This window comes from Strongylocentrotus purpuratus, unplaced genomic scaffold, assembly GCF_000002235.5.
Source record: "Strongylocentrotus purpuratus isolate Spur 01 unplaced genomic scaffold, Spur_5.0 spur5_scaffold_1, whole genome shotgun sequence".
Lineage (NCBI taxonomy): Eukaryota > Metazoa > Echinodermata > Echinoidea > Camarodonta > Strongylocentrotidae > Strongylocentrotus > Strongylocentrotus purpuratus.
In genome coordinates this window covers 15,327,728-15,399,816 of record NW_022145594.1, presented here as the reverse complement: position 1 = coordinate 15,399,816, position 72,089 = coordinate 15,327,728, and the positions used below count along the sequence as shown (strand labels likewise).

The 72,089-nt window shown below is 36.4% G+C and overlaps 2 protein-coding genes across 3 annotated transcripts; both read right to left on the bottom strand.

The window, feature by feature from the left end:
• Positions 1–29,727: 29,727 nt before the first annotated feature.
• LOC115920936 lies at positions 29,728–53,422 on the bottom strand. Of its 2 annotated transcripts, XM_030977727.1 has the most exons (8): positions 52,982–53,422; positions 37,587–37,958; positions 36,060–36,407; positions 35,441–35,614; positions 33,173–33,214; positions 32,020–32,109; positions 31,322–31,411; positions 29,728–30,366 (listed from the first exon to the last, which is right to left on the bottom strand). In XM_030977727.1, exons 1-8 carry the CDS (start codon positions 53,049–53,051, stop codon positions 30,125–30,127), a joined length of 1,428 nt encoding a protein of 475 aa, XP_030833587.1. In that variant the 5' UTR covers positions 53,052–53,422; the 3' UTR covers positions 29,728–30,124. The 2 variants fall into 2 exon arrangements, with proteins under 2 accessions (XP_030833587.1, XP_030833588.1); XM_030977728.1 differs by lacking the exon at positions 33,173–33,214 and having other exon boundaries at positions 52,982–53,419.
• Positions 53,423–59,911: 6,489 nt separating this feature from the next.
• Positions 59,912–65,971, bottom strand: LOC115918443. Its single transcript, XM_030978541.1, has 3 exons — positions 65,464–65,971; positions 61,349–62,063; positions 59,912–59,929 (listed from the first exon to the last, which is right to left on the bottom strand). The coding sequence occupies exons 1-3, from the start codon at positions 65,937–65,939 to the stop codon at positions 59,912–59,914; spliced, it is 1,209 nt and encodes a 402-aa protein (XP_030834401.1). The 5' UTR covers positions 65,940–65,971.
• Between the last annotated feature and the right edge of the window lie 6,118 nt (positions 65,972–72,089).

Sequence of the window (72,089 nt, the reverse complement as noted above, 5' to 3'; positions counted from 1 at the left end):
TGCTGTCCTACTCTTTGTACAATATTTTTCAGTCTGGCTGATGTAGGAATAATTTATTAAGACCTGAATGTCATGGTTGAATTCCCCGTATAAAGCCTCGGTCATAAATGCCATTACGAACTGCTACGAACGCCGTACGAACGATTATCAGAGAATGGAAATTCGGGAAGACAATGGAAAAACAGGGAGATTCGTACAAAATTATCGTTCGTACGAACCTTTGTGACCGTAGCAATACATGGAATTACCAGATTGTACATAGAAAATGTAAATATATCCAGTACCTTAACCCTTAAAGCATAAATAAAAAAAAAATTACACACTCAACAACAGATTAATAATTTATTTATATGTAGGTCTCGAAGAACTACCAAGATGAGGACAAGTTGAAATGTCTCTGAACGGAGTGGTTGGGTTACAAACTAGTTATAACAAGTTGCGAACTAGTTAGAATGGATTTGGACGTAATGGGAACTAGAAAGAACTAGTTAATAACGAGTTTAAACTTCCACTGACTATGGACTGGATTGGACTGCCTGGAATTAGCAAAATAATAGTATAATAGTATACATTATCAGATTTTAATGAATAATAATTTGACAATGTGTGTTTTGCATGACTGCTAAAGCATGTGTATGCTACTATGCATATCAACTAGGGGACATACACCCTTAAGTCATAAATGACAGCGATGAGGATTAATACCCCACAAAAGGGCACTAATATAGCACATCGACACGGTTTTGATCCTGGGGCCTCTCCTCACAGTTACGAGGCCATTACTTTGTCACTGAACCATGACTGTACGTAGCGGGGGCTAGGGTAGGGGGCAGTTTCCATAAAAAAAAAATTTTTTTAAATGCAATACATTTTCAATAATTTATTGCATTTTACCCCGGTCCCCAACATAACAAAATCCTCTGGACGGCCATGCATTATGGCTGGGCACACAGAGGATTTGATTCGATGTGCTATATTAGTGCCCTTTGTGGGGCATTAATCTCATTAATGTCTTTTATGACTTAAGCGCGTAGGTCCCCTAGTTGATAAACATAGTTGCATACACTTGCTTAAGCAGTCACGCAAAACACACATTGTCAAATTATTATTCAATAAAATCTGAGAATGTATACTATTATCCAGATCTATTATTCTTAAATTACTTTTAAAATAATTCCATAAATTTGGGTAAAAAAAAAAACAACAACTATATGAGCGACATTGTATCATGCTTTAGGATTCGAATGTGAGAGTTCACATGCCTACGGGCAACAAAGAGGACTTTCACTTTGGGGAACACTGACCCACATGCCATTCCTCAATTTTTTCTACATCTTTCAAGTATTACGTTGTATGTATATATTGCATCATAATGGTCAAATACATAATATTAATCATACAAGTACTGCGATATGATTATTTGTTATGTGGCAAGCTTCATGAAGTTACCCCTCTACACCAGTGGTAATGTGCATGTATAATGATTTCCCATATCAGAAAAAGAAATCTAATGATGAAAACATATTTTGTGGACCTCTACGAAGAACAGAGCCTTCATATTAATTATATGGTTTAAGCACTTGACTTAAAATCCAAAGGTCTTGATTCGATCCCCGGGACTAATGTCCTTTGGCAAGGCATTAATCTACATTTGCCACACTCGATTTGCCAGGTAAGGTAAACGGGTACCTGGCAGGATATAATTCCTTAAAATGCTAGAGCGCTGTAATGGCATCTAGGCTAAAGCCGGGGTAATAATTAATAGTGCGCCTCGGAATATAATTTACAGATAGATGGCGCTATATAAATGCCTATTATTATTATTATTATTATTATTATTATTATTATTATTATTATTATTATATGATTCTTAAAATCTTTTTGTTTAGGTATACAACGGAAAACTAAATTCGATCATAATATTTGTTTTCCTTCTAATTATCGGCTAAAGCCTTACTACATTTGTATCATGTAATGAAATGTATCATGGAATGAAAAATATAACTGTTGCACAATAAATTGTAGGACAAAATGTGATCAACGTAGAGCTTAAAAATTCTGGTCCCAGGATGCTGGTCCAAAGCTGTCGTGAGAAAAGTGCGAAAACAAACAAAGTCCGTAGGAATGGGATTATCGCATGCAGGTTTCAAATCTCAAGCATTTTGAAATAGCCCAGATAAAATTGTGTTCGCCTCATTCTTTCTATTATTCTCCTCTCTCTCTCTCTCTCTCTCTCTCTCTCGCTTTTTATATATCTTTCACTCACTCACTCACTCACTCTTAAACACGAGTTATTTCCCCCCCCCCCCCCCTCTCTCTCTCTCTCTCTCTCTCTCTCCCCTATTCCATATTCGTATTACGGTCTTTTTATATTTTCCCCTCTCCTTATTTCGTTTATTGTACCCTTCGCATCAATTCAAACGGCAATAATAAGCAAGTAACTACCGTTGGTGAAGGTGATGGGACAAACTATCACTTCCAAGGTGACCTGGATGTAGCTATCTTTCCGAAGCGAAGTTGAGGAAAGATAGCGTATACATTCAGATCGCCGAGGAAGTAATAGTTTGCCATCGCCTAAAACCAAAAGGTGATTATTTGCTTTATATTCTGCATCGAAAACATTTAACTTCTTCCGTCATTGTATAGCAACAAGTCAAGCAGCTAGCAAACGGTGAACGATACGTACAGTGCATGCAATGTGGTGGTGTGACCAAATAGTTTGCGCGTGACCAAAGTTCGCGTACTTACACTAAAAGCGCTTAAAGAGGAGAGCAAAACGCAGCGTATGTGCGTTGCACTGTGTAGATAGGAGTTCTATCTTCAGTGAAAGTGCGTTGCACTGTGTAGATAGGAGCCTATCTACACAGTGTAACGAAATTTTTGCTTCTCCCAGCAAGGATGGGCGAACTATCTTTCATCACGTGATTTACCTTTGACCAATCGTAGAGCAAGATTCTTAGTATGTGGAATATTACAATTTATATCATAATTAATGTCATAATTAATGTTGATTTTACTAACTAACTAATTGCAATAGAAATAACATGTAGGCCATAAAATAACTTTGAAGGATGCTCAGTATGACAAATAATTGGGAGAAACGAAATTATGTTATAAAAAGAATATAATATGATTCTACGAACCACTTGTTAGAATTATTTAATTTTATTCAGTGATTTACTGTGATTCTAATATTTCCATGTACACATTATTATTTCATCTACATTTAGCGGTTGTAGCATTATCTCAACTAACACGAATTTTTCTTACATACGGAAAGGGTTGTCTCAGTCAGAATGTTTAAAGTATGAAAAGGGTGCGTTTACTTGAAAAATAATTCAGGCGCTTTAAACAAAACATATTATTAAATAATTAATAACATTAACAACAAAATTGTTCGTAGCATTTCTAGCAATGAGATCGTAACAACCTAGCGTGCGCCCCGTCTGGGTCATGGTGAACTAAAATGCATACACCTCAAATAGTTTGTACATTCCATACATTGAAGAAGGTGGATCATCCACTGGGCAGTTTTAAACATTATCATTGTACGTATAGGCGTACATAACTAAAATAGGAAAAAGATAGCAATAGTATTGTGGTTGAGTTCTAATTTTTTGGACCAATGCAAACAGATGAAAGAGGACAATCCTTGAATGACATTTGTTTTTGTTGATGATTTACATATGTTACATCAAAGAGCATCAAGAAGAAAAAGAGAGGGTAAGAAATATGAATATACGGTATTTAAAATCTCTAATGTAAAATGAGTTGAAGTGAAAAATCTCACATTATCAGATGTAATAGTATGTAGGTATCGTACAATGCAATATAAAATACAAAAGTGCCTTAAATCTTACAATCCGGTTCAAGATTATGAATGATTATTTTGATAAAATATGAATTAAAGTTATTAATTAGTAAAATGTAAATCATGATAATAGTTTATCCATATATTTGCATAAAAATGTTGGCATTAAATTGATCAATAACAAAGAGTAATTACTATAATAAAAAACATTTATAATGTACTATCAGGAATAAAGTCCGCTTTTTTAAATTCAACTAAATATCACAAATTATGTTTGGAATTATATTTTAAAAAGCGTTCCATAGAAATCGTAATGGAACATGATATCATTAAATATTTGCTATCTACAGTGTATTATTTGCAATCGTTTGATATTTAATTTCATTATAAACCAGCAAGTGTACGGAAACATTATGTAAATATTCAAGTCGTACATTTCAGACAGTTGCATACATTGACAAATGAATAGATGACAGTTTCAATGAATTTGCGTAAAACTCTAACAATAAACAGAAAGAAAATGAAGCAATTGTGCACAAATTGCAATACTGGTAGTTCACTCTCTTACTTTTCACATTATGTCTACATACATTTATATTTCTAGCGTTATGTGTTTAAAATCAATTCTATAATTACCTACAATGTGATGATAAAACCAAATCAGAAGAGGGTTAATACCCGCTCGGTTGAAAAACAGTTTTGTTCATTATCAATTTTTTGTTTACATCCTTAAGAGTGATTGTGTATTTAACGTTTAAAATATAAATCTAACAAAAGAGCGACATTCTTATAATATTCATACCATATTTTAATTAAGAATGAAGTATTTTATTCGCATTCACCCATTTAATCAGTAAACAAAGAGGTGCGATATGAATTGATTAAATCGCGGTTTAGTAGAAAATGACCCGACTCATATGAATTAAAGGCCTACACTTCTTTTTCGTTTAGTGTTGGGCATTATCTATTCTTTAATGACATTTTATTTCGTTCTTTACGTTCTAGATTTTGTTCACAAGCGAACTAATCTAAATGTGTGTGTTTTCAAAGCAAACTCTACTTTGTTTCGTGAAACGTTAGCACCTGCGAATGAAAGCCTTATGTCTAATTGCAAAGCATTTAAGTCAATACACATCGACCAAAAAAATGCTAAGTGTACACACGTTCACCAGTCATGATCCACAAGATATTGTGACAATGTAAGTTTCCTTTTTGCGAAAGGAATTGATATTGATAATTAAGCGGAATCTTCGTATTTGTTTCTGATGTTTAATGTATCATGTATTAGCATACACACTTCTAATTGAGCCTGTGCGGCACGATGGGCGTGATGGGTGGGGAATCGATTTAGCCGTATTTGTATTTTCATACACAGCCTCAATCTGTCGTGAGGAGCTAGGACTGACATACTGGTCGTTCCTGGATCGGTTGATACCACCGATGGATGAATGGCTGGATGTTATAGGTTTCATGTCCATGTACTCTTTTAAAGTTGATTCTAAGGGGTGTGGCTGGTGTTCCTGTGAAACTTCAGCATAGTATTCTTGGTCCAACTGTAATAGGAAGCGATAAAAATGCTATTTTAACTTAGATATATGTTTCAATCAGGTATATATATGTATATATATACACACTCATACACAAACACACTTTACACACATAAATGTATATAAGATACATATGTATATATATCAGAGGTTACTTGTGATAGCACTTACCTGATGAATGGGTGACGATGACCTTGGCACTGACGTGATGTTTCCAGGGTTGGGTACACCCATACGCCGTGCTACGGTAGAATGTTAGAAAGAGGAGCATGAATACGATACGCCTATACAAGCTATATATGAGAACTATGTCAAACACTTTTGCAAACGTTAACACCTATAAAGGCTCATTTTGTAGAAATGTTAGTTTTAAAAAGATTTGACAGACTCTCGGGTTAAGATAGTAAATAGTGAAAGTGAGGATGTTAGCTACTGTATTTATAAAATTAAGGGGAAACCTAGTTGTCTTTAAAAATATACTTTTAAGATGGATGAAGGAAAAATAATAGACAAAAGTCGTGATTATTAAGCTAAACACCAGTTGGGTCAACCTAAAGCACCAACACACAGAGTGGACAAAATGGTAGATAATAATAACATGTGCACAGACTATTAACCAACCTTTCGTCTTTTTCACAATGCAGAGGACACATACTGTGGTTAACACTGTTATGATTGCCAACCCAAACACGCCAGCTGTGACGAGGAAATATATATTGCCACGAGAAGGCGTTGTTCCAATGACTGAACGAAGAAAAGAAAACAAACGATATATGTTGGATTAAAGTAACATTTTCTTCGATGTGAACAATCAAATCGAGATAGTGTTCAGGTTCTCTATCTTAGAAAGGCATCGAAAGAAAAGTGAGTTTTTTTTTAACTTGAAATTTAATGTGGACCAACCACACATATTGTTTCACATATTGTCGTTGACTAATGAAGTGATATACAATAAATCATGTTTTACGCGTAAATATTAATGTCATCCTGCTAAAACGGATCAGACACAATCTAAAGCGTTTATCTATCACATACACATTTCCTGAAAAAGAGTACATGCGTGTTTCTGTATCTTACAACTTCTGTGGGTATCTACAAGAAAAGAGTAATCGTCATATGTTACTACCCAAAGTATCTTAATAGCACGGGCATGGAATAATAATAGAGTGTTTCAAAAGTCTCTCTGAAAATGTTCTATTTATCTGTCATGATGGCTGTCAATGTGTTAGAGGATAATGTTCCTTGTTGTGAATGTATGGGTTTGTCTTGAAATATATTAATATTAATAGCATGACATCCAACCTTGATAGTATCCTATTCCGGAGGAAAGGAGACACTTAATCAGAACAGTAGACTTGTGAAAATTTGAATTAAATTACCCCCCCCCCCCCCCCCCCGAAGAAGAAACATATAAATATATATATCGTAATAATAATATTAATAATAAAACAAAATAAAATAAATAATAATAATAATAATGATAGTATATATATATATTATTTTGTTTACGCTGTAATCAGTGAAGGTATGGGCTCCTCAAGTTGGCAAAGTAAATGTCTCTGTGATGTGATTGCGGGCAGATCTCCCATACGTTCATAAACACAATATTACTGAAATGTCATTTTTCACAAATGTATGACTTAGTAGGAAAATCATAAGACCTATTATGATATTCATGATATATTTTGCATCGCTTGTTTAAGGTAACCTTCTCATTTAGTGATACAAAATAGATATAGTTTTTCAGGGACGTTACCTTTTTTATGAAAGTCTGTTATCAATTTCTTTGATATTTATTATCATACACTGTTGCTCATAACGGTGGAATATTTTTTTTTATCCCAATTTATGGAATTATTTTAAAAATAATTTAAAAATACTAGATCTAGATAATAGTATACAGTCTCAGATTTTATTGAATAATAATTTGCCAATATGTGTTTTGCGTGACTGCTAAAGCATGTATATTATGCTACTATGTTTATTAACTAGGGGACCTATGCCCTTAAGTCATAAATGACAGTAATGAGGATTAATGCCTCACAAAAGGGCTCTGATATAGCACATCGACACGGTGTTGATCCTGGGGCCTCACAGTTACGAGGCCATTGCTTTGTCACTGAACCATGACTGTACGCAGCGGGGGCTAGGGTAGGGGGCAGTTTCCATAAATTAAAAAAAACCCAGAAAATGCAATAAATATTCAATAATTTATTGCATTCTACCCCGGTCCCCAACATAAAAAAAATCCTCTGGACGGCCATGCATTATGGCTCAAGGCATGGGCACACAGAAGATTTTTTTTATGTTGGGGACCGGGGTAGAATGCAATAAATTATTGAAAATTTATTGCATTTTCTGTTTTTTTTTAATTTATGGAAACTGCCCCCTACCATAGCCCCCGCTGCGTACAGTCATGGTTCAGTGACAAAGCAATGGCCTCGTAACTGTGAGGCCCCAGGATCAACACCGTGTCGATGTGCTATATTAGTGCCCTTTTGTGAGGCATTAATCCTCATTACTGTCATTTATGACTTAAGGGCATAGGTCCCCTAGTTAATAAACATAGTAGCATAATATACATGCTTCAGCAGTCACGCAAAACACATATTGGCAAATTATTATTCAATAAAATCTGAGACTGTATACTATTATCTAGATCTAGTATTTTAAAATTATTTTTTTAATAATTCCATAAATTGGGATAAAAAAAAATATTCCACCGTTATGAGCAACAGTGTAAATGTTCTTTCTTGCATTTGGGTTTAGTAACTTTTAAGATTTCGATCGCTCTTCGAATTAAAAACCTTTTGTTCCTCACGCGTTTGAAATAGCGCAGTGGACAATTGAGCAGAGAGTACTTAGATTTCATGAAACAAGCCAGATAGAAGGCTGTTTAAAATAATTACAGGTTATCCTGTCGATTGAAACAAGGTTCTATGAAAGCCTAGTTTATTTGCATCATATGAAACTAAGAACCACTAAAGCACGATGAACAATTTACCCTTTTAAAGGATTTAAGACCAGAGAAGCGCATGCATATGGCCTGACCTGCATTGGTCTCTAAAGCCCAAACGTGGAACAAGGTGATTTTGGCAACGCTTTGTAAAGACTGTGGTGCTCATTCACACGCGACAGAAATTACTATGAATAAAGTATCATTGAACAGAACATAACTCTTCATCATCAAAGTAACTCCAAAGTCATTTTGGTTATGACATTTTTATTCGGAGCTACAAAAGTTATGTAAACTTTTTATTGATACACCATGTACATCACAATGCACTGACGTAATTGCCAATTTGAAATTCACATAGACTTTGTGATCTCATATTTCAACATTCATGACTTTCCTATCACTAGTCCGACTTATTTCCAACTTTCTCTATTTTCAGTGTGTTTCTATTTTTTCTGCTTTCATACAAATTTACATATTACAAAGGTTGGATTGCACTTAAATAATTATTTTATCTTCCTATGGATAGTCTAAATATTAGGGCCTTTATACAGAGAGCAATTTGTACAGCTTCGAATTGGTAGTGCCTTGACTGTCATGATTGTTCGGCAATTATGATTCTCTACTGATATATAGGCTTTGTCTCAATATTTCATCACCTTTCGGACTATCTGGAATACTGCAGAAGCCTCTTCCAACAGTAAGGACCTGGTATTCACGGTCAGGGTCAACGTTGACCTCTGTACCTGGTTCAATGCACTCTCCGTTATCTATAGAGACACAATCTGATCCAGAAGTGGTATTGTAGATGATGAAGCAAACTTCTTCCAGAGATAGGTTGTTGTTGGTCTCTGAAAACGTAAGAATGCCTGTCAACCTGTTCAGAGTGGTATTTATTCCTGGTGGTGAAACATAAAATAAGGAGTATGGCATCGTGTCTCGTTTTAGAATGACAACAGTATTTAATTTTACGTGTGATTTTTTTATTCAGCTTACTGTTAATAATGACCCTGATGGGGTATTTGTCTTACCATAATCCATTGTATTATTTACCTGTAAGTTGTTATGCATACAATCATAACGTGTGAGCTCGTGTGTGCATTTATAGGCGTGTATGTGTGTGTGTGTGTGTGTGTGTGTGCGTGTGTGTGTGTGTGTGTATTTGAAGTTTTATAGATGCGTATTTAGAGTAGTGAAAATTCACTTGCTTCCTGCTTTTTACTGTAAAACTATTTTTCGCCTACTTCTCTGTCCACTCATCCAGAAATTTAGGGCAAAACTGTATTACGGTAGCGACATTTCATTTCATTTCATGTATAAAAACACAATCAAAAAGAATTTCGATCATAAACGATAATCCAAAAAATTGGAATCAGTTTTGAACCTAGGTCCTATAAGAGTCAGTTATAGGCAAGTACCACAGACATATTTTACCGCTATACCAACTGACATTCAAGAGGATATTTCTCTTAAAGTGATATTTTGTACTACATAACATATGACAGTGTGGAAAGCGACACTTCAATTCAATTACCGATTTTTGACAAGAAATAGAGGATGACTTTAATGTAATTAATTATATTTTATATGAGACCCTAAAGCCCTGCAATTCATGATACAAACAAATTATCCTGAATTGAGAACACACCAGGAAATAGCAATGCAACTGTTGTAAATCGAAACAGAAACAATTATTATTAAGCATAAACTCATTCGAAACATCGACAAAGCCATCAGTAGTGTATGAGATGAAAGCAATTACCATGCCTACATCTGGGGCAGGTAAAACAAATGTATAAACTGAGATAGAAATAACACCATAATAAAAATGTAATAGAAATACCCGAAACCATATCTCCAGTTTTGCAATGTCATTTCCACTGCCAATAATCTGGGTAAAGCTGTGATACGAAAGGGAAAAAATGTCACACATCTATTTAATTTATCATTGAAAATGTTTCTTACCATAGGCTCGAGGTGGCGAGGCTAGTGAGAGATGTCCAAATATAGAAGGGGGAGGAATGAAGAAAAAAAAAAAAGAGGAAATAACTCATATTATGCAACTAGCGTGGTAACATGTTTATATCATTGAGAGCTTTTGCATTTCATTTTTAGTAATAGGATTATCATTTAAATTTAATTTTCATACATATTGACAGTAAATATTTAAGTAGAAAGTGCGTTTTGGGGTTGTTTTGAATGGAGGGAGATGGTTTTTTTCTGAATGTTTGCAAACTTAAGATAACTTGGATCAGTAGAGAGAAACATTCGTGGGATGAACTATTAGTGCTTAGAATGTATATAATTCATGTTTGAATTGACCCCCTCTGTTAAGAGCAAGGGTAAGAATATCTTGGAGAAAGTCATCATGGTGAAGGACAACATTAGTGTAAAGATATTTAGTAGAAAGTAATTATGAAAGTAGGGACAGTATTAGTGTAAGCATATTTAAGACAAAGTCATCATGGGATAGGAGAAAAAATGGTGTAAGAGAAAATTACTGCGGTAGAAGAGAACGAGCCTACATGAGCACCGAGTTTGCACTAGTAGTGAAATATCCATTGTGCATTGATGGCCTTCTTTTTTGTCATGTCAACAAATGTAATTAACGAACGATTAAATAGAAGTAACTGAACAGATATTTAGAATAAAAACAAACAAAATCGTACGAGCTGTCGATGCCATTATTTCAAGTGAGCTAGTTTCGCCAATATTGCTGACTTCCCAAAGTGCCAATCGATACCAGGTGAAAGGTTCAAGTCCTGTCAGGTTAAAAGATGAATCCTGCAAATTGGTGACACGAGTACACTCTTCTTTCTGTTCTCGAGTGTCATTTGTACAAAATTCCAAAGTGAAAGATTGCATCAACCCTCCATCAAAACCAGGTTGCCATGTAACCAAGATAGATGCCGAGGTCGTGTACTTTCGATCAGCAGTCACTCGAGGAGGATCCCAAATATCTATGAGTATAACAGACAACAAAGATAATAAATGATACAACGATAAATGCACTTATACGTTTACGTAGAACCACTTTTACGAAATAAAAATATAATATCCATTGTTTTGTTCTAGTTATAACAACTTTTGTCTTTTGTACAATTCGGATGCAATCTTTTGTTATCAAAGATTAGCTTACGTACCGAAATAGTATCATTCTGAGATCATGGTACAGGGCATGGTGGCTCGGTGGTTAGACCGCCTGCTTCATGAACGGGAGGTCGTAGGTTCGAACCCCGGCTGAGTCATACCAAAGACTTATAACAATGGGACCTTCTGCCTTCTAGTTAGGTGCCCAGCATATTAGATTGGAGAAGGGTAGTAATAACATACTATGTTATGCAGGGCCCGCTGGAAGAGCAGTTTCATAACTAAAGTGACTACCCTGGGTAAATATAACGTTATTATTATTATTATTATTATTATTATTATTAATATTATTATTATTATTAATATTATTATTATTATTATTATGATAGAATGTGCTTTTATGCAATCCCCTCTCAACACCTCCCCAGCTTTAAAACTGAACAAAAACTTCAACTGTTTATGTTATATTACGCATAAACCCTCCATGGAATCTTCATTCTTAAACAACGTAGAGAGTTGAAGATGTCATCTGGTTTTTGTCGACGATGAAATAAGAAGATGGATCTGATATTGCTACAATAACCGTTATAAACAGAATTAAAGAGTAGTTTCCGACTGTAGTCAAATATCATTTAGTATTTGTTCAGATACCTCTTCTTTCAGATTAGATCTTATGGTTGAACTTGGAAGGTGTCGGGGTAAATAAATATATACCGAAACATTTTGAAATATTATTTACAAAATAAAGATTTTATTTAGTTAACACAATACTGTATCGTTCTTATAAAAATGTAAAATATTTCCGCATTGAAACCCTTTCATTCAAATATTTGCGTTATATTTTAAAAAATACGAATATACACAGATGTTTAAAATATAACTGAGTACATTAATCCATAAATCATAACTATTATTTATTTGTTAGTTAATTTTTTTCTTTTCAATTCGTAACTTATTCATGGTCATACCTACCCTGTTTTATTCATTTCTTTATTCATTAAATTTTTAAGTTTTGCATTTCAAGAAAGATAAAGTCCATATGGAGAAAGTTAATTATGGCCATAAGACAAGTAACACACAGTTTGGCTCCAATTGCGACAACATTTTATTATGTTTTAGGACTTGCTACATAGATAAAACAATAGCGTTCTTCAGGAAATCACAGAGCAGAATGACATGCATGACTGATCTCGGAACGTCCTCCGCTTTCCCACCTAACAATTTACTGCATTGCGTTCATTGGTTGGGTCAAGAATTGTGTTGCCAAAGAATTGAAGCGAAATAAATAACTTTGTATTAAAACCTCGTCGATGTAGAACGTGTTGGAACCATCTTGTTACTCCTTAACAAGAACAACTCGGTTTAATATTCTACTCCAAACTCATTGAAACAAATATTCACATACAAATATATAAAATATAAGCAAAGGAGGGCTTGACCAATTATACTCACTTAATATTTGACTGGAAAATGAGGAGTTGAAGGCAGCCTCACCGGAACCGTCTCTTGTGAAAACAAAGCATTTGTAATTACATGGGCTTTCTTGCTGGTGAACTAGAGTTGTCATCTTACTGATAGTCAGTGTTTCACTTTCTTGTATCGTGTCATGAATAACTACATTCCCGGTGCTGTTAAATGACGTACTATAATCACAGGACCAGATGAAATTGTTGGCTGGAGGGTTGGCGTCTGAAGTACATTTCAGTATTAAATTGATGTGTCGTTTATCGTTTACAACGCGTCGCAGGGAAAGGTATACCTTGGGTTCGTCTGTGTTCGAGGAAAGAAAATTGTAAGAACTTACAGGGAATAACAAACAGAACGGGGCAGGTCCTTTTTTATATTAATGTTTTTATTTTGTAACCTCATCTGAAAGATGTTTTAGAGACCGATTCCCGAAAAAAAATGTTTACATTGCCCAAATATAAGATAATTTAAGAGTTACTTTTTTTGGCACCATATGATCTTTTATATCAGGGAATATTTTCTTGATTGTATTTGTGTTGTTATACGACAATACGAAAAGACAATAATGATTAAGTTATATAAGAATACATGTTAAGTTGTCAACATTGGGTGAATCTCGATTGAAAGGGCATTGTAGGGAAACAGATAGAGAGAGAGAGATGAGTGTGGGTGTGTGAGTTTTAGTACGTGTATCTATGTGGATGTGCGATAGATGAGAGAGGGGATATATATTATGTCGGAGGTATTGTATAACACCGATGGAAGACATTTTCAACTATGCTGAATTTAAAGAGGAGAGATACCCTACTCTATTTCAACAAAAGGTATCTCTTAACTCAAGTATTACTTTTGATGTATACCGATAAACTAGTAAAATAAATTCCTGATCATGCTTCTATTCCGATATACAGATATAGTAGTGTACTCACAAACAATATTAAGAACAATGCTAGTATTCTTTAACCAAGTAGTTGATGATGTAGGTTGACTGACTTCACAGAAAAGACGTTTCCCGTGATCACTACGCCTTGGTGTGAAGGTTAAGGTACTAGTAGCGTCAAAAAGTTCTCCTACATGTACTGATGCTTGGAGAGACGAGTCATTGGTCTTTGTTCTGGATTCAATATACCAATGAATGGACGGGGCGGGGTATCCGCCATTTGCTATGCAGATTACTTTGGTTTGTAGACCTTCTTTGATTTTAACGGGTGAAAGTAATCTTACATCAATTGGAGGTCCTTTACAGAGAACAAAAAAGAATACATATTACGTGTTAGTCAAGGTAGGTCTTCCCAAGAGGTACGTCTACTAAAGATATGCTGTGAGCGTCACTTTGGCGCAAGTCGATTTTTGCACTCTCGCAAACAATGCCACCTGTTCATCTAAGCTCGAACACATACAACACAAAAATGATACCAAATGATTTGGGATAAAACACTCTTTCATAAGATGTATAATAATTTACTGTTTATAGATGATTTTTAAAATAATTAGCAATTGTCTAGGTGTAAACTATTTTTTGAATCACACTGTCACACTTTCGGGGTAATGTCATTCAGGAAAAAAACTAACCATAAACAATCAACAAGGCTTTCCTTCGATGAATGACAGCGATTCCTAGAGATGTGGAACACTGGATACTTTGTTTGTGGTTGTTTTTCTGTGGACGTATTCGAATTGTACTTTCCGTGTCATACAAGCTTTCATCCACATCATTTATATATGTTATGTATTTCGGTATGATTTCCATGTTGCCAAGATTCCATGAAATTATACTTCCTGGTCTTGAACCAATGCTGACGCAGGTGAATGAAGTTGAAGAGTTTTCATGAACGAAAACCATCTTTACACCATCTCCTGATAGTTTGGTTTCAGCAGATGATAAAAGCAGCGTGTTTGTTGGTAGAACTTTAGGAAAGAAGAAATGTGGAAAGAAATAAACACACGATATAGTAAAGTAAAGGTTGAACAAAACTGTGTATTGCTGTGCTCCTGCGAGTAGTAGACTGATACCTTAACTCTTAAGCTGCCCCCATGCAATTCACCCAGTGCCACAGTGCTAATCCCTATTGTGCCAGCCACTAATCCCCTGTGTGCCATGTTAATTTAGGGTTGGTTCAAGTGCATGGGTGTCGATCCGGGGGGGGGGGGATGGGGGGATATATCCCCCCCCCCCAATATTTCAGGTGGGGGGGGGATGGCCTGTACAATCATCCCCCCCCCCCCCCAATAATTCACGATCAAAAAAAAAAAATCAAGAGAAAAATTAATGATGAGAGCCCGATGAGAGTAGCTAATGGTCATTACTCGCAAGATGACTATCAATATACACATTTTGCTATCTCATTTTCATAATACATAAATACGAAGTTAATGAGACAACCGTATATGAGACAAGAATAAATTGAATTCTCGCTAATACGGCTTCATTAGGAATTGATGAATTTATTCAATTTGTTTAATCAACAGCATCATAGAAATGCAGTGCGCCAAATGCAAAGACGCAGCGTTAAAAAGCAACGAGCTAAATGTTAAGCGCGAACCGCAAAAGTAGCAATATGCAATGCACAATCCTGGACAATGTAAAACATATATGAATTGACGAATAGATGGACTGTGACGAATTCGTGATGAGATCGGAGACTTTGCGCGGGGTAACTAAATTCAGACAAGGATTTAGAGTCGAAAACGGTACAACGAATCGTCTTCTTTCTCTTATAATTTAATGAAACGTCAAAGCTTCCGCGTTTTGCGCGGGGGGGGGGGGGGGGAAACTTAATTCAGACAAGGATTAAGAGTCGAGAATGGTACATCGAATCGTTTTCTTTCTTTAATAATTTAATGAAACGTCAAAACTTTGAAAATTGAATTCACACAAGGATTTAGAGTCGAGAACGGTCCAACGAATCGTCTTCTTTCTCTAATAATTTAAGAACGAGTTCATCAGAATAAGCTTAGTTCTGTAAATAAATGTTTAAAGTCTTTGTTGTTGACATCTGCGTTGTAATAACAAGTTAGACTTTCGACTCGTATATGCTTAATTAGATAAAAACGCTTAGATTGTCAACCCATGTGGAAAGTGATTTTTTTTTTTAAAAAAAAGATAAACCTTGAAAATTCAGGTAAAACGAACGTTCATGACTGTTTTGTAATTCGGGATGTGATATCAGACAGCGGACAGTATTTTCTTGGTCATTCGCGGAGGGCGTGATTTTTGCAATAATTCAAGAGGTATGGATGTCGCCTTATACGACATTCGACTGACTTCTCAAAATTACAACTACATCTTTTGGTACACGCCAGTCCAATACTGCTGAAGGTCAAACTTGACCCATTATCATAATTGTATCATGTAATAGCACTGTTTCCATTTGCACATGAAACCTGACGGATTATATGGAAATAAGTCTCTTTTCTGGTAGTAACACCAATTTAAACCCTATTTTTCGTAAACGTTTTGTAAATTATGAATCATAAAGACTGATACATCTTGTACATTTTAGTAGTATACGAAGGATAAACGGAAAATATCCAACCTGATAGCATTACGTTCAGATCAAATCCATTTACAACTGTTTTAGAAGAAGTGACTACTTTGCACTGATATCTGCCGCTGTCATCCAGTGTTAAATTCCTAATAGTCAGGTTCCCGCTGGACGAATCCGCCCTCAAACTGTTTTTGGATAAATCTTTAAAATTTTGCTCGTTTCTGCATCCCACTCCTTGACATGTATCGTTAGCCAGGATGTAGCCATTCTCGTCATGCCAAGACAGTAGGCGTTGGGGCGATGGAGGGGTATAGGTGCAGGCTAAGGTGATATCCTCCCCAACGACTGGTAGGACTTCTGGGTTCCAAATACTAGTAGACACGCTCATCTCGTATGTCTTAGAAACGATGAAGATGAGGAGGAGAAGTAGTTTAAGACAATAAGTCATATTGCCATTAATGGACTGCATCTTCCTGTATATTCAAATCGAGGACGTTTGTGCCATGAACCAACATGCAACTTCTTACCCGAATGTCTGCAGATTAAAAAAAAGTGAGGAGGAAGCAATATTGGTTTTCAGTGGCGGAATGACTAGGCACAACAAACAATGGCTGGTACGCTCATTAACCTCTGTCTTGCGCTACGAAATTGAAACAAAAATTATCTCTCTGCAGACCTTAAGTGGGCTGCCAAGTTTAGATATCAAAGTGGTTTCGGAAACTGATATGAATTGGCACTTTAGGCAGTATAAGAGATATTAATGTTATCAATCAAGCAATCAAGCAAAGGGGGTATAAAACACTCCTGTATTCATTTTTTTTTTTTTTTTTTTTTTTGGGGGGGGGGGGGGGAGGGGAGGGGGAAACAAACAAAATTATCAACATCCACCCACCCCCCCCCCTTTACCGTTACCATTTTTGTTAGTGTGCCTGTTTTAGGGGCTGGGAGGGGGCGGGCCCGTCCCCCCCCCCCCCCCTCCCCCCCCCCCCCCCCTCCAACGATGGAACCGCACTTGGACCTTACAACAACAACACTAATATATTTCAAGAGAGCAAACGCGAATGTTTCTCCAATACGCCTAAATTCTGATCATTGAAATATCTTAAGATTGTCTCCCTGCGGTAATAACCCCACGTTTGACATTCATGCCTCAAGTGGTTATTGACATAAAGCGACAATGTGATTTTATTAAACCGTTATTTTAAAAAAATGACCTCTATGATCGATTGATTATTGAGATATAGTGATTATTGAGCTGTCGTGATGACTGGGCTAACACCTGTCATTTGAAACATGAACATCTGTGATCTACCTTCTTAGCCCAAAATTGAGTCAGATCGCCTTTCTATGGCGATACATATTATTTTCAGGTTTGGGCCTCATAAAAAAGTTCTTGATATATTGCGATAAAAAGGCCAATACCTGAAATCACATACATTAACCTTAATGAACTTTGTTCCTTTTACTTGTTTACTCCCAATTTTAATCGGATCGTATTTCTATGGTGATACGTGATATCACCAACTTCGAAATTCATACATCAAGTGGTTCTTGAGATATTATGTTAACGAGACAGCTGCAGGACGGACGGGTGGACGAACCGAAACATAATACCTCCGGCACCACCTTCGATAGACGGCGGCAGAAAACAAAACTCGTTTGTTACCTCGTTTGTTGAAACTGGACTTTTCAATTTTTCAATTAACCTATACTTTACATAGTGAACGACAAACCTACTGTTAAAATCGAAAACTAGTCCTTTTTTCACAATCACTATTTTTCTTTTCCTCTTTCTGAAAGAACGAATTTTTAATTTGCGTCACCAAGCTGATGAGTTTCTTTACCGAGTAAAGTGTTCAGGGCAAAATGAATAAAACAAAATTAAGGAAAGTAAAATAATATCAATAAAAAATAAGTGAACAACTTTAAAGAATATGTAAAAAAAAAAACGTTTGTGAAAGTCATTAATCTGTGTAAAGTAGTCGATACAATAATGACCAAACAACAAAAGTAGAGATTATTTGCATAAATAGTTATATTTTCATACCAAATAAAATACATGTACAGCACGATGTGGTATATCATATCACAGTATGTAAGTACAGAGTGGACAATATGCAGTAATGATTTGAGTTTTGTTACCAACTTGACACGCATTGACTCAAGTATAACACGCTTATATTCACATCACTTCTTTCTATGGGCACCTAAACAATGTCATAGCATATCAAATATCCATGACAACCCTTTCACAATCAAGACTATTTGAGTAAACGTATCGCTCTAACATTTTTTTAAAACAAAAAACTGTTTTGTAATCCTTAAACAGATTTGTTACTGGAATACTTTATAAATAACATAACATTTTCAACAAGCAAATCATGGAGTAAATTGATCACGATTGCGACTACTTTCGAAAAATCAGCCTAACGCATTTTGAATCGCCATGTTGCGTCACCTATTGAAAGTTGCAAACATGGCAATGACATATTACGTATAGTGTGAATATGATTTATACGGGACATATATGGTATTGAAATTGCTCTTGAATTTATTTTTCGAAAACAGTTGCGATCCTGTTCTTATCAAACTACTCCATGAGTGCCAATGTTCTACTACACGTGCAGCAACATAAATGCAAGTGAAACACAAAAAGACATACCTGAACTTATATTATTGCACGAAATCACTAAAAAACACAAATTTGAACAAATGAATTGGGTTATAATTATGATGTAATGACGACTAACAGAATCATGTCTAATAATTTAAGTGATGATGGTATAATGTCCTGTGCTACTATATCTAAGAAGGGTTTATGCCGGAAAATAAGTTTCACAATTGCGAGAACTACATGTATAACAAATACGACGTAATTAATAAAATATGATTTTTACCTTAATTGCTATATACACGGATACATCTAGACCGTTTATTGCGTCTGCTTATGACAATCTAAGCAATCCAAAAGACAAGGCTAATTTCATTGATATTTACAATTACTGGCACTTTTATAGAAACATTAATCCTTCATTGTCGATCTTCTTCACCCAAAACCTCAGACCTTCACACACATTTCTGTTCAATTGCATACAAAATCCCTACTCGTGCTTAATCTAAAAGAATAAATACCTTCTTCGTTAAAATAGATACAGGAATACTTTAAAAAATAACTCCGAATGAGTTAATAATTATGATTACTATTTGTTATTTCTTTCATTTTCTTATTTTGTCTGAAATAATTAGCATATCAAAATGATTCATATTACAAAGACACAATAATATTGTTCTTTTCAGTTTACAATCAACTTCTTGACCTTAGACTATATTTTGATGACCTTAGATTATTTATTGTGAATACTATGTATGTGTGCGTTGGGGGAAAATATTGTTAATGAAAGCTTCCCCAACGCTCAGTTATAATAAAGTAGTTTGAATCTACTGTTTCGAGATTTACACTTCTGTACCTTTCATCATTTGCATGGAAATATCAATGGAAATAATAACAAATTAAATCATTTACGAACATGATCATTTCTAGTTACTTCAAACTAAAATGATTTTAAAAGGCTACGAGCGGCGAGATTCCTCCTTCCCTCGAAATAATGGCTACCAAACTTGTCGATATACATGTACCTCGAAAGTGACATAAAAAGACAGAAATTCATGTCAAACTTTTGAACGTTAAAAATGTATCACTTATTGACAATTATGGGTACATACATTTTCAAGTCAGAATGAGTTTCGTAGAATACTTAGCAACACTTAGCACTACAAAAACAATATGCCCACAGTCTACATGTGACGATTGAAGCAGAAATGGTGTAAGCTTATTTACTGATATGACGTTCATGTATGATGAACCGATTGGAGATATATGACAAAACATACATGTACTAACATATTAATATCCTTATGAACCAAATATTTGACCTTTTACTGAGAATTAGATTACATGCCTTGCAAAAATTCCATTCTTATAACAAAATTAGAGTTGTGTTTACTTTAAGTACGTAGTAAAAATGGATTCCTTTGTATATTATGTAGACAGATTAAAAACAAAATGTGGGAAATGAAGATGAGTTCTAACGAAAATCATGGAAACATAAATGTAAAAAACGTAGCCGCATGATGATGTTCTACAAAACAAAAAAACATAGAAATGTTTAAACCCGCAATTTCTCCTAGTAACTGTCAGATGATATGAGGTTCCTGTGTTAATATGACAACATTAACAAAATGGCAATATCAAACGAACCCTGTTTCGAAAAGCTAAACGTTACACCTTCAGTTCGAAATAACTAGTAATACAATATAATTCCTATTAAAAGTTATAATTATACGTTATTTATAGTAGAATAATCTTTACTGGTTCATTCTCGTTCGGAACTCATCATGAAAGGGCACATGAACAAATTACCCTAGACTCATCGTTTCAAACTGCAATAATCGCGATAAAGTTTAAATGTCATATGTTTAATATGCATTGCTCTATACTGTCAAGTTCGCGGCTAGGGAGAATTAATGTCCCAATCTGGTTCGTTAATATATTCTATTGTTATGTAGAAATGTCATTGTTATGTACATTGCGTATACGTGCATATTAATTTTGTGCGCTTGTTTTAACCAATCACGCTACACCAGCGATTGGGGCTTTTTTCTGATATTTCCATTATCGGCACTGACAGGTCGATACTGTGTTTTTGTGTACTGTGCCGGTCGAATTTTCGTCCAACATGGGAGTCGACGACTTCGTCCGCGGACCTCTCCCGAAGGACTTGCTCATCATTCAACTTTCTTTTATATTGTTATGTGGAGAGACTTGAATCGCTTTTGCTAGCATATCCTAGGATCTGTCTTTTCCACCGACATTTGTCGTTGTAGTGACACGATGAACGCTATCGTCATCACCTCACCTCATCATTATTGACTCATTATCTTTTCGACTGCCATCATCCATTGTGTTGTGTTGACACGATGATCGCCATCGTCATCACGTCACCCGACGGTCATCCGTTGTGCTGTGCTGAGGAGCGATGTTAATTGCGTCATCGTCATCACCACATCATTGACATTATCTTCATGACCATCATCGCATCCATCGATTGATCGTCTCATCACCTTCATCAACAAGACCATTGTCCCTGTCTTCATCGCCGTCTTCTTCTTTTTCCTTGTCATCATCGCCGTCTTCGTCGTCATCGTTTCGTCGCCATCATCAGCATCAACATCGCCTGACCTCGGTATTGTTGATTTGGTTTGATCGTTTGTTTTCATTGAACGCTTTGCTGAACTAATTAACGATCCTTTTTGACTCTCTTGAATTTGATTTTTGATGATTGACATTTGTTGTTTTCGATGCTTGATTATATTTTGTTTTATTCTATTTTGAATGTGACCGAGATTATACCTCCGGGGTGTTCCCTCGAGACGATTCCGTTTACTATGATTTTTTTTTTCAATTAGATTTTATTTTCTTCATTGCTTTTCACAAACAATAACAAAAATTATAATAACAAACAATAACAAAATCAATACATAAAATAATCTGCATGTTAATATTATTATATAGAATATGATTTTACATTCACAGCTAAATAATACAAAAGAACTTTTACTTTTTACATCAAATAAAGCATGAAACATGCATGCATACAAAAGGCATGAACATAAAAAGGCATTAAAAAAAAAAAAAAAAAAAAAAAAACTATTATACACCTATGTAATTCATGTATACACGGTATAAACATTACATACAATATACTACCCAATAACTAAACTAAACTTTTGAGAACTTAAAAGTTGCATCGGTTTGCGACTTTGAAATATTGTAACAGAAAAGATCAATGGCAATTAGTGTTTAAGATATTCCTTAAATGTTTTAAACAAAAGATGGCGCTAGACCACATTTGACAAGTTTTTTTTTCTTTTTTCTTTCTCTCTCTCCAATGATATTTCCTTTTCTCCATTTTTTTTCACAAACAATAACTAAATCAATACATAAAGTAATCTGCATGTTAATATTATTATACAAAATATGATTTTACATTCACATCTAAAAAATACAATTGAATTTTTGCAATTTACATCAAATAAAGCATGAGACATGCATGCATGAAGAAGGCATGAACATAAAAATACATTTAAGAGGAATGATCATTGTTATTGTATGTTAATTATTTGCTGTCTGAGGGCGTTATTCCCTCCGGAAACATTTGATTATTCTGTGTACACGACTAATTGTACGACCCTTGATAATTTGTGTTGATTATCTTTAATAAATCATTGTTATTATTTATATATCCCGATTGTCTGATAGTGTAGTTTATTCCTCGTGAGATCGTGAAGTTTAAAAAAAGTACGACCCCCGTCGGGGGAGTTCGGCAGGTTAAATCCCAACGGCATTTGAAAGATAATACTAATTTAGAACTTCCCTAAAACAAGGGGGCTTGAAAATATCTTTAAGTGGGAAAATAACGACTATTAGTTGTCGAATCGACTTAAGAGCTATAGAGCCAGTAAGTAATACTCTGATTTTCAGACCATTGTACCGAATTGTCGTACGTTTTGCTGCGCAGAGATTTAATCAGTTTAATTTTACACATAATACAAAAAGTGGCTTATTGATGTAGACAAATGTTAATGTACCCTTTACAGCTCATTTCATGTATGTTATTACCAAAGAAGAAAAAAGGCCAGTCAGCCACTCGATAGTGTCTGACAGTGAAGTTTAGCAAGTAAACGGGTTTCCTTGCATAATTTGAATATTAGGACACTGCTAACGTTTATATGTCACAGATAGGACACACATGACATATATTCATAATTCCTGCAAAGTTCTACAGAATTTGATGTTGGTTGCAAAAGGAACATAGTATTTTTAAAACATGCCGTTTTCATTCCCTCAATTCGATCCTTCGATATCGACATTTTTTTTTTTATAAACGCGCTTGTATGAACTGCGCAACTTTAATTTGTAGTTGAAACATTTTTCGTTTTAAGTAAATTGGCTTGTTAAGAAAATCTCAGTGTTCAAAGCAAAAAAAATCTTGAGGGGAACATCGACATCGACGTTATACCACGAGATAATAAAAAGAGTAGGTAAAGATCCATTTTGTGTGAATATCTTTGTAATGATTTATCCCTGCATATAATTAATCATGTACATTGACCTTTGTTATGTGCATGCTAAGGCGCGACTTTTTCTTCTCATGCCCTGGGGGCAGGTTCATGTATATGTTGTTGATTGTTTTCATCGCGGAACATTACTTAAAAATCCTCATTATGAAGGACACCGTTTTATTTATGTGTCTAGTCTACGAAAACTGTCAAACGACCATCGGAAATGTTTGTGGTTGTTATAATGGTCACTTTTAGCAAAAAGTAGACACATATATATATATATATATATATATATATTTAAACGTTTTTTCGGTGGGGGAGGGGGCCGGGGCAAGGGCTCCGGGGGTGGTTAAGATATGAAAAGGGAATATATAATTTCTTGTAATGCTAGCTGTTTTAATGAAAATTGTTCAAATTCATGATTTTGGTTAGTCCAATGTTTACCTTTACTGCCATATCATCATAATATTATATAATTTGGACCCTCGGTAGAACAGTTGCGTTGTAATGGCCCAACTTGGAAGACTACCCATTCGTACCGTTAAGTATTTACTAACGTTTTCATTTATGTTATAACATATGTTTATATGTTATTTATTGTTTTCATAACGGAACATTATATTCAAATCATCTTCACAAGGGACACCGTTTTATTGATATATCTAGTCTACGAATACTGTCAAACGGCCATCAGAAATGTGTTGGTTGTTATAATAATGGTCACTTTTAGCAAAAATTAGACACATATATTTTAACCTTTTCGCTTGGGATGGGGCTTCGGATATGAAAAGTGAATATATCATTTCTTGTAATGCTAGCTGTAAACTGAAATTGTTCAAATTCGTTATTTTGGTTTGCTCAATTGTTACCTTTATTTGCCATATTCATATTGTATCATATCATTTGGACCCCTTGGTTGTGCTGTAATGGCACGACTGAACAGACCTTAGTATCCGTACCATGTACCCACGTTTTCATTCATGCCTTTTTGTATAATGGAACATAAATTCAAATCACTGTCATAATTATCAAGGACACTATTTTATTAGTGTGCAGAATCCAGGAATACTGTCCCATAGCCATTGGGAAAAAATATTGTTATAATGGCCACTTTTTGCAAAAATATGGAACAAAAATATGACATAAATATTAGGCTTATTGGGGGGGGGGGGGCGGGAAAATCCTATTTTAAGACTGCAAAATGTAGTTCAAAATGAATTATTATATCACTTTCTGAGGGAAAATATCCGATCGACCTTTTTTTTCTCACTGAAACAAGTGCAATGTGTGCTGAGTTAGAAATAAGGCATACACCTATAGATTCCATTAAATACTACTTTTCTAGCACGTCAAGAACCAAATTTGACTTTTAACGATAAGCATGATAACATAACAAATATTTGGATAAAACTTAGTACCCCGACTTCGAAGGGACCGATTTGAAAACTAGCCAATAAGACTTGCAAACAAAAATGAACAATTTGAAAAGTGACTGACGGACAATCAAAATTATTTCATTAGAGTATGACTGTACTATACAAATATAAATAAATGATAACCATGTCAAACGAACTTAAACCATTATTCTAGAAATTGATTACGTAGCAATCATGGTCATTTCGAATCCACCTTTATAATATTTTTTCGGGAGGAACGAGTTTGATATGCTAAATCTAGATGAAGCTCGAATATATATCTCTAGTGATTATTGAGATAGCGCGATGACGGGGCTAACACCTGTCATTTGAAACATGTACATCTGTTATCGACCTTCTTAGCCCTAAATTGAGTCAGATCGCCTTCCTATGGTGATACATATTACTAACAAGTTTGGGCCTCATAAAAAAAGTTCTTGATATATTGCGATAACAAGGCCAATACCTGAAATCACATACATTAACCTTAATGAACTTTGTTCCTTTTACTTGTTTACTCCCAATTTTAATCGGATCGTATTTCTATGGTGATACGTGATATCACCAACTTCGAAATTCATACATCAAGTGGTTCTTGAGATATTATGTTAACGAGACAGCTGCAGGACGGACGGGTGGACGAACCGAAACATAATACCTCCGGCACCACCTTCGATAGACGGCGGCAGAAAACAAAACTCGTTTGTTACCTCGTTTGTTGAAACTTGACTTTTCAATATTTCACGTTCAATTAACCTATACTTTACATAGTGAACGACAAACCTACTGTTAAAATTGAAAACTAGTCCTTTGTTCACAATCACTATTTTTCTTTTCCCTTTTCTGAAAGAACGAATTTTTAATTTGCGTCACCAATCTTATGAGCTTCTTTACTGAGTGAATTGTTCAGGGCAAAATGAAGAAAACAAAATTAAGGAAAGTAAAACGATATCAATAAAAAATAAGTGAACAACTTTAAAGAATATGTAAAACAAAAAAACGTTTGTGAAAGTCATTAATCTGTGTAAAGTAGTCGATACAATAATGACCAAACAACAAAAGTAGAGATTATTTGCATAAATAGTTATATTTTCATACCAAATAAAATACATGTACAGCACGATGTGGTATATCATATCACAGTATGTAAGTACAGAGTGGACAATATGCAGTAATGATATGAGTTTTGTTACCAACTTGACACGCATTGACTCAAGTATAACACACTTATATTCACATCAGTTCCTTCTTTGGGCACCTAAAAAATGTCATAGCATATCAAATATCCATGACAACCTTTTCACAATCAAGACTATTTTGAGTAAACGTATCGCTCTAACATTTTTTTAAACAAAAAACTGTTTTGTAATCCTTAAACAGATTTGTTACTGGAATACTTTATAAATAACTTAACATTTTCATCAAGCAAAGCATGGAGTACATTGAATCACGATTGCGACTACTTTCCAAAAATCAGCCTAACGCAGTTTGAATCGACATGTTACGTCACCTATTGAAAGTTGCGAACATGACAATGATATATTACGTAGTTTTAGTATGATGGGACATAAAACGTGGTATTGAAATTGCTCTTGAGTTTATTTTTCGAAAACAGTTGCGATCCTGTTCTTATCAAACTACTCCATGAGTGCCAATGTTCTACTACACGTGCAGCAACATAAATGTGAGTGAAACACAACAAAGACAAACCTGAACTTATATTATTGCACGAAATCACTAAAAAAACACATATTTTAACAAATGAATTTGGTTATATAATGCAATGAAGACAAACTAAATCATGTCTAAAAATTGTAGTGATGATGGTATAATGTCCTGTGCTACTATAACTAAAAAAATAAGTTCCACAATTGCGAGAACTACATGTATAACAAATACGACGTAATTAATAAAATTTGATTTTAACCTTAATTGCTATATACACGGATATATCTAGACCGTTTAACTCCATATATTGCGTCTGCTTATGGCAATCTAAGCAAACCAAACGACAAGGCTAATTTCATTAATATTTACAATTACTGGCACTTTTATAGAAACATTAATCCTTCATTTTCGATCTTCCTCACCTAAAACCTCAGACCTTCACACACTACACATTTCTGTTCAATTGCATACAAAATTCCTACTCGTGCTTAATCAAATAGAATAAATACCTTCTTCGTTAAAATAGATACAGGAATACTTTTAAAAATAACTCCGAATGAGTTAATACTTATGATTACTATTTCTTATTTTTATCATTTTCTTATTTTGTCTGAAATAATTAGCATATCAAAATGATTCATATTACAAAGACACAATAATATTGTTCTTTTCAGTTTACAATCAACTTGTTTACCTTAGACCATATTTTGTTGACCTTAGATTATTTATTGTGAATACTATGTATGTGTGCGTTGGGGGCAAATATTGTTTATGAAAGCTTTCCCCAACGCTCAATTATAATTAGGTAGTTTGAATCTACCGTTTCGAGATTTACACTTCTGTACCTCTCATCGGTTGCATGGAAATATCAATGGAAATAATACAAAATTAAATAATTTAGGAACATGATCATTTCTAGTTACTTCAAACTAAAATGATTTTCAAAGGCTACGAGCGGCGAGATTTCTCCTTCCCTCGAAATAATGGCTACCAAACTTGTCGATATACATGTACCTCGAAAGTGACATAAACAGACAGGACGTTATGTCAAACTTTTAAATATTAAAAATGTATCAATTATTGACAATTATGGGTACATAAATTATCAACTCAGAATGAGTTTCGTAAAATACTAATAACACTTAGCCCTAAAAACAATATGCCAACAAACATATAGGTAACGATTGAAGCAGATTTGGTGTAAGATTATTTACTGATGCTCATGTATGATGAACAGATTGGAGATATATGACAAAACATACATGTACTGTCATGTTAATATCCTTTTGAACTAAATATTTAACCTTTTACTGAGAATTAGATTATGTGCCATTCAAAAATTCCATTCTTATAACAAAATTATTCTTTTGTATTATATGTCGACAGATTAAAAAAAAAATGTGGGAAATGAAAATGAGTTATAACGAAGATCATGGAAACATAAATGTAAACAAACGTAGCCGCATGATCATGTTCTACACAACAACAAAAAACATAGAAATGTATAAACCCGCAATTTATCCTAGTAACTGTCAGATGATATGAGGTTCCTGTGTTAATATGACAACATTAACAAAATGGCAATATCAAACGAACCCTGTTTCGAAAAGCTACATGTTACACATTCAGTTCGAAATAACTAGTAATACAATGTTATTCCTATTAAAAGTTATAACTATAAGTTATTTATAGTAGAATAATCTTTACTGGTTCATTCTCGTTCGGATCTCATTATGAAAGGGCACATGAGCAAATTACCCTAGACTCATCGTTTCAAACTGCAATAATCGCGATAAAGTTTAAATGTCATATTTCGTTTTCTTCAGCTGAAAGTTTTCACTTTGCACAAAAGCCACATAGAGCATCATTGCACTTATATGTTGAAAATGAGTAACGTACATACAGGAGATCCGAGAAAATGTTAGCAATTTGAGAAAGTCTTCATACAAAGATATTACGGTTTTTGGGCAAGGATGTTCATCCTGATTGATAGCTTGGAGTTTCTTCTATGATCGGACGATATATTATACTTCAGTGAGCAAAATTCAGACTTGACTAGCTAGTTAGATGACACGGAGTACTCGTGCGCCATTAAACCGTTACAGTTCATTTTGTGTACCTTGATTTAGCTAGTCAACACAAATACTGCTGATTTAGAGTACACTTTATTTATCACAAGATCAACGGTAGTATAACACCAATATTTTAATAAGTACTATAGTTTTCTTCCATTGAATTGAATATTCTGAGTTCTTTTAAACAACTCAGCTTCAAAGCAGAGTATTGCGATACAACAGAGAATGTAGGCGGTTACATCCCCACTCAAGACTTAAAACACAAATGAATGCTTTCGTAAAAGTGTCACGCTATTGCCTAAGCGATCAAGAGCCACAGAATTGCTTCAGGAATTCCTACTAACTTTTCTGGTGATGGTCACTGTATACACATTACACTTATTGCTCACGCATGATACCATTAACATGTCTGATGTTGATAATATTTTGATAATGAGCGTAAGCCAGATATTAACATTGACAACTTGATTTGCATGCCATACCAAGTTATCACGAAAAACCCATTACCGTAGCCTCTGAAGGTACTCATGATAAGCCATGTACATACACATCGATATTGTACTATTATAATTAGTCCATCGTTCTGTTCTTCTTTGGAAATCACATTATTCTCCAATATCAGCCTTAAAAAAATGACACATGATATGACTATGATACAAGGTAAAGTCTTACAGTATTTGTCCTTTAGCAAATCATCACCATTACCAATGCAAAACTTGTCACATATTTGTCCTCAATTGTACTTTCTAAGGCCATGCTTTCTAATGAAGCTTCAAATCATCGTTTTCATCTTGCACGTTTACCTCTTCATACAACGTATGACAGTGAGTTTAATTGTGCCTGTTTGGTAGAGCCCCATTGTTCGATTGTTCAAGAGGGCGTTTTATTTTGAAGACGCACAGGAGTTGGTTCTCATGTGGAATTTGAAACTGTTCCGATGTTTAACCAATAACAGAAGGCTAATCAATATGTTTAGGCTAATGTTTTGCATTTCCGATCCATCCCCCCATATGGAAAAGTCCTTATCTCACTTTTCCCTCACCCGAAGACGTTCCGAGAGACTAGAGGGTTCTTCTAATTGATAGGCCCGGTGTTTTCTGCGTGCAGACTTTTACACATCAGCAATGGTATTTCGACCAAGTCTCTGTCAGCGAATTGTGGCCTTCACCTCCTGACACGTAAGATACATAATGTTTGATATATAAACTTTATGCATGATTTCCAGGATGTTTCATACTGAATATCTGTTCATGTCTTTTGACATGCAGATACTTTAGATACCCATCAAAATTAAACACGGCAAGATATACAAGCAGGGTTTTTAAGGTCACGTCTGACCATGTTCCATTGTGTTAGTATAGTCCATATATATCTGCTGTCTAATACCATTCCGCTCTTTGCCAATGTGGCCAAAGCGAAGTTATTGAAAACAAGACAAAATAGAAGCAATAAATATATTAACAGCGACAGTCGGCATCTCTTATATTAGGCTTCATGCCGCATCAAGTTGCTGAAGGTGTCCAGAAGGTTACCAAAGCCCTGGAACACACCACGAAAGTGACCCGGACGCTGAGGGCGCTCAACAGATGTACCTGGTTCATCTGCACCGGTTCCGTCGTCATCTTTGCGATCTTGTAGATTCCGAAGCTCCTCGGGGCTCACGCAAACCCAGCTCTCCCCGAATTCATGATGGGCGATGTCTGATCGACTGGAAAGGTGTGACGGTGCTGCAAGGAAATTGCATTAAAAAAGCATAGACTGATTAAGACGAGTGTGATTCATTTGAAACAATTTCATGTATAACACAATCACGAAGAGCTATTAAAAGAATTAACCCATGGCAACAGCGTTGTTCGTCACCTGTTGAAATATGCTAACATGCCGATGCCATGTTACATAAAGCCAACATGATCTTACAAGGAAATACTATAGGGTCTTGAATGTTCCCGTAAGTTAATTTTCTGAAAGTACATTCATATGGGATGATTAAACCGAACCTTTCATTTTGCTTAGCAAAGAAACGAAACTATATAAATCTTACTGTTACTAAATTCAAATGGTTAATGATTGCAATCGAATTACAAAACAAGATATTTTTAAAATGTTTTAAAAAATCTGGAAACTTTGGCCAACATTTAATGTTACAATGTATAAAGTCCCATTGATATTACTATACATATACATAATATGGGACTTTAAAAATAAAACCACTTGGTATAGATGTAATGTACGTTGACATAATGTGACCTTAAACAACCCTATATTTGATTTAATATGACTATTTTATTCTTTATCACTTATGCCAACACGTGGACTTATTATCGGGCATACATATATTTATATATATATATATATATATATATATATTTATTTATATATACCCTAAATCTTTGTGCAATGCTTCCTATTCTCCTGGGCAAAACGTAATCAATTTCCTATCATGTTGGTGATTTCAAACCTCACAACAATGCCGAGTCATCGCCTTTCTCCAAATAACCTATACTCTATGGAACTTTAATGACACACATAGCATGAACAATATCAGTTTTGTATCATGATGTACAGAGTGTCTTTCAAGAGGAGGGAATATTCAACAATAAGAACCTATTATATCTTCACGCTTCCTTCGTACCACCACGTAGATGAGCATTGAGGTCATTAGGTTAGAGGTCATGTCCTTACCTCTTGAGTTGGATTGGCTGTCTTCTCTATCATCCTTGTTCAATAACTCCTGAGACTGTTCGATGTCATCTGTGCTCATTCTGTCTTCGTCTGCAATTCATTCAACAAACAAAAATGAACATGACACCTTATCTGAAAATATAGGCTTTTTAAATGCAAGGAGTGTTTAAATATCATTAGTAAAAATTAATTAAAAACAAACTGTCTAGGCCTACGTTTTCCTGCTTACAAAAAATATTTTTGTTTTAATCGTTATTACGATCACATATTATATAATCAATCAGGACATGGCTATATTGAAGAGCTTTGAAATTGTCGTCAAGTTGATTTCTTGAAAATCTACGTGATCGCGTGAGGCCTACAATTGTTTGTTGGAATACCACTAATTGGCAAAGGGCTTTATATTCTGAACCCATCGAAGAAGGCCGACATTTAATTTCATATCCAGAATACGGTTTCTCTTTTAAAAACGTCAGTATCGAACAATACTATTGAAGAAATGTCCCCTGACAAGTATTGTTCTTGAAATGCCCTGACCTATTCGAAATATAACGTGAAACAGCTGAATAGTGTGGGCAAAAATATTAATATCCTAATTCGATGGTTACGTTTCCTTTAGCTAGATGTAATTACGAGTACAATGACTAAAGAATAACGAAGAAAGTGATTGGGTATTTTTCAGCGACCTTTGACCTTACCTTCAGGTGGTTCAGGAATATCTGTCTGTGTTCCTTCGGTACATTTGGTCTCTACAATCTCTACGGGCGGTTCTTCTACCAGCACAGATACTGAGGGAGGGAGGGACGGACAGAGAGAGGGGGAAAGAGAAAAATAAGATGAACGAAAAACAAAAAAAATGATACATACATTGACAGACATATCAAGCTGATATCAAAATTCCTTGAAGCCCCACTGCACTACTTATCGCTACTTGCGCCAACTATATAGCAAACAATGCCTAATCGATGCCTGTTGGTCCCCCGTGATCACTCTTGTGTTAATTGAGAGCTGATTTGATGAGATAACCACCTGTCAGTGACCTTGCAGGGATGTACAATGCCCCTGGAAAAACTAGTACAGCCGGGCTTAAACGTGATTACAAGTAGTAACGATTCTACATCAGCCCGTTATCGATCTTCTTGTTGACATGTTGTTTTGGTACGTTGATGCCATACTTGCAAAAATACAGAATTCTCATAGACAGCAACTTCTTAACATAATCTCTTGTTAATGTTCACTCGGTATATGTTACGAACTCTTTCAAACAATTTGTTTTTCTTTTGTGTGTGTGTGTGTGTGTATGTGTGGATTTCTTTTCTATTTAGTTACTTTTTCGATTTTCCTTTTTTTTTAAATTTATAAATAAGTCAGTCTTCTCCCTTTATTGAACGTCGACGTAACTTCACATCACTAAACGAGGCATGATGTGGTTCATCTTCAGAGAAAGTGGAAACAGACCTTGCTCGTAATCACGGATCCTAAACAAAACTCTACGACCCGTTGTGGTTGTCCTAATGGTCAAAAACAAAATACGGACGTATACCAAACAATACTTTACATCGGTGCCATCAGGTTCGTCCATTGTTTTGGTTTTACATCCTATGATAACAATTTCTCTGCCCTTCAGCACGTGGAGAAAATTTGCCAACTCACGAACCTATCCATAAAGGACATTTTGTGGGTTTGCGTTAGCCTTTGAGACCCAACGGCTAAGCAACTTCCTTTCCGTAATAACAAAACACAGTTGAATGGCAGTGCATTCCATTTATAAACAACTTAAAAGTTTGAACCCATTTAATTTTAATGACATAGAAGAGGAAAGGATGAAATGTTAATGGCTAAGATTCTCACCTGGCTCGTTTGTGTAGTGATTGTTTTCTATTGGACGGACAGCTATAACGAGACAGAAGTGGAAACCCATTATCAAAATGTGTTTTGTTACTTTATATGGGTGATGGAATGAGCCAGTTTTCTATATGAGGCAGCTTTGATTAGGTTATGCATGCAAATAGCCAGATGGGGAACCATGATCAAAATGAGCAAACCATGACGAAAAACAACAAAATATAATCTATGGCACCCCCTACGACCTATGATGAAAGAGGTTAGAAAGCCGGGTTAGGCAATATTTATTTATTTATTTTATTGATTAGTCTTTTTTTTAGTAGGGTGGCTCCATCAGTAGTTCAATACTGTTTTCCGTGGAGGCCCTACAACATAAATACAAAAATAACAAACATATTGAAAACAAACAATCCAAATCGAAACAAAATGAATTAAGTTACAACATTTTCGAACAAAAGAAAAGAAACATACACAACACAATGGACCAGTTTAATGATTTAAATTATCATATCGCCAAAACAAAAGAGTAAATGAAGAATTTGATGGCGCATTTTTTTTAAATTAGGTAAAGTATTCCAGAAAGCCGCACCATCAAATGAAAAACTTTGTTTCCCCATGTGGGTTTTTATTTTGGGTAAATTTAATCATGCTAGTTATATGAGACTGGTTTGATTTACGAGATTGTGATGGTAAACAAAACTCCGCCAAACTATAACCATATAACAAATATTAACCCGTTGTCTCCTGAGTTGTATCGGTCCCATAGGCTTAGCACGGGGATCACCATGTTCCCGTAAGCAAAGGGTTAAATAGATAATAATGTACTCAACCAAATGTAAACAACATAATTACAACGATCTGTGTAGCCTACATGCTTTCCGTGTTTGCATCTTGAGTATAGTTGTAGAGTTTTTAACATGTTAGGGAGCCTAAAGACAAATATGAACTTTTGTTTTAAATGTTAACTTGGCTTACTGGAATGTGGAAATATTATGCTTGTTGGTTAGTGCTATGGATATATATATATATATATATATATATATATATTTGTTTATTCGATGGGAAAACTAATGCTTAGGTTACACGAACCCTTTTTTTTTCTTCATTTCGATGTCATTTCGTTTTTCCATTTTTAGAATGCATGCATTTTCCATGCGTTTATACTGTCCTATGCATTACTAGATGCAGGTTCGATGTGGATAAACGAAAAGGAAACTGAGCCGGGAATTTTGAAGTTTTGAACATGTCAAAGCAATTCCCGTGCCTTTGCATTGTCCATACGTCCCGTAAAACGCATGGAAAACAAAGCATAACTGTATCATGTAAATTTGGAACGAATTCAAATCATGCATTCCCAGATCGATGTCGGCTCTTTTTTTTTTTTTTTTTTTACATCGGAACGGAAACGCGTGGGCTCAACGCATTGGTGTGACCTTGGCATAGGTTAGGTTAAATAGTATACATGCGATGTGGTGCGATATCATTGTGAATAGAAGCAGAGTAATATGATTCCAAAGCTATGCAAATGATCCATTGCCAGATGTAAGTGATATGTAGAAGTCGAAATAGGTTATTACATGTTAAAATGCAAGGCAATGACCCAGTATAAACTGTATATGCTCATGATAAAGAACACAAAAGGGAAAAAAGAAATGCAACACTATTATATCTCAAATGAAGGCATATAGACATACTTAACAATAATTATAGCGCGATAAAGAGAAAATTGAAATATTTCGAGTACCGCCTACGTATTACCTTTCTACTTCATAACACCTCTTACACACCGCTAAACCGACGCTTAATCGACTTTTTTTTTTTTGGTGTACCGGTTTGTTATCGCTCACACATATAAAGTAGGACACCAGATCGACAAAAATACGGAACCAAATGTGACAAATCTCTGTTTAGAATAAGTTTTGATTATATTTGGTAGTGAAACTGAGGTATTTGTCACACCAATGAGAACAACATCAGGCCATCAACCTTTTCGGTTGTTAATGATCTAGTACACTTCAAATGCATATACATTGTATGTGATATTTAGAGAAATAATAGATTGAATTGAATTGAAAGAAAAAAATGAAAATATGAAAAAAACATCAGACCGGACAACAACAACTAATTCACCACAAATGGCAAAGAAAACGTCAGTTTGAAGTCGGTGTTGGTCGGTTTTAAGTCTGTGTGGAGTCTTTGTGAGGTCAGTGTCAGTTTGTTTAATTTGAAGTCGGTGTGGAGTATGAGCGGTTGAACTATTAAAGCGATGCTTACCCGATCCCCTCTCTAGTTCTGTGAGCTGTTCCTGCCTTGTCGGCGTCCCCGGTTCAGCTCTCGACCTCCTCCTCCTGCTCTTGAGTATGAGGATGATGCAAATGAAGAGGACCAAGAGTACTAATAGGATTGACACGACGATGACGATGATGACTACGAGTGGTGACCCGTTTGCTGTTGAATTTTAAGAAAAATGAAAATACAAAATCTAAATTGTTAAGAAGCATTGCCTGAAAATGAATTGTTAGTTTTATTCCCCATCTCTGATTCATGTTTAATCATGTCTATACTAGTTGGCTAGTGGGTTAGACCCCATTTCACTGGCAGGTGATTATCTCATCAAATCAGCTCTTAATTAACATAAGACAAAGGGGGATTATTGGGAACCAACACCGATTAGGCATTGTTTGCTATATAAAGGGCGCAAGAAGCTATAAGTAGTACAGTGGGGCTTTATTGTTGCTACACAGTTAGGCCTATAGTCTAATTTATTCTTTGAATCAAAAATTAAAAAACAAATATGATATAATACGATTCGTATTACTCTTTTAGGTGAATGGTCGGAATGATCCCTTTGATTTCTATTTCTGATTGGGTAACGGTTGGTTAGTTATATTACCTTCTACCCCTTGAATTGCGACTACGCTCCATCTTTGTCCCGAGACTGCTTCCCCGCTCACATTACATGAAAACTCCTGTCTCTCAAGACTAGATGTTACTTCAAATGTCACGGACAGGTTTTGTGTTCCATCAGAATTATTTGTCAACGTCCTGTAACTTGCAATCTCGTCCTGAGTTGCGTTTGTCCACCTTAAATCCAAGAGGGGTCGAAATCCAGAAATCTCGCATGTTAAGTTTATACCCGTCCCAACCTCGAGTTTGATTACACATGTTTCGTCCTCATTTTCAGCATGTTCATCGGCGTTTGCACATTCAAGAATAGTAGGATATAGTTCCGTCGGAGCAGCTGTAAGTAATAATTATATTTGGTGAAAATATATATGTATAACAGGGGAACAATTGTAATTTATTTATTTAAAACAAATTGATTATAGCAGTTGGAAAATCTATTTCATTTGTTTGAAACATTCATCCAAGAAGAGCATCAACTTATGTTATGCAATTTGCGTTCTGGTGGTTAAAGTGCAAAGGAAAATAGCAGGTAGCTGAAATGCTTCATCACCACACATACCTGGGAAGGAATTCATCATCCATACATTTAAATACATTTGCTTGATAAACAACTTTGTTTAGTACGTCACGCTATAGCGATGCCCATTATTTTCTGAGAAACTGTACATGTTCTTGCTTTATACCTCTATCATATGCTGATGGGAATCGTGTAGATTACTGGACACAAATACATCAAATCTCTCAGAATAAAGGCATTTATTTCTTGGGGGGGGGGGGGGTTCCGTAAATAAGTTCCTGTATGAAATTAAGACATCGATCCGCTCCCAATAATAAGAGTTAATTGAATATTTACGAAACCTCATCACACCATATCATATCACTGAAAAACTAATTATATAATATGATAATATAGTTCTTGTTTTTACTTAGGAGAGCCCCATGAGCAACAGTAATGTTCTTTTCGCGGGCCCTGCAATTATCGTTACCTAGCAAGTACCAGGTACCCCTTTACACTTAAAGGGATCGTTTAACAATGTTAAATCTGAGATACACGGCCCTACGTGTTATCAGTGTCTGTGATATGGTGTAATATTGAAGCCCTAAAAAAATTGCGCTTCAAAATGATCAAGAAGTGCCTCAAAAAAGTAAAAAATCTTTAGTGACCGGTTTTACCATACTCGTTTTACCCAATAGACTGTAGTGTTATGAAAACCGTCAGGCGAACGGTTTTCAAAATTTGTAATTCCAATCATAAATATCTTGATAATCAGACAGGCGATCGGCTTGTAAAAGTCATGGGGTTCCTGACTGACCTAAAGGTTTATAATTATCATTTCATCATGAGCTAAATCCAGAATTTTATTTCAGAATCTGAGACAAAGTTACCGGATCCCTTTAAGTGGAGAGTGGCACATGTGGATTAATATTTTTTTTTTCCAAAGGAGCTTAGTGTCGGGCTGGGATTCGAACCTTCAACCCCTCAAGAAAGAAAATGTATTTCACTACTACTTACAAAGAACACGAATAGTACTGGAATTTGTATTTTGATCCCCCGCGGAGGCGCCCGATAAAATCACTTTGCAGATGTATTGCCCCTCGTCCTCTATCGTTGGTGGCCGGTGTAATACCAGCGACTTGTTCTCTGAAAGACTGAAATTCCCGCTCTCAATTCCCGAGCCCGATACAACATCGCGGAACACCTTTATAATTTCGATTGGGTCCGATGCCCCCTCCTGCGCTCGGCTCCAGGAGAACCCCGATATCCGCTCCCCCTCCTGTAGTCGTACATCGCATGGGATGCTTTGGTCTGTCTTGTCCAGCCACAGGGATACTGTCTTTTGGGTGAAGATTTCGAGCGCTGATATACTTTCGCACATCAGGGAAGCTGTAAGGATGATGGCGAAAAAGATAATGATAATGATTACGATAATAATAATTATTATTACGATAATAACAATAATAATAATAATAATAGTAATAATAATAATGATAATAATGATAATAATTATGATAAAAGTAATATTAATAATAATATCACCATTTTGGTTTCTCCTAAATAAAGTACAGTTATTGCCATTATCATTCAGTAAAACCTATTGAAATTTTGCTGTTTACGCTCCCAGATTTTCGTCTGGGTGATTGTTCTTTACTGGTAACAATGATTATGCAAAACCAAACCAAACCAAATATTCATTAACCACAGATAACATAATTAACCCCACAGTAGATTTAGGCAATATCTAATTGTATATAAATTTGGTTTCAAGCCAATCAAACGTTCGAGAGAAAAGTGTTATGTACTATTGAGTGATTTCCTGAATTCTTTGTTAACAATGTGAAACTGTGTGTGTCATTATGTTTCCGGTGTATTTATGTAGCTCCATGCTTATGGCAAGATGAATGTTATGATTAATTAATTTGGCACATAATAATGACCAAATAGGGAAACTAAAATCTACATCTCTCGGTTATTGTGGTTGTATGGCTAGGCTCCTTCCGCTTCCGTCCCCTTACGGTCTCTTTGTTTTCGACTACTTTATTTATTCTGTCTTTCTTCCGTGTCTGTCGTTGATAATGTAGACCAAATGTTTTTTGTATACGAATCTCTTACAAAGAAACGAGTTTTTCTAAGCCTGGCCCTTCAGCTCCTCCGCACACTCTTTTCTCTATAACAACCTGTGTTTATGGCCTCCAGTTTTCTTTCCTTGTCTCTCTCTCTCTCTCTCTTTATGTAATTGTTAGGTCTGTGACTGTCGTTCTTCCTTTGACCCCCCCCCCCCCTCTCTCTCTCTCTCTCTCTCTATTTCTTTCGAACTTTCTTTTTGCTCATGCTTATCTCTCGCTCTGTCTCTGTTTTGTCTCTCTCAGCTTTCTCTCACTCCTATACCTCCTCACTCTTCTCTTTTGTCCGTGTCCCCTTTTAGTGTGTTCCCCTTCTCTCCTGTTTAACCCCTACCTATCCCGCCCTCCCCTTCTCTTTCTTTCTAATCAAGTCACTACAATCGTATATTTTGGTATTATTTCTTCCTTGTCGTCCAAGCACTAACCATGTGTGTCTTTTATCCGAAAAAGCACAAAGTACCCCGACCCGGGTCACTAATCTTTCATTGAATACAAATTGCTCCCTGATTCTCTTCCCAAGTTCCACTCTGAACAGTTGTATCCTCTCCTTGCAAGCTGGACATGTTACGGAGTGTTATCAAATACCCCTACAGGCCGTTTGTTAGAGGCACTTACATTTAAATTGGGATAAAAAATAAGAAAAAGGGCCTTACAGGACAAAGAACTTTCCTTTCCTGGCCAAACGGTGATTGATGTATTTTAGCCGGAGACAAAGAACCTCGGGGATCCCAACATGCCGGTACCCTCCGACCTATATTGAATTATGATTTTCTTCATACCACCCGGTGGTGGTGATCGCGACGTAGAAATGTGATCAACTTTATTGCTAGGGAATGGACAAAGAAATACCCATTATAGTGGCGGATTGGCTATTTGTGTACTACATGCAAGGGACATGCATGCAAGCTTGTAATGAATGTTACAGTGTAGCCTGAATGAACACTTCTGGACTTATAGGCCTGTTTTCTTGCATAGTTTTTGAATTCCGTGGACTCCCACTGGGAAGTACCTAACACCCCAGCTGTGATTGGACAATTAAGGAACAGCTATGACATCATCATTGCAGAATGGCTGTCTGCTACATTTTGCAACTTTATATCAAAATTGTGAAAAAAATAACGAATGTGGAGATGGGAACATTTTACCATTGTTCTTAAATATATGTCTATTGATCATTTAGGACAAAATAAAGTATTTTCCAGGGAAAGACCACGGAGCTGAGACTGGCCCATGGTCTATTACAAGTGCTGCATTTTATATAGACTTTTAGTTCAGAACATATGTTATGCATGACGATTGTATAGTTTCACCACGATCCGTGCGTTTCGGTTTCATTATTCGTATTGTTCGTAATGCTAAGTCCTTACAAATCGCTTTCAGAACTTTACAACATTATTTCCAAATCATTGTCATGCCAAACGATTTCGTAATGAGAAATGTATCTTTTGTATGTGGCTTTCAGAAAAATATCCTCTTCAAGATTACATCATATGTTATTATAGCACGATAGCGACTACATTTCAAGCATAAAACACCCTGACGCAATAACGATTGCCCTTTACGTGCATCACCTATTGAAATATGCAAATATGACAACGACATATTACGCAATCCGAACTTGACTTTCCCATTGAGTTGATTGTCAAACCTAGTTGCGATTTTGTTCTCAGTGAACTTGATCCATAAGGGCACAACCCCTCTCGAAAAAGGGGGTCTTTTTCGGGAAAACCTCATACTCGGGCAACGAGGGAAGGCTTATTTGCATTTTAAAAATGATGGTATCAGTGTAATTTTAAGAACGAAATCAAGTTGAATTTAGGACGAAATAAATGTTCCATTATAAAGATAATGTATCCATAATGTTGCTCCCATGCTTTGCTAGCTCTTGAGAAACTAAGATTCAGAAAGGTAGATTCTGATAAGAGGAGCTAGTGGCGAATCTATGGTTATGGGCTTATCGCAGTAACACCATAATAATGAGCGTCCTGTCGATCACTTCTTCATTTTATCCAAGCACATGATCCTTCCTCGTTCCCGCCTTTCTTAATCCAGGCACAGTTCACAACAAAATGTGCCTCGTGACTACGTCATAATACGTCACAATGCCGTTATCTCGTATAGTCATGTTCATGAAAACGGGGTGGTGATTTACTGAGCGCTCTCGGTGACGATGACGTTCTTGATTCAATTTCCTCTGCATTTGACTTGGTTATTGAAGCACCGTGTTTTACAAACCAGGGCACTATCTTGTGAAATTTAGGGCACAATTCGTGCATCAATTACAGTGTACAAGCTAAGAAAAACAATTAGTTCTGTACCTATCAACATTATTATAAGGGTTATTATAACTTATGTATGTTTATATGTTTTGTAAAAATGTTTTTGATTATGTTGATACAGGGCCCCTTGGTCGAGCAGTTTTTATAACTGAAAGGGCTACCCTGTCAAAATAAAACGACAAATAAATAAATAAATAAATAAATAAAGAATGAACATTCTAACCCCGACAACAAACTTCGATATGTATTATTTAGGCTCATAATCCCCCCCCCCCCCCCCCCTTGTCTGCCGTTTGTGTAACTGCCCTTTTGCAGGACGATTGCATCAAACTTTCTTTGTTCGTGCAAGTAAAACGCGTGTCTGCAAATAATAATGTTTTATAGGCCCATACATAGCAAGCGAAATTCTGGTTGATGATATAAGAGTTAATGATTACAATGAGGGTATTATTTTGTCGCGTAAATGTAGTGTTAATCGCCGGCTGGTGATGAAACATTGAGATTTCAAAGTGAGCTGGCAAGAACATTTGACCAGAGGATCGACAAAGTTACTTTACGCTATCAAGATGTGGAATGTCTTGTCTTTGTCTAAACAGTTTTTGTCCAGCTGAAGTTATGACTCAGTGGGACTGCCCAGGAATATCATTATTTACTACTGTTCGTATATGCTATATATCAGTCCTACACCAATCGCCCTTGGGAGGGGGGGGGGGGGGGGTAAAGCTCTGCACCCTAGCCTGTAAATCCCGCATTCATCATCATTATAAACTCGTAATTATCTAACGGTAATAACACAGTTACCCACACATCAAAAGGGTTCCGTTATTAAGGCATGCAGGACCAGGACGAAGATCAATTTCTATTAGTCATTTAATCACGTTTGTATTGCAGGGGTGCTAACAACCTCATTACGTAACAACAATCACTATGTACCGCGAGGTTCTTTGTTCGCTTAAGAGCGAACATATGTCCGTATGCTATAGCAACATGTTGTAGCATAATAATTGCTGCGAGTTTTATACATCATCAATTCATATATACAAAACTGGGAAGAAAAACACAACATGAATCAGCTATGATCATATCACACAACGTCCAAAAGCCAACTCCTCGAACCCACTATATAGTTGTGTTAATTTATCTCATAAATGAATAGTCTCTGTGTATAGTCTAGAGGGGAAAATACTGTTTGACCACCCCCCCCCCCCAATATCTTAGCTACTTCATACACTCTATTCTCTCTTAAATGGGAAGCAATGGGAGGATATTGCGAATGTATTTTAAGAACAAAGCACCACACTACAGAAACCACCTAAGTTACAGAATCTGCCTAGGCAAAAAACTAATTTGGTTGACAAGGTCTTGGAGGGGGAAATGAGTAAGTCCCACGTCTAGTCGCCTACATATTAATACCTCTTTCTGGTAAGGGCGATTTTTATACATTGTGGTTATTATAACACTCAGATTATGCAAAGGGCTTGATCAAAGGGATACTAAAATTAGATCAGAAATGACAAGTAAATGTTGAAGTTCATAGGCCCATTGTCATACACTCTTGTAGCCAGGTAAGAATAGGGGTTTCCCTAACATCATGACAAATTAAACAATAAACTGAGAATGTTGCCAGTATAATCAAACCATACAAGGTTAGGAATCACTTTTAACCTTTTTGCATTGAAGCCAACATTATGTTTTACCAACCTAAAGATAAATAGGTAAAATCCGTCATCAATGTTGAATTACACTCGGTCGGAAACTCACTGCTGGATTCACGACACCCACACAAAGAAGCTTATAATAATGGGTCTGGCAAACCAGACTACAATGACTAACTCAAACAGCTGATCGAGGGGAAAGCCCTATTCACCAAATCTAGTGGACCGCAGCTGGGTGTATACTGCGCATGCGTCATGTCACGAAGTGCGTTGTACTTGTAGGTCATGGCTCATTGTTATGCATGATTAGTATTCTCGTTTATCACGATCAAACGCCATGTCTACGCTGTTACCAGGGGCTCTTCGCTTCAGCGACGGAAAGATGTTAAAGGTAGAATCGCATTTTCATAGTGTGACGATTAGAGGCTTGTAAGTCACGAGCTCCGGCGGAAAAGTCCTGCTTCAGGTAAACTTAAACAATTTAAAAATAAATTATTATTTATTCTGGGCAAATACACTGGTTGTTGTTATGGCCTGGCAAATTCTTGTAATCAATTTATGTCATGCTACTGGTATTAGAATACATGAATAACAAATGCAATATCTACATTATAAACAATCAACATAAATACCTAACCTAACTTAAGATCCACTTGCCAGCCTTTATATAACCTACATGCTCTAAACAAAATAAAGCTTCGGGTAAAATCAGTCGCATCATAATTGTGTGAGATAAGATGACGACAATTTGGAATTGCTGTCTGGAGTGAGAAAAGGAATATGATTCCTTTTGAGTACGTTTAAACAATATACAGGAACATCAAGGTTTAACAATGAACAGACAAGTTGACTGGTGTCTATGATGACGTCTGTCATATCAATATAATACACTCTGCAATGGTGTCCGAATATATGACGTTCCGCAGGTCGATGGCTTTTTAATTATCTAGTTGAACTTTATAGACGGATAAATCAATTTGCGCAACTTCCTCCGTCATTTCTCCCTTTTAGCTCGGTTTATGTAGATGCACCTTCAGAGTTCATGGCGTTTCCGTGTATGTTTTATGGAGTCGTTGAAACGCGGTGTTAGCCTGTATTTTAATACCGAGTGGTTATTTAGCACAGTCATCATGGAGAAAATTGAAAATGAAACCAAAACAATTTGAACAAAACAAACAATTGTTATAGTACATGTAGTTCTCTCGAAACCATGATCGTTTAGTGGCATTTGTGAAAGTCTGGAAAGCTTGAATTAGCCTCTTAAAAGTCTTCAGATATGTATCCGTACGATTGTGAGAGAAATTTGGCCAAAAGGCGAACTTTATCCAACCCATGCTGAAGGAAACAGGAGCATTGATACTATTTTATGACATGAATCAAAGCCATATTGAAAAGAGAAATGCTAAACAGGTTCCAGATTCGTAGTTTAATTCTAACACAAGCACTATTGTGGCAGAAAAAACTACATTAATACAATGAACAAAGGTAATATAACCTCTGTATGACATAGCACAATCCGCGACGTAAAAGTGCGTTTTCTCCTTTAAATAGCGGCATCAGCTGTTCGCTGTCTTCTCTTCTCTCTCACGCTGAAGCCATTAGAGCGGAACCTTTATTTGCGAGGGATGTAGTCGCTGTTACCATGCTAATAAACTACATGTAGACCATGGTGTCTCTATGCCTAGAGGCGCGATACCAATTTTTCCCACACTACTTTCTTTGTGTCCCGTGGATATTAAAGAAAAATATATACAATGAGTAATTGTCAGTGCAGCAATTTCATTTTTCTCTCTCATCATACTCTCACGCTTTCATAAACTACATGTATGCCTATCCTGGAAAATGTGGTGGTGTACCCCAGAATGAGGCTTCTCGTATGTGCTGATATCTGTCCCACCATTATATATTGTTAACATAAATAATATCTTATTTTTTATAATAGCATGTAGTTCTAGTTCAAATGACGTGTTTGAGATTAAATAGGAAAGTCCGTATGCCATATTGTGATCATGATCATGACACTGTGTTCATATGCGCGATCTTAAAGGCCCACTGCACTACTGGTAGCTACTTGCGCCCTCTATATTTCAAACAATGCCTAATCGGTGACCATTGGTCCCCCATGATCCTCTTTTTTTTATGTTAACTGAGAGCTGAGTTGATGAAATAACCACCTGTCCAGTGACCTTGCAGAGCGGTCTAATCCCTCCTGTAAACTACGGCAGATAAGCTTTAATGTATATCCTATTATACCATCGATCCTTTTATTTTGCGTATGTTTTATTTTGTTATTATCCCACTCTACATTAATAATACAGATGCGAACAATCATTTTTTATTTCACAGTTGTGTATTGAAAATACTATATGAAACAAATGTAGTAGACGCCACATTTAACGTTAATGGAGGGTTGTTGCAAAAAAAAATGATTTGCATACACCTTCTGTGGTAAAAATATTATTCTCAACAACTCCTTCTATTCCTTTGCCAAACTAAACTGTATAAAGCAGTTAACGTTTTCAAGTTTTAATATTATTAGCCTACAAAATCATTGAAGCGGAATCTAAAGACACATGTGTTTGTAATATTGTAGTCAATAAAGTAATCTTGGACTTGGAGAGCTGTATGTAAAGCGCATAGAGCAGTTTTTAATTGATTATGCATGCGCTATATAGATGACAGTCTATTTATTATAATATACGACTACTGTACTCTTGTCAGTTTGCCAAATGAATTGCAGCTTGTGGTGTTATAAATATTATGGAATAATAGTCAGTAATGGTATGTTTACAGAACAATGCAACCCTGCCTATTTGCTCGTGTGTGGTTATCAGCTGTTCTGGCCATCCACTACAGCAGAGCGTGTTTTGACTAGCCTAGTTTCAAGTCGCTGTGGGATTTGCCTCGCAGCCAACGTGTAACCCGTTTTTCGTTTCACTGCACTGGTCTCTTGTTCTCAAAAAATTGAATATAACAAATTGGTGTCACGGATACTTATAAACTCAATGGTCACACTTTCTAACAGTACCCTATGGATAACTAATAAACAAGGACAAGTAATAATTGTCTTTCACACCATAAGAAAGGAGGAATAGTTATACTAGAGGAATTAATGGTAAAATATTTTATTTCCTTTCAAACATGAACTTTGTTAGTTTGTTATGATTCTTTCGAAGTAGATTTGTACAATGTCTTTATGTATCATCTATAATAGATGGCATAGAGACATCATTATATTTTGCGGTTTAGAAGCATGATGTATTATGATTAGTGGTCGAAAACGAAACAGTAGTACTATGTTATGAGTATAACGATTATCAGTATTAGATGCTGCTTATACATGTAAGTATCGACTTGCATGGTGATGTAGATAAATGATGTGTAAATAGTTATCATTATTATTATTATTATTATCATTATCAGTATTATTATCATTAGTATTATAATCGCTATCATCATCGTCATCGACATTATCATCATTATTCATAATTGTCGCAACAACCTTTGTTTGGACCTTGGTTAAGATCGTTTCAGATTTTCCATAAAGTGCGAAAGAGTTGTGTCAAAATATTGCTAACGTGTATGCGAATACAATTGGTAAAACAACAATTATGGACTTTGTTTCCTTCTATCCTTATGTTTTAATATAGCAGTCTGTCCTTCTCCGGCACAATGACAAATAAACAATTTGAAAATGAAATATGTTTACATAATTTCGCAGAGAAGATTGACAATAAAGAGTTAATTTCAGTTTACGAAGGTTGCACAATCTATCATTCTGCCCTCTCATTATAATATGTCATTTAGCACAAAAGAAGTTTTCAATTGTCTGTTACTTTTTTGGCATATTACCATATCGATGGCAACACAATTGGTTTTTGAGATATTGTTAACATCCTGAGAAGTACAAATACTGAAGGACGGACCTAGATAAGTCGACAAAACTGGATTAGCATACTTTCAGTTTCATTTGAATGCTTCAGCCAAGAATAAGGTCAATAATATTTCCATACGTCTCTGCAAGTATAATTACTGCCAGTTTTGCCAGTCAGCCATCGAAATGATCGATACACCCGGATCGAGAGGGACAGATGCATGAAATATGGAAATGGGTATTGCATGGACTAATTGGGTTTAGACCTTTCATATTGCACAACACGGCAATTGGACGAAATGGTAATAACCTAAATGGTTATTGGACGAAGTGGTAAACATATTGTAGACAAACTGCCAATTAGACTAAGAGCTTATAGACTAAATTGCCATTTGGGTCTACTGGTTAAAACCATTATTTTCTCATTATGATGATTCATTGAGTGAAATGTTGACTGGACAACGTGTAGGCCTATATAGCGGACTGAGTATAGACCAAATGAAGGATAATTATGGGAATTTGACTGAATGGATTTGGATCAAATGGCAATACGCAATTTGATACAGATCAAATACAAAAACAAAAAAAAATCACAATGGGCATACATTGGGCAACTGTACACGGGAATTATTTTACCTCTTTTTTTTTGGTATTCATTAATTGAAATTAATTAGTAACGCATTCTTTTTCTTTAATGTACTTATTTATTGATGTATACTTATGTTCTATCTTTTTGGTCGGGGGGGGGGGGATCTCATACGCCTTTGCTTCAATGTTCAAAATGTATCAACCTTTAGACTTAGAGGTATTTTCTCAAAATGGAAGAAGAATCGACAATTAGTTTCTATGGGGAAAATTAAGGATGTATAAGCACCAAGCGAGGGTCGAACTGAGGGCCTTTCGGATGAGATTCAAGAGACTTCAGCAATATATCAATGGCATAGCTCCTTAAATACCATGGGGGAGATGCGGTGTCAAAGACGGGGCAACAATCTGCAGCAGTAACGCAAAAATATGAAAAAGCAACATGCAATACAAACATGCTCGTTATTCTAACATTAGTATAGAATGGTGAGGACGCCTGCGTGTAAACCCATAATATTTCATTATTTCCGGCGAAATGTACTAGGTCAACATATTGACCTCAAGCTTGTGGGTCAGATTTTGACCTACACTTGCAGTAGATATGCAGACGTTTTTTTCTTCTTTTTCTAGTAGCCTAGTTGATTAATTTCCATGCACACGGCAGGCCAAAGGTCAAATGAGTTTCATTTATTTCGATTCAGAAAGTTCATTCGATCGTAAAGCACTGCCATGAACATTTCAGCTATGGAACATAACAACTCATTCGCTTCTTCCTTTGTGACCAAATGATTCAGCCTTCAGAAGTATGCATGTGACAGTTATTAATGATGGTTTCCCAGGAAACAAATCGATTTATGTAGGCACTAGCATGGACCTCCATGGTACTAGGTATATCAACTTTCCTGACAGACTTTTGATGACGGGCGCGTGATAAGGAAGTATGTACTCAAATTACAACAGGAAATTCAGGAACTATAAATTACTATATGAATATTATGTGAAAGGTTCTCTACGAGGTAAATCAACGGTGTAAACTGTTAAGTGCATTTATGAAAATGCTTTTAATGGAAATAGTAGAGTTAAACTACAACGATATTAAAGAGAAGGCACTCTTCTGAAAAGCATGGTAAAATTATGGCCTTTTTGTCCAGTGTGGACGAATATCAAATTATAGCAACGTCACATGCACATACAAGTTGCACGGGAAGGGACATGGGTTCCACTTCATCCCTTTATTGATTCGTTAAAAACAAAGTCATCCATCATGGAGTCGAGACCTTTTCTAATCCATTAACCCAGGTGTTTGGCGGACTCTGTGATTTGTCTGCCCCGCCCCTTTAACAAGTCAGGTTACACCAGTGGTCACATCGACTGGTCTGCTCTTAAAGTGGTATCGTATTTCAAATATGACTATTGAACGAAAAGGAATATACAATATGAAACGTTGTCTATGATTATAAATGAACGGAGGGAGATTCCCTTTAATAACAAGTAAAATTCATATTAATTGCATTTATCACAACGTTTACAGGGAAATATAGGATATAACCACTGCAGTCCACTTATAGTTATTACTTAGGAAGATTGTAACTACTGGAATTCAAGATGATACACCATACAAACTATCAGACAAAACATTTTTTTTCTAGCTTGTTTAACTGTCGGTAAAGGAGTTATTAACATAGTTCATTATATTTCCATAATATGACACCTACACAAATTATAAATGCTATATCCTCGTTTTCGTTAATGGTCAAATGTTGTTCTTTATATTGCATTCAGGGGGATATTGTCATGTTGACAAGATGACTTATATCCACGAGGTACACTACGCTGCATCATAACCATCTACATGACTTGTATACATTATAGGGTATCCCCAACAATTTTCAGCCCAATGGCTTTGAATTTAATTTTTCATTGTCATGATGGCTATACGTCATGTCAAACGCACGCAAAAGGATCATCAGTTGTATTGAATATATATATATATTTATTTTTTCCCTATACCAACATTACACGGGCTAATATCCGTCTTCTGTATTATTTCAAATGGATCGTGCCCGGTGTGGTTGGGAACACCCGCGTATTTGCAATAATTTTAGTTTCGACGTGTCTTGAAAGGAGAACGTGACGACGGATAGCTTGGCATCCAGCCGTTAGGGTTTTTGTGTGTACATGTTGGTAATAATTACGAAGTTATAAAGTCCTATAATATGAATGTACGCATTAAATACTCATAACGCAATCCCACAGCAGTGCAATAATTTCACTTACCGAGCATATCTTACTTTAGACTCAACACTTAATCCGAGCTTTGGGGGTGGGGGGGGGGGGGGGAGGGAGGGGGTCATCCTAAGATCGAGGATCTTTGCTGTATACCCTAAGCAGTTATATAATATTCAAGTAGCCTTTACGCATTAGGCTATCAAAATAATGTAATACATTAATGCTAAAACATCAAATTACACAATACACGCGATGATATAATACCATGTAGGTTTTTGAAAAGGTCAGAACAAAGATGATAGATGTATCCGCCCTCCCCGGCCTGGGACGGAACGAAAGTAGCAGTCCGCTAGATAGCAATCTCGAGAAATGTCATGAAATATAATAGATAATTTATATATGATCAATAAGACAATATTGTGAACTTAATAGTATATCAAATGACATGATAAAAACAAATCCCCACTTCTAACTCCTAACACTGATCAATTACAGTTTGTGTGTTCGTTCTGCAATTCTGTGTTTTAACACGACCCATTATGTAAACTGTAATCACCTCTGCAATTGTGTTTCACGGGCGTGTCTAGTCTTGCCCCAAGACTAGACGTTGTAAATACATGTATACACAAACAAAACCGATCATGAACGATAACGTCATCTATTTGTGATGCTTCGCCAGGTGAGCAAACGGAGATGGACAACAGGGATATAATCATATAGAGCGCTTACAGAAAGATGCAATTGTATGCAAATAGCCGTAGGAGTACAATAGGGGGCCGTTATATACCGTAGTTGCAAATCTACCCAAAATAACAGGCTTGGGAACTGCCAAAAGCGGTAGAAAAATGGAGCCAGTTTAGTATACAGATATAAAGGTGTACTAGTTTTATGATGCAGACACCAGAGAATATTATCTTTGGGGTTCGTCATTCTCTTTTTATTTTAGTATACAAATACAGTTATTATTTATGGTCTTCAGCGCTATCTAGTATCTACCCATTTTGTTTAGGGCATTCAATTTCTTGTTTTTGACAGAACTTTGTAACATAAATCAAACAAAACAATGAAAGCAAAAAACGAAACAAAGAACAAACAAACAAACACAACTGCATTAATTATAACCAATGGAAAGGGGTTATTTCAACTGAGCAGATGTATATAATATCAACACGAACTGAACACATTGAATGAGCCTTCTCTTCTTTTGATTAAATTTCAGTTGAAAAGATTATCAAAGAGGAAAATTCCCCTAAAACAAGAGAATACTTCAAATGCCCCTATAATCGACATAATGGCAAAAGTACTTGACATGTTGTTTTTTCATCTAAAATAAACGGTCTGAGACCTGAGAGACTACTGCATCTTGCTCCAGTAGGTTTGCATGAAAGAGCTACCCTAGTTGAACTTATCGGGGGCAGAAAATAAACAAGTTTACCCAGCCGAACACACAATGACTTCACAGCTGTTCAGGTCTTTGTTCATGTGTAAAAGACCCAGTACCTGGTGTGGGTATATACTTGATACCTATTTTGAAATGGGTATTCACACTTGCGACATAGAAATATTACAACGTGAGTCACCGAGTCACATGCGGGACAAAACAATTAAGATACTGCTTTTTAAACTTTCGCAATATGTCGAAATTTGACGGGACTGAGCTAGAGAAATGATAAAGGTTCATGTAGAACCACAATGACCATAGTCCTCTGTTTGCAATAGGCAGCCAGTTTTTATTTCCCCATAAAGTATATTCTATTTCAGGACAGTAAAACAGCATTAAAAGTACGATAGAAAGGACATATTACTTCGAAAACCCCTGAGCTAGAGAAATGATAAATGTCCATGTAGAACCACAACGACCATAATCCTCTGTTTGCGAAATGCAACCAGTTTTTACTTCCCCATAAAATCAATTCTATTTCGAGTCAGTAACACAGCAATAAAAGTACGATAGAAAGGCCATATTACTTCGAAAACCCCTCAATAAGTTTGCTATAAGAAACCAATTACATGAGATTTTAAAGGAACTATATATGATTCATAAATTTCTCTGCTGCTTCAATATTTCATTTTGTATTTGTAATTAATATTAATGGGTAGAGAACAAAGTTCACACACTTCATATAATTTGTTTTACTGTTTGAAGTTCACACTCTTGCCAATAAAGCCATTGCGTGGGAACCCACATTGTGGTAAAAAAAACGCCCTGAACGGGTGCCAAAAGTATGTAAATATTCAAGTCATAATAACACATTATGAAAGAAAGTGACCTTCAAACCACAATGATTCATTTACCATTCCGATATTTTATCTGTGTGCACAACATTATGATACATGGATGTTGAACGCATAACGAACACATCGTGTATTGTTAATGAAATACATGCACACAGATGCAATTCGGTGGCCCATTCATTTAGTAGTTCAACTGGTATTGTTCCTTTGGAAGAGAAAATTTTAATTGTCTTTAGGAGAGGCTAGCTAGCTTAAATCAGAGTAATGACTCGAAACAAAGCACTCAGTAAACACAGATCGAGTTTCCTCGGAAGTCGCATGTGATATTAGAGGGTTAAAGATTTTTAAAAAAATATGCCAGCAAGTATGGTTTCTTTGTCCTGCACTTTGAAACTATACAGGATGTATTTATGGCGTCTGTGGAATATTACACCTAAACATGATTATGAAGCATGTGTGCCTCACATTATGTTGTCCCAAGTGCCAACCATTCTTAATTGTATTTTGTAGTTTTATAGAAAAAAATCTGGATCTAGATTATACAGACATGCATCATCTTGTTTGCTATTGTCATTTGCATGCATTATTTTTCCAACCACATCCACCCTGTTGTTTGTTACATCATGGTTGTATATATTGCCTATGTTATTGTGCATGTAACAAAAAATATTTGTGAGGCTTGTAGATCCCGACTGGGTCTGAGTTATTGTTGAGAATATGTATGATGCCAATCAATCATTAGGGAATTGTGCAATTATGCAATTCTGATTCCAATTGCAACTATGTGTACATGTATGTCCATATCAAGAGTATAATAATCTACAAAAAGTAAGCTATTTCTTGCTCTATGCATGGGGTTTCTTTGTAGGACCTGCTAATACATTACTAGAAACCATCAACTATCAATCATGCTTATGCCTGGATGCAAATTGCATGCATATGGATGCATGTACTGGATGCTTGTATACATATGTGATTAACACATGTGTCTCCCTGACTGACGAGACTCAGGCATTCCAGCTATGCATGTGTCACTCGAACTCAGCTAGACTGTATTACCTAGGAGGTACCTCCATGGTATTACACAGTCTATACGAGCCAACACATAAATTGTATTACTGAATTTCGATGAAAAATAACATAAACTAATATATTGATAGCAAACAATGGCTTCCCTTAGTTCATGCGCAGCTTTGTATTGTATGCACATCAACGTTATTCGACACTCATCTTTGTTGACCTTTCTGAAAATATAATTTTGTTTGATTTTAATGTAACAAATAGACCATGATCAGCATAAATCAGAGTAATAATTGCAATACGCAAGTACACTTAGATAGAGCGTACAAAGAAAAGCTCATTATTCGGTGAAACAAAAAACAGGATATGGCAATAACAAAGGATAACATCATCATCAGCGTGCACTTACCTCCGACAAAAATCATAACATACATCCGCAAAGATAAGAAGCTCAATTTTGGAGAGGAAATATCCGCCATGGTTCTGCGTGTTGGTTATTCAAAATATGCCAGCATATAGATGAATAATCCCGGAGAAAAGGAGAGCTCTATTGCACGTTTCCGAGCTCAATTCCCGTCGATTTGGTACAGTTTATTGTGCCTGTCGATATGAGGCTCGCATTTCTTTGTCGTCGCATGTCATGTGTTAGCTTTGTGTTGGCGAATCAGCTGTGCAGATCGCAAAAAGAAAACATAGAAAATATCGTCTGCGTTGAAACACGCAGGGACCCCCATGCATTTCGTACCAACCGTACACACACGATTAAAGCTATGTAGGTGGTGGATGGGCGAATGTGTGTGTGTATTTGGTGAGCTCACGCCGAAGAGGAAAGACCTCGCTCGCTCTCCGTCGATAATTGTTATGCGCAGCTCGGGCGGATTTCGTTCCCGAGAGCGCAAGACACGTGCCAAAGCATAATTACTTAGTGACGTCATTTAGGTCATGTGATCCCCTGTTTCTAGGGGATTCCCCTGTCTTTTCGACTTTCGCTCGCCACTTGAACTTATGGTATGAACCTATTAGAATAATACACAACTGGGGTTATATGAGATTACCTGAGAAGGATTGAACTATAATGATGTCAATTTTCCTTCCACCAGGAAATTATTTTTGTACTATCTGCTGAGCGGAGGAAATAGTAACCAATGAATGTTGCCATGTACTGAAGTCCGGCTCTACCTTTACAGGATTTGTCTAGTTTTGGTATACCCCCCTTTTGGTATATCCCCCCCCCCCTCCCACATATCTACAGATCTGTTAACATTAGACAGTGACTTAACACAAGTAAATTACCATTGCTACTTTCATCAAAATTATTAACATACGACTCGGTCATTAATATAATTAATATCTATTATATTTGTCCCTTATATATAATTATAATTCTTCCAAACTCAGAAGGTTTTTTTTTTATTTTCATCACATAATAACTTAACTATACTCGCCGTTTTACTCTCATATATTTATTTAATTTTGCGTATGAGTTTATTAAAGCTTTTTGGGGGTCATTATTTCACGCCGTAATTTTTTATCCCATGGCTTTTGTTGACTAAGACATTTGATAGACCTCAAAACCTGATCACGATCTGTGTCAAAACCATAGCTTATTTTTCTTTCGCCCTTTTTTAGTTCGACATTTATTATTATTGAATATAACTGCATTATAAATCATTAAATAAATATTAAATCATTTACTGCTGAATTAACCTGTGTTTCTATGTTACCGTTATCAGAGTCGTTGCAATCGGTTTGTAAAATATTTTCACGTATTTCTAAAAAACTCTTGTTTTTGAAGATTGTGCTTGAATATTTCATCGCGGTAGTTTACGATGGGCTGTAATTAATGAGTTTCTGCGCTACCGTTTCTCTACGTGACCCTGTTGTGCGAAACGTAAATGCAGTGTACGCTCGGTTTCTTTAGATGGTGGGCACTGTGAACTCGCCGCAAGCGGCTCGTTGCACAGAGTGGCACCAATCTAAGGAAACCTCGCGTGTACTGCATTCACCGCTTTTGCACGCTGGGACGTGCGTTATTTGTATAATATTGATTGTTATTTGACAATGATCATATAATATAAGGACTACAGTCATTGACCTTGAATGACATTACACTGGGTATAAGTGATGTTCTACATATACAATAATCGTCAATGGCAGCGCCCCCGTGTGAGTTAATTGTGCCCTTTGTTCGTATTGTGACATGCTACAACGTGCTTTAATGACCAAACCGATGTTTTTTTTCATGGATTTCTTCATGATTCTATTAATTGAAGCATCGTGTATGATGTGTATTGATTAATTAATTTGATTGGAGTTCGATTATTTATAAATGTGTCTAGATAAAAAAAAACATAAACACGAATTGCTACGATTTTTTTCAGTGTAGCTTATTAAATTGTTAAACAAATAATGATAGTGTAGACATTAGGGATAATGATAACATGTGATATTTCTATAACACAAATATCCTCCACGCAAGTAGCCTTTTGACAAGGCCTTGTGACTCTGGCTAAGCGGCTGAGATGAGTCTAGATACCCGGAGTGAACGCGCGACCGCTCCAATATTATCGTATCAGGACAAATCTACCCCCGGTAAAATACCACCAAGGAGAGCTACCCAACGAGGACAGTCACCCCCGGAAATTACCACCTAATATGTATCCTAACTCCTAAACATTACCCCTAGAACAATTACAACCCCCCACCCCCCTTTCAGGAAAACCAAAGACAACCTGCCCGAGGACAAATACCCACCCCCCAGAAAATTATCCCCTGTTAATTAAAGGGGAAGTCCGCCCTGATGATAAGTTGGTTTCGATTTATTTTTTTTAGTGGGGTGGGAAAATTGTCCATGGGGGAATTTGTCGGGGGTATAATTGTCCATGAGGGTGATGATTGTCCAAGGGGTTAATTTTCCAGGGGAAGTAATTTTCCAGGGGGTAATTGTCCTTGTAGGTAGGTTGGTTTTTCCGGGGGGGGGGGGGTTTCCGGGGGCGGGTGGTAGTTGTCCTAGAACCCAATTTTTCACCGGTTCTGCTAGGCTACCAATTTTGGTGCTCTCAAGTCTCAGCATTCAGGGAATTCCGTCCTCATGATACCAATTTAACACCTGGGTGGAGAGTAACAAATGCATTATGGCAATTTGTAATGACCTATAACTTATTTTTAAAACAGAGTTGCGTTCCTGTGGAATAGTCTCCAGACTGTGATCCTAAAGGTACGCGGTTCGAATCCTTGTCGCTGCACTAGTTTTCCTTTGGCACGACATTAATCTGCATTTCCCACTCCGTCCAGGTAATGTGAATGGATGCCATGGGGCCCAATGCGAAGTCCACTGTTATTATTATTATTACTGTTATTATTATTATCATTCCACTTATTCTATTATTACAATTTCTCCTCTCTGGCATCCATCTTTCAATAACCTTTCCTTTCAATGGGTGTGCTTAAGTCTAGCTTTTTGGGAGGGAGGGGGGGGGGGGGGGCGGAGGTGTTGTTGTTTCATTGTTTGCTTCCAGACATGTGCCTCCTGTCACCCGCCTAGGTTGTCAACATTTTTACATATATTTGGTCCGCACCGTATGCTTTAGCTCTCCATTGCTGCACCCGTAAGCATTAAAGAGCGAAAACACGGAGGAATTTGTGAATATGATGGAAATGATATGTTGAACAGCTGATTGGCAGAAATGCCTCGATTTTATTTTCATTATCAATTGATTTAAACACGATTAATACATAACAGCCAGTAGATGTTTATCAAATATGCGCATACACGAGATATGAATTTCTTTATTCGTTCTTCATTAAAAAAAAAGAAAGATATACAACGCACGTCAAGGAAAAATCATGATAAGCCAAGGGAGGGGGGGGGGGGGGGGGAAGGGGAGGGGTAACACGAATTTTGAATAAGGTAATAGGAGAATTTTCTAAGCATATATGGCAAAACAAATGATTTGGGGAAGTACGTTTACTTACTACAGCTAAATAAAATATGGGGCTTTGCTGTGGTTATCTGGCTAAGAACGATGGAAGTGCTCAAGTCGTTAGATGGCGCTATTCATATTGCCTTAATTCCACATTGAGTTGGCTTCCTGCACAATTTGACCGTCGATTTGGAAAAAAGGATTCGAGTTTTCTTTTCGGTGCAACTTAATGGCACAAAACAACCTAATGGTTAATGTTTATATATTTATTTATTCATTTACTAATGTTTTGTAAAAAAAATTAAATACTAGATTGACACATGATTTCATGGTGACATGTTTGCAGGTGTAACGTCGCAAATGCCAGAATTGTCCCCGTTTCTGATAAACCAGTTTATTTACTCATATAAATGTTACGCATACTTTCTACACATACGTCATTCTTTACAACCTGAAAGGTTGATCGATGCTTGCCCGACATAGTAATAAGTAATGTATGGCGATTGAAGTCCAAGTATTGCAGTTTATTCATTTAAATTGGGTTAATGGACTTACTCGTCACTATGTCCCCAGAGAACAAGCACCGAGTCTCGTAAATTTGATTATATTAGTAAACAGGTCTTTTATTAGTGCTTTCACCTTCCAACAAAGCATTGCGTTGTCATTTACCCCCTTAACGGCAACAAAGTACATTGAACAAGTTATTATGCCTATCATGTAAGTACGGAAACCTTGCACGGACAACAAACTACAAAACTAATTGTATTGCTTTCGTTTTAGTGGTACTGATTTTATTTCCAAAACCTTCACCTGCTATGAGTCCATTGAACTTTAAATTCCATCTTTACTTTCACTTATTAAGTTTTTGATTTAATTTGATTTGATTTATTGGTTTCTGCATCTTTTTTATTTTTTTTATCATACATTTTCATGAACATAATATGGCTTGATACAATATTTCAAGTGTATATAATTTTATACAGATAATAAACGATATTAAACAAATATATTGAATTTAAACAAATATATTGAATGCATAATTAACATACATTAGATGCAGGAGGGCTACAAAAATAAGCAAAGTAGCTTGACGTGCCGGCAGCCCTCAACTTAGATACAACAATACAAATACAAATAAAAAAGAGTGACTTGCAGAAAAGAAAGGGAAAGGGGAGAGAAGGAAGAGGAGGAGGAGGAGGAGGAGGAGCGTTGGTAATAATACAATACATCTCATACATCTGCTGATTGAATGCAGGTTCATTCATGAATGGAAAGACGATGCTAGGTCATGGACGATTACACATCATTGTTGAATATACAGTCAATGTACACACGAACATGATTACAGTAGAATTACACACAACGTGATCAATACTTAGACAATAACATAGTTTTAACTGCCTTCTTAAAAGAATAAAATGTCCTAAGGTTTCTTATTACAATGGGCAGAGAGTTTCAGATGTCTGGGCCGGCGTGTCTAATAGATTTGAGAGCCAATGCGGTTTTTGGATTTCTGAAATGGATTTTTTTCAGTTTGTCTTGTGGGGGGTAAGAGTGGATGTTTGTATTCAAATTGAACAATGGGGGAAAGTATGAAGGTAGTAGACCATTTTGTAAGCGAAACATGAAAAGTGCTATTTGTAGAAAATTTATATCATCAGCTTTTAGAGTTTTTAGTTTTGAAAACAAGGGATTGGTGCCCGGCCCCCCCCCCCCCCCCACTCAGGTTTCAAAATGACCGCATGCGTGTTGCCAAAATGTCCTTTTCGTAACAAAAGAAAAAGGTCGAGCCGTATTGACTTTACACACCGGACTTTTGCTGAAAAGGGGGGGGGGGATGCTGAAAAAGGCTCGTATACAAAAGAAAAAGGTCGAGCCGTATTGACTTTACACACCGGACTTTTGCTGAAAAGGGGGGGTCGGTTGGAACACGCATATGCGTACCCTAAATAACACTGAGCGGGGGGGCCGGGGATTGGTGTGGTCGCGATAGGAAGAATCTGTACATCACTATGAACATGACTGACAAAGAAAGCGGACAAAATATACAGTTCCTCAGGTAGACAAAGGAACATCCCTTCACTGCTATTATGTAAAAATGTGTAGAACAGGTGTCACATGCATATTCACCTTTTTACATAATAGCAGTGAAGGGATGTTCCTTTGTCTACCTGAGGAACTGTATATTTTGTCCGCTTTCTTTGTCTGTCATATTCATAGTATATACGCATGGCTTTCTTTTGTAACAGTAAAATGGCGTCAACGTTGCTTTTCGAATTTGCCCATATAATGTTACAATATGAAATATAATGTTACAATATGAAATATAAGGCAATATCAATGAATTATATAACATAAACAAGATATTTGAAGGGACATAATATTTCAATTTACAGAGAATACCAATATTACGTAAAATAGTATTAGAAATATATTGCACATGATTATTCCATCTCAGATTTTCATCGATCAAAACACCAAGGAATTTCGTGCTATCCGTCTTTTCCTATAATTCACCATCCAAAGTAATTTTAATGTCAGGAATATCGTTATTTTTTCTGTTCTGAAAGTATATATAGTTTGTTTTCTTTAAATTAAGAGACAGTTTATTACTTCTAAACCATTTTGATAATGTTGGTAATTCAGCGTTAATATTTCTTAAAAGGATCTGAAAATCTGAATTGGAACAAAATGCATTGGTGTCATCAGCGAATAAAATATACTGTAGTGCATTTGATGAATTATAAATATCATTTACATATATCAGAAATAACAAAGGGCCTAGGATTAACCTTTGTGGCACTCCACACGTTATAGATACTAATTCTGATTCATTTGAATCATAACATACATATTGTTTTCTATTTGTTAAATAATTTTTAAACCATTGTATAGCAACACCCCTCAATCCATAGTATTCCAATTTACGTATAAGTATTGTATGGTCAAGAGTGTCAAATGCCTTACTCAGATCCATGAATACTCCAATAACATGCTTATGATCAGCTAAGGCATTTGACACTCTATCAAATAATTGTAACAAAGCTAACTCCGTTGAATGAAATTTTCTAAAACCATATTGATTTTCATACAACAGTTCATTTTTCGTTAGAAAATCATACAGTCTATTATAAGTCAGTCTTTCTAAGACTTTAGAAATACGTGGTAAGATAGAAACAGGTCGGTAATTTGAAACTAGAGAAGAGTCGCATTTTTTTGTATATTGGAATTACTTTTGCTATTTTCAGAGAGTCCGGAAATACTCCCGTTGTAAGTGATAAGTTAAATACAATTGCCTTTTCATTTGCAAAGCGCAAACAGAGTTCATCCATCTCCCAATGTCTTCAGTTTCAGAGTCCCCTTCTGCCGTTATCATGACCACTGTCTGTCCCATGTACACGTTCATGATGGACCACCTATCCATCCATTCGTCTCTGAGAGATATCAACACAAACACAACACAATCCACTTCACAGTTAACCAGGTCACTTTCTCCTAGTCCCCAAAACATAATTTTACCTTTTTTCTTCACTTCCAGACTTCGTTCGCAAAGAGTTCTCATTACAACAATTTCCTCCCGATTGCCAAGTCCAGCTCAAAACTCAAATTGATCATAGCCCAGGAAATTGTCCGCTTCGTTGGTACTTCTTGTTGTGATAAGTCCTAGTAAACTCTTTGAAGTATGGAACATAAGACTTAATAGGGACTTTTAGATTTTGCGTGGACTGAAACGTGTGACGTCCATTGAAGGCAGTGCATTACAAGGACGTCGATCGTAGCGTAGACCTATTGTCTTCGTGCGAATCTAAAAGTCCCTATTGTACGAAAGGCAGAGCACTTAGTAGAATTATTTGTCTTTAGTATGGGAATCATAGTTGTCCTAAGAAAAGAAAGTCTTCAGACCTTGTACGAGTTTCAAATATATTTTGAGATAACGTCTCAATTTCTTTCATTGCTTCCACATTGAGATTTTTTAGAAGTTCAACTGGTGTGTCTTGTTCTTTTATGAAGATGATGCTTTTCAAAACTGCCAATACTTGTCAAAACTGTGACAACTTTTTCCTATGACCAAACAACCGGGACTACTAAACGACTGGTTACTTTGTTGCATATATCTAATACCCCATTCACAGTGGCCTCAAACACCGCGACAGCAGCGGGACTGTCCCGCTGCTGTCGCGGTGCTGTCTTCAGTGTGAAGGCTCGGACCCGTTATAAACTATCGCGAGATAACACCGCCTCGCGATAACGCCGCGACAAACTATCGTTAGGTTCGCCTAGCTACAGCAGCGGGACAGTCCCGCTGCTGTCGCGGTGTTTACTCAGTGTGAAGGCTCTCCGCGATAACACCGCGACAAACACGTGTGATTTGTTTACTTACCTATCACTGACCTCTTTTCTCCAGCAATGGGGAACATAAAGTGAAATAGAAATAAAGTAACCAGTGGATTCAAATTGATTTTATTATTATGTAGATATTATAATTATCCAAATAAAAATATTTCACACTTCAAAAAATTAAAATATTCTGACTGGAAGTAATAAAAATGCTAGTTTTTTTAAAAAGTAATATGATCGAGGATACAAAAAGCAACTTGACATGTTTACCTTTTGCAATCGAAAACCCCGCGCTGAAGTATTTCCGGTCATATCGGGGTCACTCGCGGGTCATGAGCCATGCATACACGTGTTTGTTACGGAGGTAATAGAAATCACCCGCTGCTGCGTGAATGGGTACATGATATTTATCCCGCTGCTGCAGCGGGATAACTTTTCTACTGTGAATGCATTTGTAGCGGTGTTATGGCGGTGTCGCCGCTCCGCTACAACGCCGCTACAAATTTCAAAACCACTGTGAATGGGGTATTAGACAGGTCAACGGCGTTGCCATACCTCACAATAGGGGAAACAGTTACACACTTGTCTTTATCCCACGGAGGGAACACCAAGTTTCTATTCTTTAGTCCCAGCAATGTCTTTTCATTTGGTATCATCGGCATGAATCTGCTATACGCTTCGAGCACCTCGTCCGTCGACCACAAAACGCGACGTTCCTCAGTATTGTCGTTTCTTTCCAAATATAGAAGGTTGTCGCGAATATAGACCATCTTCCCATTCTCGTAAATCATAGCAAACATCCCTTCATCGAACATTTTCATTTTGGGGCGCGGAAGAGCATTAAAGACGTACGACATTGGTTCATTGAAGTAGTCGAGATCACGATCTGTAGCGATATCCATCTCCGATATCAATCTCCAGTTAGTTAGGTGGGTGTGGTCCTCGAGAAGAGAGGAGTCGGAGTCACTTTCAGGAATGTCATGGAAGCGTTGCAGGTCGTTCCTACCAAGTTTGAATCTATACGTCAGAAAGGAGTCCTGGTACACCGGGCTCTCTTCCTCAAAGTCAAGCGGAATAGGATGAAACGTTGGATCCGATGCACCAACTTCTACCAGATGCCGCTGACCTTTGACCTCAACATCGTGAACTATGTTGGTCACGTGATATCGGTCGTGGCCCATGAACTTCCCTCCAATGAGATGAACGTTGTACCCCAAAACAGCTAGGAGTCTGTATGAAATGACAAAAATGCAAGAGAAGCGAGCGTTTAAATAAACAAGCATCGTTGTATACAGTACAAAAGTGTGACGTCATACTAGTCAAGTTATCAAGGTTGCTGGTTTGTATTAAACAATGTGGTTATCACACCAGCGCCTAACACTGAGTTTGCCCTAATGATCGAGGTGAACTTCATGCGCAGGCTCAGTTATTATTTTTTGGAGCTAGTAACCTGGACGATGAGCGAATATGACGTGGCGCTTCGGTACTCCGTTACTGCAACATTGATTACTAAAAATAAAAATTACTAAAAAATAATTTCCCTTTCATCAATATATAGTAATATCTTATAAATGCCCTATCAAAATAATGGGGTCCGTTTTCCGTCGACAAATGCCCGTTTCCTATTCTCATGACTAACTGTTTTCATCCCTGTGAGTGCCTCTTTTCGAATGTGTAAGAAGTGCCCCATTTTCACCTCTCATAATTACTCTTTGTACTTTGCCACATGCTCCTTATCTTTTTTGATAAGTCTCTAATTTTCTTCTATTAATTAAACGCGCCCTAGCTCATTTCAAGCGACTAAGAGCGATTTCCCCCAAATCTCGCTCACTACGCTCGTACGCATCTATAGATGATATACTTTTCAGTCTTCCGTTATGAGAATGTGCTTACAACCCCATTAAGATTGGGTGTTTTCCTCTATATAAGATGTAATTTTTCGCACTACGACCTCACACATCTTACAATTTTTCCTCGCTCGCAAACAATTTTTTAGACAATCAAACCCAACTCCAAAGCATCATGCTTTAAGCAATGTCTTGTGTGGTGTATAAAGGGAAACTAATATTGAAATCAACCCGATAATTTTAATCACAATGTAGGGGTATATACCAATGTCTAACAAATTGTATATTTTCGCTTTGAGATTTTTCCTTGGTAGGTGCCTTTTTTTTTCCAGAAAGTGCCCTTTTTTCTTGGTTCCCCCCCCCCCCCCCACTTTGGAAGACGTTCGGCCGCCTCTGGTCTGAGGTTCGGTAGTAGCAGCAGCAGTGTTTTCCCTTGTATTGTTTGCTGGCATGGTGGGGAGTATTTGTTTACCTTTTTATGTGAAATATTATGAATAGCCTGGGCCTGCAGACAAGAGGCAGGAATTTATCGTTGAATAGAAGGTGAGCCGTTGGTCAAAGGCTTTCTGGTTCAAGTTCAGGGCTCAATAGGTAAAGTCTGAATTGACTATTTTCACTGTCTAAATAGTGGTACGCTCATTTTGGGCTAAAGGGGGCGCTAGAGCCATAGAAGAGCCGGGCTGGGTTGATTAATTGTACGATTATTAGTTTGACTTGGTATACACCTAAAAGTTAAATAGCATTAATTATGTTTCCAATAGTATGCCGGGAACGGGTAAACAACCCCTGGTTTTGAATTCTTGCATTAGATTAAAGTGTTCATTTCGAAAAGCACGTTGGAAATGAATTCCTGCATCAAGATGTACAGGTGTTCATTTCCAATAACAAGTTATAGACAATAGACTGTTTTGCCGGGGACGCGACATTCTCGCGAAGAGATAGACTCCTCCCATATTTGTCGGTGACTAGTTCAGATAACACTCATCTATTATGCTTTGTCATTGGTTATAATTAATTAAAGGTATAACTCCTCTCTTAATTGGTCGGATGACCTAACGGTAATTTGATATATCCCGTCTTGTAATTGGTTGGCTCCGTAAGAGTCCTCCTGGTTGGCTGACAATATCATGTAATATCTAAGCCTCATCGGGTGCCGCGGTATTTAAATGCGAGGTGCGGGATTTTGAAGTCAGTTTTAGTTGATATTATTTGAGAGTATATTATTTGAAAGTTTATTTCATTCCGTTAACATGTTTAGGATGTGCTGCTAGTTACTGTCAATATGGCCGCCCAGCCTCTGAGAGAAGCAGTTTATTTACAATGTTTTTATAATAATAATACTCTTCGTTTGCAACGATTGGAGCTTCGGCTGATATATATATTTAATAAAGTGGACTTCAACTGTAATGCCGAGCTTCTTGTGTTTTCATTTATATTTGAACTTGTCATCTTCAACTCATTTACTGGCCCACCACAGAACATACGGTTTGTATTCCGCGCGCGAAAAAAATTGACCTGCTGACCTGAGCTACCATAGCAACAAGACCACTTTGACTCGTGGAGCGGTTTGAGCCATAAAAAAACTGCTCGGAGTGTGAACGCTCGCAAACCGTTCCTCAAGACCCGTTCCTCTGGAGCGGTCTAACTAAGACCACTTTCAAAGTGAGTGAGAACGGGGTCTTAGAAGCCATGTTTAATTTTGACATTCTACCATATGCGAAAATCATTCTGATACATAATGTTCACTTTTGACTTGTTTACGATCGTTTTTTGGATAGAGAACATGATCACATATACTTTCGAGAAATCAACTTCGGAGAAACAGGCAATGTTTGTAATGTAATCATCATACATATCTTTGAAGTGCCTGGTTACGAATAAGTGTACTTTAATACGGGGTATGTAATTGTCTCCATTATTTGGTGTACGTGGGGGAAGCCATAATAATTTGTCCTACCTAGCAACAAATTATATTATGTAGTCTGCATTCTGAACTTTGAAATACTTGTACATGTAAACTAATTTAAAATGACAGGTGGATATGATAGCTCGTTGCTAAGTAAACTCGAATGAATTTAAATATACATATTTAAAATGGCTAATTTCAACACCGGATGATTTGTCCCATTAATATCGTAATGGGATTGCGTAATACGTCTTTGTTTTCTGTCAACTCAAAAATTATTTTACTGATTTGTGTATGAATGTATAATGCTGTATATATGTATCGCAATATCATGTAACACGGCGAATTTCAATTGTTAAATGGACAATAAATATGTACCTTGTTGTCATGTTCGAAAAATGTCAATAGGTACAGGCTGTTGGTATTAGCATAACAATGTATTTCAATATATGTATGCTCTGACCTCTTCAGAGGCCCTTGATACTGACTATTTGATTAACCTGGGCTGCGCCTCACAAAACCGTCATAAGTACAAGTTCGGCGACATCCCATTAAAATGCGTGTATTAAGTTTAACACGCGTTTCAATAGGATGTCGCTGAACTTGTACTTATGACGGTTTTATGAAACGCTGCTCTGCTTTACATAATGAGATTTCAAATGGCAGAATCTACTGTGGACTCATTTACTGTTACAATATCTGGTAATAATCTGACAAGCTTTCGAATTGTGAAGGAAATTCTTTTTTAAAGAAGTATGCATAACGTTAATAAACTGACCATTTCCTTCGGGGGTTTTGTTTAATTATTTGTGATCGTGTAGCCTAATATAGTAGCTATTATGACAAAATGAAATTTAATAAAAACGAAATTTCTTACCTATTTGTGAAGACGTTAAGCTCATAGCATACCCCTCCTTGTCCTGCAAGCATAGACTGCTTTATCTCGTCCCAAGAAGGAATTCTTCTCTCACCTAATGGTATTGCATAAGTATTGGTGACATTCTGGAAAGGTTGTCGAAAGTGTGATCTCAACGTGATTTCCCGAAGAAGCCCGAAACGATCTCGGCTAAACTTCGTGCCAGCCGAATCGATACCGAGTGTGTGGCGAAGATAGTGAAATGCCTCCTGCGCTGTAAGCCGAAGTGAATCGAGAATAGGTGTTTGTGATGAACTTTCCAGCCTATCCTTTTTGTGCGCCTTCTGATGAATTAATTTCGACTTCATGGTTTTGTGACAGAACTTCATTGGATTTGCTAGGATGTAACGATGTGACATGCATTGTGACACCGGGTAACTTGACGAAGTAGTCACGATACATGGACGCAAACTTGATATTAATCCGCAGGCAAACATACTTTGTGAGTAGCCACTAGCGTACACCCGACGTAAACTGAATGTCAATGTCCAATGGCACTCAATCTCTATATCCGTCTCACCAAATTGAAAAAGTAGAATCTAGTGATAACAAAGGCGGAGATCCCGGGTGAATGGGGGAGGGGTGGGGGAGTGAATATCCCCCCACTTTTCGACCAAGGGGGCATGGCCTATGTAATCATCCCCATTGCCTATGTAATCGTCCCCAATGTTATGCATATGTTTATGATAAAATGCTCGCCGCAAAGACTTTTATATTGCATAAATCCTAGCTATATTTGTTTGTTTTGTTTTTATTGATTCACATTCCACAATATAACAGTTATCAATAGGCCATTTTCGTAATGTAACCAAATTTAATGCATAGGTATTTGTAAATTGCCTCAATAAAAATTATTTCATTCACATGATAGGAATAATAGTATTTCAATAGTCAGAATGCAACTGCATATATCAAGTGTTGCTAGGTAGGTCAAGCTATAATGTTTGTCCAAGATGGCAACAACTTATGTATGCAGTTCGGATTCTGTCTATTGAAATACTATTATTCTTATCAGGTGAATGAAACAATTTGTATTAAGGCACTTCTCAAAGACTTATGCATTACATTTGGTTATATTACGAAAATGGCCATTTGCTGTGGTAGAACATCCCTTCATTGTTATTATGTAAAAATGTGTAGACCAGGTGAATATGCATGTGACACCTGTTCTACAAATCTTTACATAATACCAGGGAAAGGATGGTCCTTTGTCTACCTGAGGAACTGTATATGTTATGCGCACGCGGCATATACTAGTACCGTACTAGATTTAGGAAAATCAAGGTTGACGCATTCTCGATCGCCGACTTAGACGACGTGACGCATGCGCAGTGCCTTAACATGACGTCACACGTTGCAGTCAAAGCTGTCGACGTGCAAATCTAAAAGTCCCTATTGTTTGAAGGGCAAGAACAGTGCGTACGGGGATAGATGAGTCTATCCACAAACAAAGTAATATATAATTCATACTCATAGCCCCATTTCTAAATGTTATGTCATATAAACATAAAATGATACAAGACGACCCCTCACCAAAAATCGTGCATTCCAAAAGTTTGATCTTGGCTGACAAGTTGTAACTTGACTACATCTTATTTGCCCTTTAGACGCATACTTAAAATCGGATGCCTCAGGCAAGCCTCAGTTTTAATATATAAATGATTGCTCGTTGTCTTCACATCTTGCTGTTAGATTGAGATGCTTGGTGTGTTATACTTATGTATATCGTATTACAACATGTTTTACAACTTACAACTTATGTTTTACAGCATGTTTTTAATAAGTTCATACCTCGTTTAGTTATGCGGACATTCGGAACTTTTTTTAAAACTCAGAATAGCAGCGGAAGTGGTGTGCATGAAAGAGGAGGCGGGATATCCGTACTGCTATCACTGCAACATGGGTAAATTGCATTATTTCATTATACCTTGATTCCTGGTATTAAACCTTTCCGTAGTAGTTTGTTTCTAAGGATTTTTACGCTTTACAAAGCTATCTAAATCAACACAAAATACTAATAAATGTTGTAGTAAATAATTATTTCGAAAGCAATGTTTCAGCAATTATTATAATAGTGTTTCCGTTTCATGGTCTGACTGGTCTGGTTGTATTTATGAAGCCTAAATGTTCTATTCAGCGCCTGCTTCGCCCGTCCACAATCATTAAAATAAAGCTTTAAGAGGTTTCTCCCTTTGTCAATTTCAAGAGGTTTCTTTGATAATAGTTAGCCTGTAATTCCACAATTGTTACAAGTGCATACTACCCTTTTGTTGAAATGTACTTTAATACTTAAACTCTGATGAGCTTAGGATACTGCACTCCTCTCTCTCTCTCTCTCTCTCTCTCTCTCTATCTCTATCTCTATCTTTCTCTCTATCTTCCCCCCTCATCATTCCTGTTCTTTTATTTTTGTTTCCATCTTCTTCCTTGTAAATCCCATTCTCTTCCCTTTTCTCTCTAGCTCTCTTTATCTTTCTTTCTCTCTCTCTTCCCCCTCATTCTTCCTGTTCTTTCACCTTTTCTTCTTCTTCCTTGTCGTTCCCGTTCTCTTCCCTTTTCCCTCTCTCTCCTTGAACTAAACTCGTTATTTGTGTCCCTTTACTCATTATTGAATACAAGTTAGATTTTGTTTTTCCTAAAAGGGGACCTATGTAGCCTCACAAGCTCTGCTTTTTGTATAGGTTTCTCCACTTTTTCTCAAATTAAGATAAATTAAACATAATTACATTTCTACGATTCCTTGATAGTGATTCAATGTTTATGTTCAATAAAGAGGTAATTTATGTACATCACTTAATAAATACAACATTATTAATTTACCGATTTCGGTAATGCACTGCTTTGTTTTGTTTATGTGTTATTTTTTGTAATATAAGAAAGTGAAAGTAAATTTGAACCATTGAACCATTACTTGAGATATGTCGGTCATAACAGGTTAAGTCCACACTTGGTAATCTACAACACCTTTTATAGGGTGAACTGAGGAATGATGTCAACATACCATTGCGAACCCACTACTCTGAGCCATTAATGGGTCTACAGCATTGTTTTCATTTTTTCATTTTTTTTCTTTTGTCCAATCTAAAACCTTTCCTCGTTGCAATCTATAAAACAAAGATTGGCCAACATGTTGGTCACAATCCTACGTATACCGTTTGTTTGCCAACCAAAGTCCTTCTCCCGCAAATAATTGTATAATGTTCCATATAATCAGCATTTATGACAGCTCATCATATCGTTTTTTTAAATAACAATTGTTATATATATTTGCTTATTTATGAGTCACTGTCAGAAAAAATGCGTATTGTATTTTATATTACTATTGTTATCTACAAACTGTGTACTGATGTTGCGATGAACTGGCCGCGATTTTCTGTGAATTTACATGTAATTGGCTCTCCCTTACCGAATTTATAGTTATGGTGATTGTTTCCGTTGTATTTGATATGAGGCCGGCCCTGGAATTAACTTCCTGTCCTCGGAAATGCTACATACGTGCTTATCCTTATCCTGGATGTCTGGAAATAATGACGAAATAAAAGGTAAGTTCACACGCCTATCCGCTAAAGACAATCCGTTATTGATTTAATATCGCGACAATTACGAGAAGCTGGGGCCTTCTCTCGAAGTTATATGTCGTATGGATGCAGTAAGGAGCACTCGTTTTTTTGTTACAGTCCAATTCGTGAGAAAACATTTAGCGGCGAATCAGCCAACCAGTGATAAAAGCGGGAGGGGGTGGGGAGGGAGTAAGGGGCACAACTTTCTTTTTTATCAACACGCACCCCCTTCATTAAGCAAGCAAACCCTGTGTTATACCCGTTGTTGTTTTTTTTGCCGGGGGGGGGGGGCGTGCCTTTCGCCCCCACCCCCTGGATCCGCGCCTGTGTATAGAAACAAAATGTATGCGCGTTGCAGTTGCTAGAATCAAACCACGATTTGTTTGTATATTAGTAAAGAAATGTATACTTATAGATGTTTTTTATATGAAATATGGCAGTGGTTATTAGGTGTTATATATCTAATATTCACACTGTATTGTTTGTAATTATATCTTCATGATTGGAAGATTTGATAAAATATGAGAATGAAATCTCTGTTTTTGCAACGTTTCCTTTGTCTCCCCATTACATAATGTTATGTGAGAGATTCTTTCATGGCTTGTAGATTGAAAGGTTGTATACCGCTCGTTTCGGTCGCATGTGAACCACGGTAGTTGTTAGTGGATAAACTTATCAAACTTAAATTTAACAACTATTACGGTCTCAAGTAGACACAACCAATGACTGTTGAAACCTAGAACTTGAGAACAGGTACGACTACAGAGTTTAACTGACGCTTTTTCATAACCTATCGAAACCAATATCGAGTTCCTTTTCCTTTTCCTTTGACCCATTATAGGGATTATTATTTCACCGAGAAAAGGGTCAAATAGGATTTAAAGCAAACACGTTGCATGAATATTGCATTTTGAAACGAGGGCGGACTAGTCATGGGGACATGGGGGCACCGTCAATGAATGGACACTTTCTGGAAAAAGGGGTACCTACAAATGAGAACCTCAAAACGAAATTACAATTTTTCGGCATTGGTAAATGCCGCTGCACAGTGATCACATTATTAGGGATAATTTAACGATTGTTTCTTTCTTTATATGGTCAAAGATGTGGTTTAAAGCATAATGTAATCATGACTGACTGAAAATACCTTTAGTAAACAACATGATTTATTACCTTTAGGCGAGTGAGCTTGACGAAAAATTAAATAAAATGTTGTTCTATGTCGCTTTAGATTGCGGGCACTGGTTATGGAGAAAGGAAAAAGGGGCACTCATCAGAAGGGAATTCAATTCAATTCAATTCAATTTAAAATGGTTTATTTCAAATAAAACTTTCATCGCGGCGTTTACCCGAATTACAAAAGTTTACAAACAAAATTAATAACACAATGTATTATATAACATAGCATAACATGATATATTGAATTTGTAAAATAAATCAGTATAAATACGAGAAATATAGCTTATTGCAACATATGGGAACATAATTTAGAAAGAAATCTGAATTAAATAGCATTAAGTAGCACTGAAATCATGTGAACGAAGGACTAAAGTAAGCAATAAGCGGTAAACGGAACAAGTGCTGGTGGTGGAAAAAACGAGAGTACAATTTACAGAGGGAGAGTGTTAAAAGGCTGAGAGGGGGAAAGATATAGGAAATAGGAGTAGAAAGCGACAATGGAAAATTCATATAAGAGGATACGGAAAAGAAAGGAAAAGAAGAAGAAGACGATGATGATGAAGAAGAGGAAGAGGAAGAAGAAGAAGAAGAAGAAGAAGAAGAAGAAGACGAAATGGAAGGAGGGAAAAAAAAGAAGTAGAGAAAGGGGAGATAAAGATAAAAGACTTAAAAGAGCAAGAGAACAAAACAAAGTGAAAAAATACAACCATGCCTAAAGTAGACAAGAGATGGTGGTGAAGAGGGATGATAAACTATTGTCACATGACAGATTCAGTTAAATTCAATTAAGTTCAATTCAATATGGTAAAACTAGACTAAAATGGAGTAAAAATATACTTTAAAAATCATGAAACAAATACAATACTTAATTGTTAAGAGTGTATACACAGGCAGAGGCAAGGCAATCAAATTAAAGAGTGAATGAAGAAGAAGAAGGAGAAGGGAAAGAAGAAAGAGAGAAAAAAGGAAAAGAAGGAAATAAGTCTAGAAATAAAGAAAAGAAGAAATAAAAGGAGAAAAAAGGGGGAAAAAGAAGAGGAAAAAGAGGAGTGTCAAAGAACAACAAAGCAAAACAAAACAAAAAGGTGATGAAATTGCTGAGCCTGAAGGGTACAAGAAAAGGAGGAACGTTCATCGTTTACTTTGGTTAAGTGCACGGATGACGTACGGAATTGGACTATTTTGCATTCGTTTAGTCTTACATCTAAGTTCAGGAATTTGGGGTTTACGTCTAAGTGTTCTAGTATTATTTTCCGGAGGGAAATACTCTTTGAATTGATCAGTGTAGAGTAGGGTCTTTTTGAAGAACGACAAGCACAAACTCTTTCTTCTATCAGAGAGAGATTCGATTTTCAATTCATCTAGGACAGTGTCATATATAGAGTAACGTGCACCGATAATGACTCTCAGAACTCTCGTTTTGACTCTTTCTAACCTGGTGATTTGGTGTTTGGTGAGGCCTCCATTCCATACAGGGGCTGCATATTCAATGACAGGTCTAATATGTAGCACATGTATATGGTCAACAAGTCATCATAGTCAATAGTCTAAGCATATGAATTTTACTGTTAGCTCTCTTTATGATATTATTTATGTTTTGATCCCATTTTAAGTCATTCTGAATAATGACTCCTAATATTTTGGTGGCTTTCACAGTAGCCAGTTCATGATTTCCGGTAGAAACTGCAGGATCGATTTGGGGAACCCGTAGGAAACAAACATTCATTTGAGCACATTTTGGGGGGGGTTCAACTTCATATGATTATGATCACACCAGGTTAGAAGATAGTCCATAGACTTTTGTAATTCAGATGGTTGGTTACAGTTCCTACATTCAACTATTGACAG

What these genes read in the sequence shown, in the direction of transcription:
- LOC115920936 (XM_030977727.1), bottom strand. Translation starts at nt 53,051, where the DNA reads ATGGCGGATATTTCCTCTCCAAAATTGAGCTTCTTATCTTTGCGGATG. An exon ending in TGTTATGATTTTTGTCGGAG is followed by an intron (nt 37,959 to 52,981) that starts GTAAGTGCACGC and finishes TCATCCTTACAG; the next exon opens with CTTCCCTGATGTGCGAAAGT. An exon ending in AGAACTAGAGAGGGGATCGG is followed by an intron (nt 33,215 to 35,440) that starts GTAAGCATCGCT and finishes GTCTCGTTATAG; the next exon opens with CTGTCCGTCCAATAGAAAAC.
- LOC115918443 (XM_030978541.1), bottom strand. Translation starts at nt 65,939, where the DNA reads ATGTTTGCCTGCGGATTAATATCAAGTTTGCGTCCATGTATCGTGACT. An exon ending in CTTAACGTCTTCACAAATAG is followed by an intron (nt 62,064 to 65,463) that starts GTAAGAAATTTC and finishes CATTTCATACAG; the next exon opens with ACTCCTAGCTGTTTTGGGGT.